The sequence below is a fragment of the Stegodyphus dumicola genome, chromosome 7 (assembly GCF_044657685.1).
Source record: "Stegodyphus dumicola isolate Sdum_Otavi_A_Nest chromosome 7, ASM4465768v1".
In the NCBI taxonomy this organism is placed as follows: domain Eukaryota; kingdom Metazoa; phylum Arthropoda; class Arachnida; order Araneae; family Eresidae; genus Stegodyphus; species Stegodyphus dumicola.
In genome coordinates this window covers 5,097,017-5,169,105 of record NC_140774.1, presented here as the reverse complement: position 1 = coordinate 5,169,105, position 72,089 = coordinate 5,097,017, and the positions used below count along the sequence as shown (strand labels likewise).

At 32.8% G+C, this 72,089-nt stretch overlaps 1 protein-coding gene across 2 annotated transcripts; it reads left to right on the top strand.

Moving 5' to 3' along the window:
• Positions 1 to 35,915: 35,915 nt before the first annotated feature.
• Positions 35,916 to 70,567, top strand: LOC118201500 (vesicle-associated membrane protein 1-like). Of its 2 annotated transcripts, none has more exons than XM_085819845.1 (7): positions 35,916 to 36,050; positions 53,210 to 53,339; positions 56,039 to 56,117; positions 60,369 to 60,448; positions 62,000 to 62,051; positions 63,365 to 63,474; positions 66,173 to 70,567. In XM_085819845.1, coding segments are annotated over exons 1-6 (360 nt in total). In that variant the 5' UTR covers positions 35,916 to 36,048; the 3' UTR covers positions 63,382 to 63,474; positions 66,173 to 70,567. The 2 variants fall into 2 exon arrangements, with proteins under 2 accessions (XP_085675971.1, XP_085675970.1); XM_085819844.1 differs by having other exon boundaries at positions 63,365 to 63,478.
• Positions 70,568 to 72,089: the final 1,522 nt, after the last annotated feature.

The following is a 72,089-nucleotide window of genomic DNA, read 5'->3' as shown; positions in this document are numbered from 1 at the left end:
CTCTATTAAAGACTGGAATTAATTTTAATAATACTGGATGTCAAGTGTCAAGACTTGAATTGTGGCCAAAAATCAATCGGACATAACCTGTTTCTACTCGCCTTTTGTCGACACCATTTGTGATCCATTGGATGGTATGGAAGTAATTTGTTTCGTTTCTGTTTCCGGATTATAGAGCCAGGAACATCGTGGATTACCATTATATGAAGTGAGTGATTTTCTCAATTTTATTAACTATGTTTCTAATTGATGTGCCGGGAATGGAAGATGTCCTGAAAAGTGAAAAAGCGCATAATGTAAAATTATTACACAAAATAATATTTAACGATGTGGGCGACAGAAATAATCGAAAAAGGTTAAGACAATTTAGTGGTTTCTCTTTAGAAGAGAATAGTAAAGAACTTAATGAAAAACTCGAAAAAATCAAACAAGATTTTCAGGCTTATGAATTAATTTCCATTGCCAATGTTTTATGCATTGATAGCTCTGGCACACAAGATGACTTAGCAACCCGAATTGTTTGTTATCTGAATAATTTAGAATTGCTTAAAAATAATGTAATTTTAGAAGAAAGTGAAAACGAAAGTGATTTAGAGGGTGTGGATGGTGGGGATAAAAATGAAGTAGATGATGATGTTCGAGATGAAACGAAACTAAGAAACAATTCTGGTGCCACAGTGAGACAACTTCCTTCTCAATGTGCTAATGATAATATTCTTAGTACAATTGAAAACAAGTCGAATGTATTTCATAACTGTAGTATAAATGTTACTATTGAAGACATCAAATCTTTTGTTGCTCAATTTGATGGCCAAAACCACGAAAATGTCAGTAGTTGGGTCGAAAGTTTTGAAGATGCAGCTACCATTCTTCAGTTAAATGATTTACAAAAACTGATTTTTGCTAAACGCCTGATGACAGGCAAAGCAAAACTATTTGTTCTTAGTGAACCAAAGTTGAACTCATGGCAAATTTTTAAGAATGCTATTCTTGATGAATTCCGGTCCAGCTGCAATTCGGCCGAACTGCATGAGTTATTATCAAAACAAAAAATGAAGAGCAATGAAACATTTGATGAGTTTTTTTTAAATATGAAAAGAATTGCTAAAAATGGACAAATTGAAGATGTTGCTTTAATACGATATGTTATAGATGGTATACCAGGCTCCGCGTTTAAAAAATCTTGCTTGTATGGGTCACAAACATTAACTGATTTTAAGAACAAATTGAAGCTTTATCAACAGATATGTGATGATGAAGAAAAGTCGCGAACGTCTAAAACAAAATTTGAAAGTAAACAAAAAATTGAATCTAGACATAAATATGACACAAAAAATTCTGTTAACCAAACAAAGCGTAACGTAACCGATAGTCGAGGAACAATTCCTGAAATTAAACGCAATACAACCTGTTTCAACTGCGGTAAAAGCGGTCATATTTCCAAACAATGTGTTCATAAAGATAAGGGAGTCAAGTGTTTTAAATGTAAAGAATTTGGGCACCGAAGTTTCGAATGCTCAAATACGAATTCGAAACCAGAAGTATCAACCGTGAATATTGATGTAGTCTCGAAGTTGACCAAAGAAGTAAAAATTAATGATGTATATGTAACCGCGTTAATAGACACAGGAAGTCAAACTACTTTGTTATGTAGATCGACTTTTGATAAACTGAATATCGAAGGCCTCGTGCCCGTAAGTTCAACGCTGAGTGGGTTCGGTAAATGTCAAGTAAAACCTCTAGGTTTTTTTAAAGGTAATATTAAAATTAATGATTTCCAGTGTAGTGCAGATATTTGTGTTGTAGACAACAATGTAATGACACATGAAGCCATTTTAGGCTTAAACGTAATATTAAAAGGTGAAATATTAATAAATGAAAATGGGGTTACCATAAAAAGTAAGTCACAGAGTGTAGAGAAAGTAAATATTATATCTGTTTTACCTGTTGACCTAGCTAGTAACGAAGACGAAATAAACATTGCACCTAGTGTTCCAAACTACTTTAAAGAGACTGTTCAACAGTTAGTTTCGAACTATATGCCACGTAAGACCAAATCTACGGACATACAGTTAAAAATTTGCGTTAAAAATAACGAACCAGTATCGCATCAACCGCGTAGATTACCGTTTGCGGAAAAGAAAATTGTTGAAACCCAAATATCCGAGTGGCTAAAGTCAGGAATTATAGAACAGAGTTCTTCGGAATATTCCAGCCCATTGGTCATCGTTAAAAAGAAAGACGGGACACCAAGAGTTTGCGTTGATTATCGTCGTTTAAACAAAGTTGTCGTAAAGGATAGATTTCCCCTTCCCCTGATTGAGGATATCCTAGAATATCCTAGACCGCCTTCAAGAAGCACGTATTTTCAGCACTATTGATCTCAAAAATGGCTTTTTTCACGTGGACGTCGAAAAAGAAAGTCGGAAGTACACATCATTTGTTACGCATGAAGGACAGTACCAGTTTTTGAAAGTGCCGTTTGGACTCTGTAACTCACCAGCTGTCTTCCAGAGATTCATAAATACCATTTTCCGACCGTTAGTTAACGATGGCATCGTTTTGCCGTACATGGACGATATCATCATTTTGTCCGCCTCATACGAAGAGGGAATCGAGAGGCTGAGTCAAGTTTTAAATCTAGCGAGTGAATACGGATTGGAAATAAATTTTAAAAAATCGCAATTCTTAAAGAAACGAATTGACATTTTAGGTCATGTCATAGAAGAGGGTAAAATTTTCCCATCCACCTTGAAGACGCAAGCTGTTATAAATTTCCCTGAACCATCTAATTTAAAACAGATACAGAGTTTTCTTGGGCTGACAGGGTATTTCAGAAAATTTATTAATAAATACTCTATAATTGCCAAGCCACTTAGCGACCTGCTAAAAAAGGGTAATAAGTTCGAATTCGGTGAAGAACCAAAGATCGCATTCAATCGTTTGAAATCAGCGCTAGCTGAGAAGCCTGTACTTGCAATTTATAACCCTAATTTTGAAACCGAACTACACACAGACGCCAGTATAGAAGGATATGGGGCGATTCTAATGCAGAAACCCCCAGGTGATAGCAGTTTTCACCCGACTTATTTTATGAGTAGGAAAACCTCTGATGCAGAGAAAAAGTACTCAAGTTACGAGTTGGAGGTCCTCGCGATCGTAGAAGCACTGAAAAGGTTCCGTGTTTACCTTTTGGGAATTTCATTTAAGATAGTGATGGACTGTTCAGCATTTCAACGGACGATGGAAAAAAGAGATTTAGCGACGCGTGTTGCTCGTTGGGCTCTGTTGTTACAGGAATTCGATTATGTTATAGAGCATCGTAAAGGTTTTAGAATGCCACATGTAGATGCTCTAAGTAGAGCTCCTGTAAACGTCTTATGCATTTCTATTGAAAATATCTTACCTAAATTAAAACTTGCTCAGGAAAATGACACTGAAATAAAAACCATTAAGGAATTATTGAAAATCTCAAGTTATGAAAATTATTGTAATAGAAATGGCGTACTATACAAGTTTATTGACGGTAAAGAATTGATAGTCGTACCGGAAAGTATGCAGACTGAAATCATAAAAGATGCTCACGAGAAAGGGCACACCGGTATCAAACATACAGAGAAACACCTGGATGAATACTATTTCATTCCCAAACTTCGGCAGAAGATAGAAAACGTTATCGCGAATTGCGTTCATTGCATCTTAATAAATCGTAAAGCTGGGAAAAAGGAAGGATTTTTACATCCGCGATTCAAAGAGGACATTCCGTTGCATACTGATCATATAGATCACTTGGGTCCTCTGGAAAGTACCCATAAAAACTACAAGCACCTATTAGTAGTGGTCGACGCCTTTACTAAATTTACTTGGATTTATCCAACAAAATCTACGACCTCAGCTGAGGTGATAGCGAAGTTAGAGAATCAGAAGGCCATTTTTGGAAGCCCTTGTCAGATCATTTCTGATAGAGGAACGGCTTTCACATCCAGTGAGTTTTCTGACTACTGTGCTAAAGAAGATATTAAACATCATCTAATCACCACAGGCCTGCCGAGAGCAAATGGACAAGTCGAACGAATCAACCAAGTCATTATATCAGTATTAGCGAAACTGTCCTTAAAAAAACCAACCGAATGGTATAAACACACACACGAAGTTCCGAGAACGCTCAACTCAACATATCAAAGAAGCATTAACACCACCCCGTTCGAATTACTCTTCGGTACTAAAATGAACAGTAAGGGCATCGATCACCTCAAAGAACTGATAGAAAGTGAGTTTCAATCTCAATTCGAGTCTCAAAGAGAAGAATTACGAAAGCAAGCCAAGAGGCAAATTTTCCAAGTCCAACAGGAAAATAAAAAGACATATAATGCCAAAAGAAGACAAGCACAGCCGTACAAAGTTGGTGACTTAGTGGCAATCAAAAGGACTCAATTCGGACCACACTTAAAATTAAGAGCGAAGTATTTCGTACCTTATAAGATCACGAAAGTTAGGGTGGCAACACCTATGACGTAATAAAGGAAGGATGCCATGAGGGTCCCATATGCACCACCAGATGTGCCGAATTCCTCAAGAAATGGACGGCGCTTTAAAATTTTTCACGAACACTTATTTCTGTTATTGTATATTCTTGCTTGTTGCTTTTTTTTTTTTTTTTTTTTTTTTTTTTTTTTTTGTATTTTGCAGTGTCCTGGACGGCCAGTCCACCCTCGGATGGCCGAAATGTAGTGCCGATCGCTTGGAGCTGTGATGAAAACCAGATGCCGTGACGTCATTCTATCTACGAGTTGCGAAGGCGCCAAGCAAAAATTAGGGGAATTACCGTTTTGAGATTATAGACGATTGACGTGGGAGCAGAGACGCTGCTTCTGTTCAAAAAGAACTTTGACGAATCATTACTTGTTTAATTCTCTTAAATGTTAAATTTATGTAATAATCGTTTGTCTAATTAAAATGTCTTTCGTTAATTAATTTGTTCATCGTTTAAAATCCCCACATATATATATATACATTCCTGCCTTGTTACACCGGCTCGTTCAGCTCTGTATCTTTGTCCTTATATATTAGTAAATTTTGCATTTTTGCCTTTTAAAGTTATCGAATTAAGTTCATATGTTTCAGTTAAGGATTTTACACCTTTAGTGCATGCGATAGCTATCGAATTATGAGCAATGTAAAAGTGATGGTAGGCGTATCGATGCCAAACACAGTTAGTAGAATAGGGAATGAAGTCATTTGGGGCGCAGACTTCCATGTCTTTTTTTGCAAAGTTAGACTAAACCTTAACTTTCAATATTGTATACCAAAATTTTGGTCTGTCTGCCTGTTTTCTGATTTGCTTGTTTGGAACCAGAAACTCTAATTTTAATTGTAAAAAACTGTTTTTAACTGCATTTAATGTTTTAGATTTTTATATATTTTACAGTTTTCAATGAAAGTGCTTTGAATTTTCATGCGTTTATCTCCGCTGCGAAATGAGAATTGATTTAATTGAAATATACATATATATCTAATTAAAATTCGAGGACACAGGTGCAATCGTGTGGTGGTCACATCACATGTTCTGTTGGGTGAGTGTATCTAATTTACATATACGTTCCTGTTAGGTAAGTAGTGAGGGAATGTATTTATATATAAATAAGAATGTTTTCCTGAGGTTTTGAGTAGAAGAAAAACCGATGTGAGACTTTTATATCCAATACAATATTCTCAAAACCTTACATGGATTTTAGAGCAAAGAAAAAAGAAAAGATTAATTAAACTCCCGCTTGCCTTAACTCTGTGATTGTGACCCAATAAGCAGTGAAGATAATAAGGAATTCCATTCTAAGTCTCATGAATTTTTTCAAGTATGTGTATAAGTGTTAAAATGATATTCTGCCAACAGCATTATGCAGGCGCATAATTTAGCTCTGTTGGTGCACCAAAGATGAAATATAAGTCACTTTCTCTTTTCCACTCTCTAGTCATAATCTGTTTTACGAGAAAGTGAACACTGCACGAGCTAACTTAATGCCATTCCCTGAATCCCTTAGTAACGAAGGCGCTTTGAACACCCCATGTTGACTCCAATTATTATACTTTATTATTGAGGAATGTAGAAAATTGAAACCTTATGTTCCATTCACTCGGGTTTCCATGTTCAGAATGTCTGTTATGATGGTCTTATGAAATGTCGTCGCCTGGTATGATGTCAGAATGTCGTCTGTTGTGACGGTTTTGTACGGAAGAATATTGTGGAGTTTATCATTCAAAAGCCTTCCTAGTCATAACTAAATTCCCACTAATAATATAACGTAAGGTAATTTTACGCTAACCAATTGATTTTATCTTAAGGAGGTGCCTATTAAAGAATTGAAAATATTTTTAAATATTTTATACTGTGTTTGCGTTTAGCTTCATTTTCACCCAGCCAAAGGAAGATGAAACGCTTTCCATGAGAGTGTAAGGCAAACATGACTTTCTGTGCTTTGCACTGATAAAACCAGGAAAACATCAAGTTTCATATTTATTTAAGAATTACGTCTATGTTTTGTATCACAAGAAACCGAAAAAAAAAATATTTTTTTGAATATTTATGGCAGCGGTAGTTTACCGTTCGTTCTTTTGTTCACATTTCCGCTTCCACCTTTTTTCAAAAACATAGCAAAAATAAGAGATATTAATTAAAATCTCTTTCAACGATAATTTTCGCCTTAATCTTTCCGAGTGGCAACAGTTCTGATACAATCAGCAATGGCAACAGTGATACAACAGCATTTTTGCTGATATAATGAGAGAGAATTATCGATTTGATGCGATTTCATCAAAAAACTTAAGATAAAAGAACTCATTCCAATTTTGAAAAATTCCCTTCGAAGTACACTGGCTCTTGACTAGATGCACCTATGTACCAAATTCGTAGCCCTGGGTCTATTAGCTTACAAGCAGCATGAACGAGAGGCGCACACACAGAAACTTCCTTTTTATTACGAGTAGAGTTATATATCAGAGCATCTTACATTGCTATATATTCAAAGAATCCTTTAATAATATTTGTAACAATCATGGTACCAATAATTGTTTTTGGGCTTTTGTTGAATTACAACAAAGTTAATGAATACTTTTTAACAATGCTTATAAACCATAATCATTAGAGATATCAAATCTAGTGGTGCTAAAATCTTACGTGTGGATCTTATTTCCTTAAATTTGTTATCTTTACTGCTGAAATCGTATTCATTCCATTTCCAGAAATGGGCTTCTTTTTATTGACAGTATTGTGTTACGTTTTTATACCAACACCGTTTATCGACAGCCTACTGGGCATACTTATTTGTTTTGCGACTGCCTTCATTTTGTTTCCTCGAAGAGAAGAGAGAACTGAGAAAAGTAATGACGAAAACTCCATTAACCATGATGAACTCAACTTTAATGACGGAAAGAAGGTATATAATATAGATTTCCTTGATTCATATGCTAATATTAATGAATTTAATGACGATTCTTTTCATGTGGATACAGACAATCACACCGATTTCCTCCAAGCTTCTAATGAATCTTTTGATGATAATCTTAATTTGCATATTGATAGTGACACTGACCACATCGACCTTTTTGCCAAAGATTTCGATAATAATTCCACTGATGTGTACCTTATCAGTGATGAAAATCAATTTAATTTCCGCCATCAAGAAACACTAAAGAATTTCGATTTTCCAAAACCTGATAACTCTCCTAATCAAACAGGCATGAAGAGCAGTACACCAATCTTCAACCGGGAAGAACTCAGTTTGAATGCCTCTATTAAGTCATTGTATGCTGAATGCATTGTATCGCATAATGATCTTGGAGCACAAGCGGACATCGATTTCAACAACTTCATCAACACAAATAATGAACCAGAAATAAATGGCAAAATGGATCAAGTACACAGAATAGAAGTGAAACCAATTGAAGAATTTCAAGAACGCCTTATTGATATCGTCGTTGATACCGTCGCTGTTATCTACGTTGATAACGAGAATACTCAACATCCTTCATCACATCCTAGCAGGCGTTTCACAATTTCAAACCTGAGAAAAGCCTTAATGAAATACCTTTGCTTTAAAAAATTCAAAAATAAACATAACAGTTTAAAGCATCATATCAAGATCTGAGCTAAGTTTACATAATTTCAGCTTATGTTCGTCATAAATTTGTCCGGAATGACACTAGTCTTATTGACTGACTAAAAGTTAGACACTGAGAGACCAAATGCTTACTATTTGACGATCGCATTGAGTGAAAGTGACTGGCTAAAAATTGGAGAATGACCGACCAGTGACTGTCTAAGTTACGAACTCACTGACTGGCCAGTGACTCACTAAAAATTGTACATCGACTAACAGGGACTAAACGGTGACTGACTGAAAAATCGAACTCATAAGCAGAAGTTATATTTATTTAATAAAAAAGAGATTAAGTGGAGAGCCAAGGAAGCGGCTTGAATGTGACTAAATTGTGCATTTTAGCCAAAATTAAAGCTTTTAATTAAAGCTTAAGAATTTTTTATGCATATATTTGCAACTAATGCATATATTTATGCATATATTTCTACTATCTTTATATCAGATTCCCTTTTTAATGCTATTTTATTTTTATTTATTTATTTATATAATTTACTTTTATGTTTTTTGTATTTTCTTATTGTTACTTTTTCTGTTTTATATTTGTTTCTTAATATTTTACTTTGCTTATCATTAATTTTATTATTATTAATATTATCACTATTATTTTTATTTTTTTTAATTTTATTTACTTATTTCTAAATTTTTTATTTTATTTTACGTTACGATTTCATTTATTATTATCATTTCAAAAAAATTTCGAACGCGTTATAAAGTTTAGACTTTTATTGAAAATTAAATGTAAAATTAACACTTTTGTCTCTCCAATAAAATTTTATTCATTTGTCTTTTCATCTCATTTGTATCAAAGTCTTTCGTTTATTATTATTTATTTATGATTTACCATAATATTCAATTCTTGAAAAACTGCATGAATCATAAAATATTGGCCTTTCAAGCAAAACTATGAGACTTCAGACTCTGCCCTAAGGGTATCCATTTCCTCGTAATCCATAAGTATACCAGGATCCCAGCGAATGATTTTAAACAAAGAATAACTTACCTAATAAATTCTTGTAATTTGAATTCGAATTTCATGTAACTCAAAACTTTCTTTAGGTAACCGACCTCTTTAGAAGGAGATTAATTCTTATATGTTTACAATTTGTATATTTTACTTTCGCATTTTTATTTTTCAAGTTTGTTCAACTATGAATTCTTATTTTAATTTGGATTATTTTTGATATTGTGTTAAATCTCTCATACAAGGTTAAGATTATTAATATTGGTGAGGAATTCCCTTGCTTTTATTCCAAATTAATATTGGCTTTAGATGCTTTACGTTTATCTGCCCTATATCTCTCTCTATATATATATAAGATACATTCGAGGACGCCCTTTTCCGGTATGAAAAATGCAATCTAAATTTCGTTAATCGGCCCTGCAGAATGGAAGATACAAAACTGTCACCTTCTAGTTCCTTGTACGAATTAAAGGAAGAACTATAATTGCGAAAAATTTAGGATACCATATTCCAAGGAAACTATTCATTTTTACCGCTTTAAATCAATTGGAATGACTTTTTTGGCATATTATCTGAACAGAATTAATATGGGGCTCTCTTTATAAATAACAGATTGTAAAATGGATTTAGAAAAGAGATTTTATGGTATTTTGAAGAATTTTCGTTTAGTGAGATACGTATCTCGAATAAATCGAGAATGAGTAGCCGTAGAATGTTCTTAGTATATGGGAGTGCTATAATGTCTATTTGTACTCCTCGCCTTTTCCTTGCAATCGGTCACTTAACATGTATAAATATATAAATATATATATATATACATTCCTGCCTTGTTACACCGGCTCGTTCAGCTCTGTATTTTTGTCCTTATATATTAGTAAATTTTGCATTTTTGCCTTTTAAAGTTATCGAATTATTTTCATATGTTTCAGTTATGGATTTTACACCTTTAGTGCATGCGATAGCTATCGAATTATGAGCAATGTAAAAGTGATGGTAGGCGTATCAATGCCAAACACAGTTAGTAGAATAGTGAATGGATTCATTAGGGCGCCAACTTGCCTGTCGTTTTTGCATAGTTAGACTAAACCTTAACTTTCAATATTGTATACCAAAATTTTGGTCTGTCTGCCTGTTTTCTGATTTGCTTGTTTGGAACCAGAAACTCTAATTTTAATTGTAAAAACTTATTTTTAACTGCATTTAATATTTTAGATTTTTATATATTTTACAGTTTTCAATAAAGGTGCTTTGAATTTTCATGCGTTTTTGCTCCGCTGCGAAATGAGAACTGATTTATTTGAAATATATATATATATATATAATTAAAATTCGAGTACACAGGTGCAATCGTGTGGTGGTCACATAAGATATTCTGTTGGGTGAGTGTGTACCTAATTTACATATACGTTCATGTTAGGTAATTAGTGAGAGAATGTATTTATATATAAATAAGAATCAAAGGTTTTGGGTAGAAGAAAAACCGATGTGAGACTTTTATATCCAATACAATATTCTCAAAACCTTACATGGATTTTAGAGCAAAGACAAAAGAAAAGTTTAATTAAACTCCCGCTTGCCTTAACTCTGTGACTCTGCCCTTAAAAACTCCATACCTAAAATAAGAGGATTTTGCAGATTCTTCACTACAAAAGTTAATACTTAGAGGGTTTCCTCTTTTACCTGTATATTTAATGATAATTTCCCGATGCAGTGACAGGTTTTTTCTTGCGCCGCTATAATTTCGGTATTTTTGGTTTTAAATAATCGTAACCTATAAAAATTCTTTTTGAAGAATGTTTCGCTCATAAAATTACCTTCTGCTCCTGTATCGATGAGGGCTTCTACTGGTACAACCCCAACCAGGACTTGTATAATTGGTAGATGTGAGTTCTTTACGATGACCGTATTTAAGTGTCTTTTTGAGGGTTTTTTCAAAACTTCCGGGGTCTGGACCCTCGCTTTCACAGGCCCCTCTACTCGTTTAAAGCTTTCCTTTCAACTTCTGCCTTCTGGGTATGCGTATGTTTGTTTTCGAATTTCCTTTTTGGGCCTTGACCTTCGAGGTTCGATGAGTTAGCTTGATAGCTCTTTTCCCCATAAGAGAGGTTTGCATTTCTGGTTTGCTCATTTGAAGATTGCCTTCGGGTACTTTGAGGATCCGATGCCCTTCTAGCTTTTTCCGCTATTCTGCAATTTTGAAACTTCACCGCCAATTCGAAGAGCTCCTTCAATGTGCTTGGGTTTCTAATTTCGAAGTAGTCTTGAACAGCAGGTAACAATCTTGGTAAGATTATTTCAATAATCTCCGCGTCGGGTTTCTTCCCATACAGCATATCCGTCAGCTTAATTTTTCGCAGAATAAAGTCCGTCAACTCTTCTATATCCCCTTGATAGAAACTATATAGTTCGGCTTCCAGCCTTGCTCGATCTTTCACTATGGGGAAGGCCTTTACTAGCGATTTTTTGAAATTTTCAAATGTATATGTCTGGCTTCCAAATTCCCCTAATAAAAATTTGCCTATATTCTTCCACCATAGCGCGGCCTGTCCTCTTAGTGCAGATGTGGCGATGGCAACTTTTTGTCTTTCAGGCACAGGGTAGAGCTGAAAGTGATTTTCTAGGCCTTCTAGAAATATCGCCACCGAATGTTTTCCGTCGAAATTGACGTTTGGCTTGATTGACGCTCTCAAAGTCTGGGCCAGGTATCAAAATCCTTCCAATTGGCTTGCCATTTCTAGTTGTTGTCCCGCGGCTTCCATTCGATTTTCGGCCATTTCCGTTCGACAAGTGTTCGGGCTCGAATGTAGAGTTGCGCGCCTCCAACCTGCACGCAACCAAGAGGTGATTGTTGAAACTGCAAAATAGACAGAGTCTTGCTAAGGGTTTAAGTCCCTTTTTATTCAACTTAAGAAATTACAATTGCGTGCTCTTGACGCTCACAAACTACGCCGACCCGGCGGTAAAATAAAAATAAGAACCTGAAAAGAAATAATAACAAGACTCTAACTACGAGGCTCTCTAAACGTAACTAACCTCACCGCGTTTTACAATACCGCTGCTAATTCAGCAAACTTTGAATATCACGTTGAACGATTAACAATTCTCCGAGGCAAGCACACAGGCCGAAACGCGGGGTTCTTCAATTTCTGGCTAACTACCTCCGCGCTCGTGAAGTAAGAACAGCACACCTTGAACTCGTTTCCATTCTATTTAACTCAGAATACTTCCGCTGATAATTTGAATCCTTGCGCGTTCTACTAAAATTTACATACTCTGGCATTGGCAGTTCCAGGGGAAAGTAAGGCTTGACAGGAAAGATAGTTTAAACTTAAAATAAATGTTAGTTAAAATAAATATAAACCCTACAAGTTCAAATAGAGTACTGTTTATAAAGTTCTGCGGTAAATGGTGGAATCATATTAAGAATCCGAGTAACGTTTTCACATGAAGGAAAAATCAAGGTTCAGTGTATGTTTGGTGATTTAAGTAGGATATGTGCAAGAAAATACAAGATATTTTTGTAAAATACTTCAAAGAGTTAGCAAAATTTGTGTTAGTAGTATAAATGAATCTTACTGAATAAAAGGGAGTGTTCTGAATATATATGTATAAATGTCTGTAGAGTAAAATAAGAAGAAATGAAGTACTATTAGTACGTATCTAAACTTAACTGAGTAGAAATGCTCCATGCTTTCGTTTGAGTGGGCTTCCTACTATGAAAATTTATTGCTCCTTATAAGAGTTTAAAGTTAGTAAGTCTTACAATGAAGAAATATGTGTGAGTCTGTATTTATTATGGGAAAAAGGAATCAGAAATACAGCATGAATATGTTTTATAAGTTAAAATAAGGGTAAATGTGTAGATGGAAATTGTAAAAATTACATTTGTCAGACATAGTTTGGTGAATCCTCTGAATAAAAGTAAGACGTGTAAAAGGGAATCAAAAAAGTGTTGTATAATTGGTCAAAAAGTTAATACAGTCATTAATAGTTAGTACAATGCATTAGAAGGAAAAGTTCTAAGTATCTCCAACTTAGTAGTAAAAAAATAAGAAATGTAGTATTCCAGTTAAACTATATAATAGAAAGAGCTTGTGTATATTGGCTTAATGTTACAGAAAATATTATCTAGTGAAGTTATATGCATGTAAATTCCCGCTTAAAATTTCAAAGACAGAGAAATGTAGGTAAGTTTACTTTTGGAGAAATGGAAATGTAACATCGCATTGTATTTAAAACAAACGAAAAAAGTTAAGGGTTAAAATAAAAATGTAACAAAAAAAATTTTTTTAAAGAAAAGGTGAAAAAAATGAAATTTATTTTAGGAAGCAAAATGCATAAGGGAAAAAAACAAAAAACTCAAAAAAACTAAAATTATGAAACTAAATATTACTTTTGTAAAAAAAATTAAGTTAAAAATGTAGTAACACCTTTTTTTTTTTAATATACGAGGGCCATCCAGGAAGTAGATTACGTTTCCGTCTGTGTCCGCTAGGGGCGGGGCTAGCGCGGCCATCTTGGGGTCAGAGCGTTGCGCAGCTCAGTCTGCATCTAGCCGTGCTAGTGAGAGGTTCGTGCTGTGCTCCGTTCAGATACTGTGACGGTTTGAAATGTCTGCGTTAATTGAAAATCCCGCGAGCTGCGAGGTGCGCTCAGTAATAAGGTTTCTGACTGCAAAAAACTGTAAACCGATAGAAATCTATCGGCAGCTTCGTGAAGTGTATGGGGACAACATTATCACTGAAGGTGGAGTGCGTCAGTGGGTCATAAGATTTCAAAATGGCCGAACCAATGTTCACGACGAAGATCGAAGTGGGAGACCCAGCATAGTGACCGCCGAACTTCTCGAAAAAGTCGATGCTAAAGTCCGTGAAAATCGAAATTTCACAATAACGGAACTTTCTTTGAGTTTTCCACAAATTTCGCGAAGTTTGTTGCACGAAATCATCAGCGAAAAGCTTGGTTACCACAAGTTTTGTGCAAGATGGATTCCAAAAATCTTGACAGAGGACCACAAAAATCAGCGAATGGCTGCAGCGTTGAACTTTTTGGACGCTTACCATAAGGATGGTGACTCTTTACTCGATCGCATCGTTACTGGTGACGAAACATGGGTGAAACATGTGAACTGTGAAACGAAATTGCAATCAATGCGTTTTGATGACGACGCACAGCTGCAAGAAGAGGTAACGAAGTGGTTGAAGGCGCAGGCGGCCGAATTTTTCGACGAAGGAATTTCCAAGCTCGTACATCGCTACGATAAATGCCTTAATTTGTATGGTGACTATGTAGAAAAGTAGTATTTGAGTGTGGCTTTCATCTGTATATAATAAAATTTGTTTCCTATACTTTGTTTATTTTTTTATTCCAAAACGTAATCTACTTTCTGGATAGCCCTCGTAAAGCGGAAAGGAAAATTAAATTTGTAAAAATAAATATTACTTTTTTAAAACCAAGAAAAAAAAGTTTAAACAAAAAATTAAAATAAAGTAAAGTAAAAATACGAAAAGGAATGAATTTTGGGGAAAAAAAACTTTTGCAAAATAAAAAAGTGAAAAGAAAAATTCAATTCGTAAATAAAAATATTACTTTTGTAAAACCAAAAAGAAAGTTAAACAAAAAATTTAAATAAAGTAAAGTAAAAATACGAAAAGGAAAAAATTTTGGGAAAAAAAAAACTTTTGCAAAATACAAAAGTGAAAAGGAAAAATTTAATTCGTAAAAATAAATATTACTTTTGTAAAACCAAAAAGAAAATTAAAAAAAAATTAAAATAAAGTAAAGTAAAAATACGAAAAGGAAAAAATTTTGGAAAAAATACTTTTGCAAAATAAATATTACTTTTGTAAAACCAAAAAGAAAATTAAATATAAAAAAAAATAAAGTAAAAATACGATAAGGAATAAATTTGAAAAAAAAAACACTTTTGTAGAAATAAATGTCAATTTGCGAAAGTTAAAAATAAAATTTATGTTTGGGAAAGGAAAAACATATTAAATCAAAAATTAATAAATTAACTAATAACTTAAAAAATAGTAAGAATAAGATGAAAAATGAAAACATTGGCTGAAATAAGATAGATATTGTTAGCGAAATGCTGATTGTTTGTTAAGATTGTATACGTTCGCCAGGGCAGATGTAGAAAGCGTGAAGCGGTTTTTGGCATGCTGCAACGTGAAAGAGATGACGTTTGCTGTTTCCCCCAGCCTATTGACGTCATGGTGATTTTCGCTCCAAACGGAAAAATAACAGGTTTGATAACATGAAGGGGTAGCCGAGCGGTAAAACGCCAGACTCCTACCTCAGAGATAGCGTGTTCAAGTCTCAGCCGTGGAGTTATTTTTAAAATACAGGGAAAATGATACTAAATTCATTAAAAATGGATTAAAATATAATGGAATCAATTAAAACTAATTAAAAATAATGACAGATTAAATAATTAAAATGAATCGTATAAAAATGAGTAAATAATTAAAAGTAATGACGTATTAGTTAAAATAATAAGGGACAATAAATGCATATTAAATAAATGAAAATAATAAGTTAAAAGTGATGTCATTCCAAACACGTGGTTAAGAGCTCGTTGCCATAAACATAAAAAATAGTGTCGTTGCCACAAAAAATAAAAACTTTGAAAACATAAAATCGTTGCCACAGAATAACTATTACGAATTAGAAACGAAACTATTATTCCATTCCAATGTGTTCCTTTCGGAGAAATCCAAGATGGCGCTGATATCGTCACTTTCGGTTGTCACGTGATCCAAGATGGCGGTGGCGGCACATCAAAGACAAAACCCCTGTTGCGTTATCTATTGTTCTCTTACGTAATCTATTGTTCTAATACGTCATGGCGGCATCCTTTGGGCTCCCGGTTACCCCCGGTTACTGAAAATGTTAAGGCATCACTAGAAAATCAACCAAATGATAATTTTAGCTTGGATTTCGTTACAAACAGACTTACTGATTCTGAATCCCTTGTGTTCCATTACAAAATGAAAATAAGTATTCTAAACCAAACATGGACAATTCTGTTTTTATTAGTGCTCGTAAAGAACTGTTTTACAGTTATTGTAAAAAAAGAAAAGGACATTCTGTTAAATTCTGTAAAAAAAAAAAAAACTGAGTGTCATAGCTGTGGGAAAACTGATTATTTCAAAAGTGAATGTTTCGATAATCCTAAAAAGCAAGCAAATTAAAATAGTAATAAGTATGCATCACCTGCAGTATCTTTTATGTCTGGAAATCTTGTGCATGATCAATTTATTATTGATTCTGGCGCAACTTCTCACATGTCTTCTTACAAGGAAGGGTTTACCTCAATTAGGCCTAAGACTGGAACTGTTAAATTCGCTTCTAAATCGGCGGTTTTAGAAGGGGAAAGCATTGGCGACATTTTCAGCAAAACTAAGAACGGTATTGAAATAATGTTAAAAGATGTTATTTACGTTCCGAAATTAAACGAACAATTAATTTCTGTCAAAAAAATATCGAAGCAGCAGATTTAAGTGTAATTTTTAAAAATGATATAGTTTACATTGAAAACAAAAATAAACGTTTTAGATTTCGATATTTGAACAAATGCGGACAATATTTTAGTGATTTTTCACCAAATTTATATGCAGTAAAGAATGATGATTTATGGCACAGAAGAACAGAAGATTAGGACACTCTTGTGGTCAAAAACTAAAACTAATGAATCTTCCTGCGAAAGAAACATTTTGTGAAGTATGCGTTCGTGCCAAACAAAGTTCATCGCCTATAGGAAAGGGTCCTCGCATAAAAGAATCCAAACCATTTATAACTAAACACACTGATATATGTGGTCCAAATAGAACCGCAAACACTCCATGGGGAAAAGTATTTCATGACTATAATTTATGACTACTCGCGATTTATGGAAATAAGACTGCTCAAAAGAAAAAAGTGACATTATTGATGAACTTGAACTATTCTTTAAATTGAATCCCACTGTCACAAAACTTGCTCTGTGACAATGCCAAAGAATATGTAAGTGGAGAACTTTATGAAGTTGTTGAAAGAGCAGGTGTAAAAATAGATCCTGCACCTCCCAACAATACACCTTTCGAAATAGTGTTGCTGAAAAAGCAAATAGAACTGCACCGGAAAATGCTAGAGTAATGATACGTGACGCAAATTTGCCAAAATTCCTTTGGTGTGAAGCAGTATTTATGGCTGCTTATATATATAAATAATCGACTTCAAAATGTATAAATAATCGACTTCAAACTGTATAAATGATCGACTTTAAACTGTGCAATTGACAATTGCGTTCCTTATTTTCTGCAGTACGGTGAAAATCCTGATTTGACAAACATGCATGTATTTGGCTGTGATGCTTATACTCTTGTGCCACCATCCCAAAGAAAAAAATTAGATGAAAAATCTGCCAGAATCATAGTTATAGGTTATTCCACAATGGGATATCGTTTAATGATTCCAGAAACAAGACGCATCCTTGTCTCCAGAAATGTTAAATTTAATGAAGAAAAGAAGAAAGTAGAAAATCAAAAATACATTTCCGATAGTTCTGATTTGAGTGAAAACGACAATGACATTAAAAATGAAGACAAATTAATTTCAAACACTGACAACGGCGAATTAAATGCTGCAAGTGAGAAGGAGGAACAAAGAAAATCTTCAAGAGATCATGTTTTCCGCTTTGGCTATCTCGAATAACGCGGAACTTTCGCTGCTTACAAACTGACGCATAGGTCCGGTATGCCGCATTTTAAGACCTTGTGGTATGACTGCGGAATTGTGCTTTATGCTAATTTTGGATGTTATATGCATTCGGAGATGCAAACCCTACCTCATATGTAAACTTTATGCTTTATTTCTCCTTTTACATCCGTACCTTTTCTTTTAGTGTTTGTTGCGTATTTTTGAGCTCCATAGAATTTTAAATTTAACATTTGAAATTTCATTTATTTCATGAAATTGTGAAAGTGATCAAAAAATAATAGCATCTGAAACGTTAAAACGAATAATATGTAGAAAACAAAATGATAAAATGAACTGTAATTGCTACTCATCTGTGATCTGGAAGATAAAAATCGATTTAATCCAAAAGTTCTGGTTTGGAGGTCTTGAGATGGAGATCCGCCAAAACCGAAAATAGAGAACTATTCGCATGGCCTGATTTAGCGAAGTCCAGTCACCAATCTCCGGCATAGAATGCAAAAATTAAACCCAACAACGACATCTGCATATTGCCAAGATATATGTCAGTTCGAACCTAAAATCGTGCACCCATACTTACGCATCAGTCGCGTAAAGCCTGTGCCAGACATACTCACAACCGCACAAAGTACTTACCAGAACGAACAAAACTTTCCCAATTGAAATAAACGGCGTTAAATCTACTGTGTCCATAAACCGCGTCAAACCGGCTTATTTGCTTTCAGACACTCATTTACCTGAACTGAAACCAGGTAAAGACTTAAAGACAATTCTACAAAATAAATCTAATCTAACGAACTGTCACAAGACCGAGAAGGCGTGTGCACTTTCCAAAGAAAAACCTGCTTCTTACATTATAATTTTAAAAATGCTTGAAATTTGCTTTTTCACATAATTATTAATATTTTACTTTTATATTTGTGCATTATTACCTAGTCATAATGTTGAAGCACATTTTGATATTTCTAATTTTATATCCTAATTTTTGTGTTAAGGAAAAAAAAGTACTCAACCGCAGGGATCCCCTTAAATCCGATGTCGTTCTTTTGAAGTGCCGTCAAAAGAATTAGGGGAAAATCCAAAGAGGTTAGAATAGAAGGAGGGAGGGTTCGCAGTTTCCTTCACTATCGGGGAATGAAACTCCACCGAACAAGCGGCGTCCATGTTTGTAACTTCGAAACATTGCATTACTCCAGTGAAACGTACGTGTTTCTAAGCTGCTCCGTGCATTTATTGTCCAGTAAAAATATATTAAATTTATAATGAAATGCTTCGCTGTTGTTAATTTTTTGTTTTAAAGTTATAAATATGATATCCGTAATTTACTGCGTACACAAAATAATTAAGAAATAGTTCGAAATCTAAATGCATGTGCATAGCATTAAAGCCTTTGTAAATAATGTTCCTGCATATTTCAAGAATTTGTTTAGGTTTTATTAGCAACCTGTCGGGTGAACTTTCCAATTTTTCTTTTAAGAAGTGATATTTCTGATTTATTCCTAATATTATCATAATTTATTAAAGAATCATTTCATATACAAAATTTAAAAGATAGGAAAGAAAGTTATTTTAGTATGCTTAAATACTTCAGCTTTTAAGTTGTAATACACTAAAACAGAAATTGAAATACTATTTATTATTGAAATTGAAATATTATTTAGAAGTTGTTGTGTTGAAACAGCTAATTTCAGGATACTGGTACTTGATGCAAATAGTATTTCATTTTTTAAAGCATTTATTGGCATACTTTAAAATTTTAAATAATTCTTGATTTCAATTAAAAAGCACATTTTAACTTTTATCCATTTATCAATTTTTAGAAGTATTTTAAGGAAGGGGATGACTGTTTTTGTGGAAACCTGAGAAAAGTGTTAATTTTGATTAAACTATAGTAAATGAAATAACTTCATAGAATCAGAAAATCTAAAATGCTAAACAAATAGAGGTAAAAATAAACAGCAAATAGATTTGCATTGTATTGCATGTTTGCATTTATACATGTCAAAAGCGACAGCTCATTAAGGGAAGGTGAATTTAGATGGTTGCTCAGCTCGGTGCATTTTAAGTTTAAAAAATTAAAAACTTATTTAAATTCTATTCTGACTCATTTCTAATGCGTTCCTGATCAGAAAATTTCTACGCATAATGTGAAAATGTCCTTGTCTGATATTGAATAAAAAATGCAACAGTGATAAAAATATAATCATATTTCATATTTATGAATCTCAAAGAAATTGCCTTGAATTAAGCTGAATTGCAGAAATATACCTATATAACTTTTTGGATACATCTTTTCACATGTTCAATTGTGTAAATATTTTACTTACTTTTATAGCTATACTGCCCAGAAATTTCTAAGTTTATGCAAAAACATTTTAACGACAGAACAAATCTTGATCAAATACACAAATTATATTCGGAACAGTTCACAAAACTTAAAAATGAATAATAATTAATACATAAAGAAAAAGCATTACTTTATTTAACAACTTTACAATTCATAATTACAACAATTAATTTCTTACTTTTCATGAATATTATAAAATGAATTATCTAAAACGTTCAAATTATACAGTTAAAATACCAGCATATATTATTGTATGTTAAGAAACGAAGATGCCAGTTATAAACAGAAACATTAAAATGTATTTAACATATTTTATTATTATTAAGTCCTTTTTTCACATCTGGAAAGAAAACAACATGACATTTTGATATTTTTAACATAGTTATGAAATTACATAAAAAAAGAAAATAAATACTCACGCTGAAAAGTAATCCCAGGAATCTTTTTTGAAAATTCATTTGTGCATCCGTATGCAACACCAGCTAACATGCTTGAAAAAGAAAAGGAAAAAATGTTGCAATTACAGGTTTCCTTGCAGAAGTCACAGCGATAATGGTAACATGGCCGCCAAGCTTCACCATTTGAGTTGAACCTTCCCTCCTTCTATTCTGACCTCCTTGGGAAAATCTGTGGTGATAGTGATAAAGAGCGCTCTTAGCGCCCCCGCATGTGAGCCGTCGAATACGGCAACCCTTTGTAGAAGTGAGAGAGAAGAAGAGACACCGGCTGTTCGAGTAGTAGCATGCATTTTTGAAGTCTCGAAATAAAGATTAATTTTTACTGTGTAATATGTCTGCTGAAGGTGGTTTGTTGACAAATGTCTGCCTATTCGTTCAACATAAGCAAATTTAGCCCTTTATTATCTCATAAAAAAATGCAGTGCCGTACTGGAAAAGTCTGCTGCTACATAGAATACATCCTCGAAATTCTGCTGATTTAAAAAAAATAGCACACTTTATCATGTTATAAATAAATATTTGCCGAATATCACTTTTGTTTTTTAGCGTTTTTTCGATTAGTAACAATATTGAAAAATAGAAGGCGCCACAATTCCAATTCCGCGGATAGTCAAATTTTTATTTTGGGGTAATATTTAATTTTTCTGCATTAAATGGTTAATATTTTTATCTTAGGAAACGAAGTAACATTTACAGATTCACCATGGCACGTTTCATTCATCAAAATGTTATTTCTACAGCCCAAAATGTGCACATACATAGATTATATTCAAATACATTTCAAACCTAAAGGTTTCGGTAACGTCATTGCATCTTTCGCCAAGTAGGAAATTTGGAAATTTTTTTCGCGTCTGTGTTGTAGATCGTCTGCAGAGTTGAACAGGTTTCGAATGTATATAACCCCCCTGCAAAAAGCAATTTAGGAGGAGAAAACGTTGAAAGCTTTCTTTAGCCAATCAAGATAACAAAACGTTGAACGCTTTCAATAGCCATCTGCAGAGTCAATAGCCATAACGAGTTAGTGCATTCAACGAAAAATTTCTCAAGAGCAATTTTTGGCTCTCCGCTAAATATAATTCAAATGATTAATTATGGAACTACTCTGATATGCCCCCTCAAGTCGCCAAATTTCTCGCCAAACACTTCACGCTGCCATATTACTATCTAAATTTTTTGTCTATATTTCGCACTTTAAGCCTAAAATGTCTGCAAAAACGCGGTTTTCGCACATGCAAAAACTACGTTTTGAACACACGATTTAAGCTAAAAATCAGAAACAAAAACAAAAAATTTAGATAGCAAAAACGTAAAGTTTCTAACCAAAAATATTTGGCAAGAATCCATGTACACAGAGACATGTTTTAACTTCATGTCGTTACCATCATCATCACAACATCTACGAATGGCACAATGTAGGCAACGAACGAATCTACGAACTACGCACACCTCGCTTTAATAAATTAACATAACAACAATAAATTTCAAAGAATACCATGTACACAGCATCCTGTTTAAACTTAAAAAAATCTACGAATTGCACAATTTAGGCAAGGAACGAATCTACGATCTGCGCACACCTCGCTTTAATAAAATAACATAATAACAATAAATCGGCAGAAATTCATACTAAATAACCAATGAACATAACATTCTACAAAATAAGAACAAGAATAAAATAAAATGCACTTACCATGAATTAATGCTTTTTCGAGTAGCAGAAATACCAATTTCATACCGCCACGTAATCACTATCGTATTTACTTGACAACCAGACACACTCCAGAAAATTCATACTATGGTTCACAAATAAATAAAATCACAAATCCCTACTTCTATCATGCACAGCCATTAAAAATAATCTCCCAGACCCTCTTTCCACACCTCCAAATAACCACAACCCCTCAACAGGATAGCCACAATGATATTTCCTTTTGCCGAACTTCAATCAAAGAATCTCTAAGGAGAAGAATGAAAGCTTCCATAGACGCAATGTAAACCTGTTTCGCCTCTGCGCCGCTGTACCGAAGAGCCACGGCTATGCAGTGAAACACCAGCGCAGGGTGAAATTTAAACAGCGCAGTTCGAGGAGATAGTAAATTTTTTACTTTGAAATAACTCAAAATGTTTTATTTTCATACATTTCTGGAGTTTTATGAGCAAAAGGATGTTAGTTGGAATTTTGGGGCGAATTATAGAAATCCTGTGCAATTTTTACTTTCATTTTAAACAGCAAGCCGTGCGAAGACAAAATTTAAATGAAATAAATTTCTTAATTCTTTTCTTCTGTAAACTTAAAAAAGGGGGAAAACACATGCCATACAAAACGTAATAAATTTTTATGGATCCATAGTTAAAATTTTACAGTGAAGTTTTAAAAGCAAAATTTGCAATAACTAACTGAAACAGAAAAAAATATTTAAAGACAATTAAAGGCACCCCTAAATAAATTGAAAACACTGAAATACAGTATAATTATCCGACAACAACTTTAAAAACAAATTACCATGAAAACGTTTAGACAATTATTTGGAATGACCATTGTGAAAACCACGAGCAAAGTTTTCACCCAATAGCCAAAACCATTTCACTTACAGCATTACATTTAAAAAGTCTTTAAAAGAATTTCACATAGCTAAAACCAAGTACCTCTGACTACAACAACAAAGAACGTTTTCGAACAACGTGGTAAAAGATTGCTAACATGGCCGACGGCATGCTGCATTCTTTGATGTTGCTTTGTTGCCTCCTGATGTTATTTCGCACATGCGCAGTGAGGTACGGAGGGTGGATGGCTTTGGAATGGTTTGCCCCTTTAAAGTAAGCTTCAGGGATATACATAATGTGTCTCTTCGGTCTGACGGAGCCACATTTGCCCCGGGGAACCTTTACTTCTTCTCCTTAGAGATTCTTTGCTTCAATTCAACAACTTCTACCATTTTAACTTTCTCTCCCATCTTCTCAGACACAGAAGATAATCAACGAGCTCCAGCGAAAGATTGTTCAACGTCAACAGGGTTGCCATAGAACACGCAATCGCGCCAAAAACCAGCGCAGAACACATATCGCCACATTTGGTGAAATTAGGGCATATATCAGAATTGTACCTTAATTATTTGACTAATACTAGTAATAAATATTCAGCTAAGGGTTATGCGAGAATGTAGAAATATCATTCGATATTTTTTCAGAGAGCGTTAGGGATATCTCTAAAACTGCCTCAGTTACCAATTTTGAACCATTATACGTAAAATCTTGAATGCTGAACTGATATTTACATGGAGTAATTTATAGAACTTAATCATAGAAAAAGATTGCGTTCAAATTATACTCATATTTTTTTAATAATGTCATTGTATATTAGGTCAGCACTTTATTGAATACATTGAAATTAAGTATAACTAAAACGGATTTAAAATAGTTTTCAAATATTAAGTATAGTTTGTTATTTTATATAAAGATTCGTTAAAGTAAATTTTGCCACTTCAATATTTCAGTATCTTTTCTTCATCACATTTTATCGTCATTTTATCGCCTTCATCACTTCATTTTATCGCCGGAAGGATGGCATAATTGGAAATTAAGGAACATGTCGAGAGATAAATCGTGAAATTCGGTGAAAATTTCGCAGCCGAGGATTTTCACTTACACTTTCTTTAAAAGAATCTGTTAGATAACGACGCATTAAATTATTTTTATTTTCAAACAATCAAGCTTTGCCAGTGTTAATAGAATCGTTACAAGAGATTACGATCTTGATTTAAGCTGATAGTATACGTTATAACGCCCCACACATTTTTTTTATTTGGTATCTGTTATCATCATTGGTTTGGTTATTTATTTCATTCTTATGTAAAATTTTCTGGTATATGCTAAGTTATTGTAAATTACTCGAAAAAGATTATGAATGCACAGAAATTAAAGATTTGCCCACGCCGAAAATAATAAATATATATGGGTATCTATGCATATGCTTGCAAAAAGCATGTATCTGCCTTTAACAAAATACGTAAATATTCATTAAATTATTAATAAATGTATTTGGAAATGAAGGATTTATTCATCCATAAACTTCTGTAAAAGTTACTGTGAAGAAATCTAGTTAATAGATATATCTAAATTTATAATGATTATAAATATTATCTAAATATATAATAACTTAACATTTAATTGTAAACATAAATTTAAATTCTGTTGACAAATACGTTTATAAAACTTTTTAAGCAAGAATTGTTCGTACTGGAAAGTAATCTGTTAAAAGGTATCGTAAAGCAAATTCTATGAGATGCGTACTTAAGAAAGTAGTAAAAAAAAGTTTTTAGAATATGTATTGTTGAAATAAAGGGTAAAAAAAATATCTTAAATATTAAAAGAGTTATTTCCTTAGATTCTATAATAAATAACTTAGTTACAAGTTTTAAATAATATTTAGAAAAATAATCCTTTATTTATTCCCTTTCAGAAATATTTATAGAAAGTCAAGTACATGGAAATCATCATCAATATTTAATATATTTCACTATTAAAAATAAAAGGTCCTCTAATTTGAAATGGACAGAACAGAGCATTAATTATAAAATGACTCAGATTTTCGATTTAATGATGCCTCTGGAGCTAAAAAATCATCTCATTTCAGAAAGTATTTTAGGAAGAAGCTCTGTAAATAGAAAAGAAATAATGCGTAATTTTAATATTAATAATACAATAAACTTTGATCTTAATTTTTATAATCTTTAACTGAATAAAATTGAATTACCTTAATTTTTTTTTCTGTTATAATTAATGAAAACTTGTGAAAATATTTCATGCAAATTAAACTGTTCTGGAAAAAGTATAGCATTTAATTTCGTTCAAAATGAAATGTTGCTTAAAAATGCATTCGTTTCACATACTTAGAACTCTGAAATATTATAGAAAAAGAACTGTATATTTTAGTGTCTACGAAGGCATCGCCACTGCTTCAAAGCAGTGAAAGGGGAAAACCGGTTAGGACCCTCTTCCCAAAGAACGTCTATACATATTCTTTGCCTCTCCTCTTACTTCCTACCTCCATGGAGGTACCCTAAGGGGATGAAGGGGCAGTTCAAATAAAAATAGAACTTGTAGAGAAATATTCAAGGATCAAGGATCAAGGAAGTGCAATTTACGGAGTTCATAGGCAATTACGCCTTTACCTCCACATCTTCAAAGGAAATTTAATCATCCGAAAGAGGGTATTGTCAAATAGGGTAAAAATTTTGATAAGCCGAATGACTTGGAGTAAGTGCCTTCACACTGAGTCAAAAAAAGGCAAAAAACTCAGAAGGTCTTAATTTTGCGCCGAAAAGGGGCCAGAATAATTTAGATAGGGGCAGCCATAAAAATTTTGACTAGAAATATAAAAGGTGAAGTTTCCTTGAACCTTGATAATCATTTTCTTGGCATACGTCAGATGAAGGGCACGCAGGGGAATTCCGATGCGCGCTCTTCGAGGTGGGGGGAGGAAGGAACCTGTTTACAGGTCGAAAAAGTGGTTCTGTCAGTGATCAGCTGGGAGGGAGAAGTTTCATTTTATTTTTGACCGCTAGTCATTGCGGTTTTTAAAAGCCAAAAAGGACGCTGTTAAGCGCCTAAGAAAGTTCCTTCTTAAAAGAAGAGAGAAGTTAAAATTTAAAGAATATTTTTCAGTTTTAGAGGGAACTTTTTCAGTTTTATTTTAGTTGAAAGATGATAGTAAGTTAAAGCAGTCCTATTTGACTGTGATGCTTCTTGTTAAAGAAACGTTAAAGAGGTTCCTCGAGTTAATGCCGTGTGCATTAAAGAACTTTAGAGGCGGGGGGGTTAAGGAACGAGAGGTAATTATTCACGTGGTTATCGGTGTGCTCATATCTAGCCCGTTTAAAAGGCAGAGCCGAATATTCCCTATTGAGTACCGCTCTGGGCCTCTTTCGGGAAGAAGCAACTGCAGGATCGTATACGGGTAGCATATGAAGCACAGGATTAGCGACACGTTGAATATTTTTGAAAAATTTTTCCGAAAGTCGCTGTATATAGCGATTAATGGGCATAATTTTGAGGTCGTTATGAATCTCTTCGTTCCGTACATACCACGGAGCTTTTAGAATTTGCCGAAGCATTTTAGATTGAAAAATTTGGACATGTTTTCTGTTAGTCAGTGCGCATGGGCCCCATACGGGACACGCATACGTAAGAACCGGCCTAATCATTGATTTGTAGAGCAAGATTTTGTTATCAGTTGACAGGTCGCTATGACTAGCTAAGAGGGGGCGTAGGGCGGTCTTGACAGCTGTCGCACCCGCTATGATTTTGCGGATGTGAGGCTGCCAAGTTAATTTTGAGTCTAGTAAAACACCTAGATATTTGTAAGAAGAGACCCAGGGAATAGGTTCACCGAAGAGCATTAAATTGGGTAAATTTGGGATATTTCTTCGGATGAACATGGTGGCAGCACATTTTGCGACATTAATTTTGATTTTATACAGACCGAGCCAGAGTTCTAAGGTCGAAAGGTAACTCTGCAATTGTGAGATTACCTGGAGGGTGTTGGAGTGTTGAGAAATGAAATGATGGCTGTATCGTCTGCGTATAGTGCAAGATCGATATTTGGGGCCTTAGGAATATCATTCACATAAAGGTTAAAGATTGCGGGGGCGAGGAGACTTCCTTGAGCCACCCCAGCATAGATTGGGCGGGGAGAGGAGAATTCGTGGTTAACTCGCACGCGGAAACTGCGTCCGGTCAAGTACGAGTTAATAATTTTAATGAGATGAGCCGAAAAACCAAGCCGCATGAGCTTGTAAATAATCCCGTCATGCCAAGTCCTGTCAAAGGCTTTGGCAACGTCTAGATAGACAATTCCAGTTCTCTCTCGCTTACGAAAGCCTTCATGAATGAATTCCACTACACGGAGTAACTGGTGTACCGTGGAGTGTTTAGGTCGGAAGCCGAATTGTTCCGGGATTAGTAAATTTTGATCCCGACAGAATTCATTCAGGCGATTAAGTAAGACAAATTCATAGATCTTAGAGAGGGAAGATAACAGACTGATGGGTCTGTAATTGACGGGCAGGTTTAAATTTTGTCCCGGTTTTGGAATGGGAACGACTGCTGCAATTTTCCAACAGTCGGGGAAATAGCTTCTCCTGAGCATTAAATTTATGAGGACCGTGATCCATACGATAAACATAGGGGGGAAGTTTTTGATCATGCGATTCGAATTAGAATCTATGCCAGGTGCCTTGTCAGGTTTCAGTTTGTCAATGAAAACCATGACTTCAGAAGGGTCCGTCGGCCTGAGTTCTGGTGTGGTAGGTTGTGATAGAAAATCTTTAACCCGTGCTTGTATGCGCCCCTGTGTAACCGGACGGTTACAGTAGGAGTCGTGGTTTGTTGTGAATTGAGTTGTAAGGCTGTCAGCTATGACATTTGCCTTTTCTGAGTCAGTGTAGGCCATCTGCGCGCCATCGGCCGTTTGAAGGGGCGGAATGTGTGTTTTATGTTTGCGTAATCGGGCGGCTGCGCGCCAAATCGATTTGTCTTCAGTCGTTAGGGACTCAATGAATGTTTTCCACTCCGCTTGTTTTAATAAGCGGGTTTCGGTCCTTATCTCGTTCTGTATCTTGCGAAATTGGGCACGGATATTGGGATCTCGTGACCTTTGCCAAATTCTTCGCAAGTAATTTCGCTGCTTAATTTTGAATTTAGTCTCAGGTGGGAGCCTAGCACCTGGATGTTTACGTGGCTTTGAAGCCGCAGCTCTCGCTTCTTTCAGTAAAGACTCCAAACTTTTGATATGCCTGTCAAAGTCCGAATTGCTGGAAATTTTGATGGGAGGGAGTGAAGTTTTTTCCAAAATAAATCTAAAGTCGTCCCAATTTGTTGAGACTTGCTCCTCTAATTTTGAGTATCGATTTTGAATATCTAGGGATATCAAAACGGGGTAGTGATCAGAGTCTAATTCCTGAATCACTTTTATCTCATGCCGAAAGAAAATGTTATAAAAGGCAGCCAGATCAAGAACTGCAGGGGACCCTCTATGAGGGTAAAAGGTCGGGAGGGTAGGAGCAATGATCTGTACATGGTTACTCTGGCACCATGAATTTAGACTAATACCATACCTGTTCCTGTTAGAACAAAACCATGCGGTATGGCGTGAATTTAGATCACCAGCAATTATTAGGTGATTTGAAATATTCAAAATTTTATCAAAATAACTGACAGGAAAAGCTGGCCTTCCACGTGCTGTAGACAGTGGAGGTAAATAAGCTGAGACTATTGTCAGCGGGGAGGAATTTTGAAGGAAAATTTTGATGATTGTCGCTTCCAAAAAATTTAAATCAGGGGTCGGTATCATGTGGTGCTTTAACGAACGCTTCACATAGATACAAGTGCCGCCACAGGGATTTCTGCCCTGTGACACCCTGTCAGTACAATAAATGTCGTAATTCCCAATTTTGGGAGTATTCCCTGGGGTAAGGTGAGTCTCTTGGACTAAAAACACGTCAATATCGTGCTCTACAACAAAATCACGAACTTCGTGAATTTTTGAAGTTAAACCATTGGCATTCCATGTGCAAATGGTCAGTTCTCTGATGGTGTTTGAACTGTTATTTATACAATTGAATTTTAAGCCGTTGTTAAAGGTTCATCACTGAAAAAACAGAAGACATGGGTCTAAAAAAGCCTAATTAGGTTGAAAGCTCAACATAGCTTTCATAAATATAAAATGCCCTCATTAAAGCATCTGCTTGCCTGAGTTTAGGCATTGCTTTTTTGAAGGCAAGGAGCAGAATATGCTTGTCTACCGCTGGGTCGCGGGAGATTTCAATTAAGCATTTTAGTGTAGATGAGAAGACGTCGTCTGAATCATTGCTACACTCTGCTGTGGCTGACACTGCTGGGGCTTCTGCAACCGGCAGTCTTGGATTCGTGGATTTGAATCCGTGCTCGGTGGTGTTCTTCACCATCTGTGCATAAGATGGTGAACTGACGTTGCTCGGGGGAGCAGGCATGGGACGTCTTGTCTCAGCGTTTGCTGGGGGTTTAGAAGAACCCTGAGGGGGGCTGTTGGAGCAGCTGCCCTAGTCCTAGGCGCGGAATTTTTACCGCGAGCCCGTTTGTTGCCTGGGTATCGGGGACAAGATTTGTACGATGCTGGGTGATCTCCACCGCAGTTGCAGCAAGTGGCTGGTACATCTAATCCTTTGGTACACTCTCGTGCCCAATGGGGTCCAGAGCATCTGACACAACGGATTGGAAGAGTGCAGAGTTCCGAAGAATGGAAAAAGCCCTGGCACCGAAAGCATTGAGTAGGGCCCTTGCGGCCGCGGTAACGCTCAATGCTGATCTCTGTGCCCCACATGTCAGTGACGGCAAACAGATGATCGAGGAAGGGGTGTGGGATAACTTGTAAATATACAAGTGGCATTGGGTGTCTGGAGCCAGGCTGAGTAAGCCGAACGATGCGATGCACTTTAAATCCCATCGCCTCAACTTCCTCTTTGATATCCCCGATTTCAGTTTCAACAGGGAGGCCTCTGATAACAATTTTGACTGGCCGGTCCTGCTTTAAGTCGAAAGTTTTGAACTGGATGCCGGCTTGCTTCATCCAGCGGGTAACCTCCCTGAACTCCAGCTCTGTCTGAACAAAAATTTTGAGCTAAGGTCCAGTCAGTATGCTCCGTAAGTTTGGGGCAATTTCTCTCATGAAAGACACTTGCGTCTTCCAGTTTTTGCTGCTTTTGAGATGTATTGCCGGAATCTCAGACTGCGGTGGGGGGGGGAACGTTCCGTGCCTGCTCGGAATTTATTCCCTCACTTTTACTCGCAGTAACAATTTCTGCTTCATTAGAAGGCTCATTGATTAAAGAATTTTTGATTTTCTCGTACTTGTTAGTACTCCTCTCCTTTTTAGGAGTAGCATTTTTTTCAGCGGCTGTCAATTTAGAATTTGGAATAGAGCTATTTTTATCTTTAGCTTTTAAAGCCAAATCATCTATTGTAAGATCCACAATAGGCGCCTTCCCTTGCTTTCGAGCCGCGGGGGTGATAAACCCGTCTGAGTCTATTGTCTGCGTCTTTCGCTTCCGCGATGACGTAGACTGGACTGGTTTCCCCCGCATCTCGTGCGTGGGATTAGATGCCTCGTGCTTGCAAGGATCTTCTGCGGATTGAGAGGCGGCCATCTTGGCTAAGCGCTCGCTCTCCAAAATGTTTAAGAATTCCTCTCTAGTTGAGGGAAGATGAAAAATTGGAACATCTAGAGCATTAGCAATGTCATTAATCTTGTGGAAAAGTGACTTACCCGCCCAGTCGAGTTGATCGTATCCATTAGTGTCCAACGGAGAAGGAGTTCGCTTCATGAAGCTCTTCTACTTCTGGATAGCTTCAAACTGTTGCTTCAGATCGTAGAACTGGATGACAAGATTCATGCGTTCATCATCTGGCGACGCCGATTGCACAGGGGGAGCATGATCCCTTACTTCGTTCATAACTTCATCAATAACCACATTATTTTCACACAAATTCAGAGAATTACCCTGCGTTGGCGGGAGCTCGTTACACGAGCGACCGTCACCCTCGCTGTCCATCTCTCCAATAAAATTTTAATCATTCGTCTTTTCATCTCATTTGTATCAAAGTCTTTCGTTTATTATTATTTATTTATGATTTACCATAATATTCAATTCTTGAAAAACTGCATGAATCATAAAATATTGGCCTTTCAAGCAAAACTACGAGACTTCAGACTCCGCCCTAAGGGTATCCATTTCCGCAGCAAGAGGTAACGTGCACAAATTGAAGTTTAGTTTTTCCTTGAAATTGCTTATCGGCATCCTTATCAAAGTACGATTTTCAATTTCAGTTACTGATTTATTAAATAAAGAAGGTATTTTATAAATCTTCGGAATATTTATGATCTCATTTATACTTCCAAAAAGTATCATATACGAAACAATATGTCATACCTTTTTTTAATACTTTTTTTTCCATCCATAAAAAAACAGTCCAATTTTGCTAATGTTACCACCTCGCTTCAAGAGATCCTGGTTGTATTTTTACACGTTATAAAAGTATAAATTTTTTCCTTGGTGAAGGAACTACGAAAAACTCCTATACAGACAGCTCATTCGCCGGAATGTGAAATGGAGTTGATCTAGCTGTTTTCAGCAATATTACCGTGGGCCGCTAATGGATCTTAACAATAAATAGTTTTAATACTGGTAAAAATTTTAAGCTAATGTATGATTTGCAACACTGCTCCTTATATTCTTTATGGTGCATAAGTTGATGTATATTGCATATGAATACATAATTGGTCAGCGAGTTCCTTATCATAGGTATTATAGCACGTGGTTTAGCAACGTTTCCTATTTTAAAACGAAGCGAGTTTTAATTTTCCCATTCGAGTAATATTTGTAAGACCTACTTCCGAGTGCTAATAAAGAGCTGAAATGCAGAAATAAGAACTTCATTTACAATATATTCACACGTCTTATAATTTATAGACACACATTTTTATTCAGATAATTTGCTTCCATTTTCTTTGTATTTTTCTTATAAAGTTAATTCAGGCTTTTAATTATATGCGAAAATTCAATCTTCATTTCTTTAATTCATGAGATGTCAGACATAGTAGCGTAGCTAGAGGGGGTTATTTCGCCACAGACAGCATAATTTTGAGGCAATTTCATATGAAATAATATTTGATGGAAGTTAAGTGAATCTTTCAAGCAAATAAAGAATAATATGATTCTGAATTACTTTATGAAATTAATTTAAGAAGAAATATAAATTTTTCTGTAGATTAGTATCCAAAGGTATCTCCGCGAGATTTCCACAGCTACGCAGTCTTATACCATTTTTATTCATTCAAAACTTGAAAATTACGAATATCAATTAAATTGTGATCTCAGTGCATTAAACCTACGGGGGATAGCGAGATTAAGCAATTTTTCCTTTCCAACTACGAGCGATATCTGTCAGACGTAAATTTGTAATACGAGCTGCGTTTGTTTGCGCCCACTGCAGTGCGTAACTGGAATATGAGCAGAGCTCGGTTGAGGACTATCAAAAGATTAATAAGAAAGTATTCCAGTTAGAGAGAAGTGTTTCAAAGTTTTATTTCCGTTATTATTACTAAAGAAAGCGAAACGGTAATATGAAAAGGTGGGCCCTATTGACGTTTTACTATTTATTCTAAAACACAGTTCTTCAGATAATGTAATTTTTTACTGCTGAGTACTTTGTAATAGGTGGCTTTGCAAACAAATATTTGTATGTTTTGAAATTTTAAAATGATGGAATGAAATTTTTTTCAGAATTAAAGGTAGATTTTTAATGTATTTTTCTCTTTGTCGTTTTTACATTCAGTCATTTGCTTATAGCAAGAGGAGAGACAAATTCAAAGACTGCCTAGGCAGGCACACTCAGATTCCGTCCGGGCGGCAAATGTTCTAGCTATGCCGAATATCATTTACGAGTAAATTGAAACTTTCTAAGACAATCTTCAACATGTCTAAAAGATTTGGTTTTCTATGAAGACGATTGTTTAAAAGCAATGCTGTATGTATATTTTCAGAAAGACTGGTCATTTTAAGAGGTGGTCGTCCTACGTTATCACACAAAAAATTTGGCTATAAAACATATGAGTTACATTTTTATTTTACAGCTCCTACTGCTTTTTAATGCGGTAAAAATTTTATAATGTCCAATGCAGAATAGGCAAATCAAAATTCCTAAATAAGACAAGAATAAAAAAAAATAGTACCAATGCAACACAAGGACAAAAAAAGAGGAGAAGAAAGAAAGATAGCTTTGATTATTAATAATTATTATCCTAGAGTTTATAATCTTATCAAAAAGCGAATTAGCGTTTTTTAAATATTGGAAATGAAATTTACTAAATCTACAGAAGGCAATGAACGAATAGAAAGTATTAATTCATTACAGCGCTTAACATTGCACAAGTGAAAGACAATCACTGAATGTATATCCTTCCTGCTTTAAAAAAAAAGCCTATAGACCCCCTATGAAGCCTTTTTTCATTCTAAAGTACTTCAGATGGTGTTCTTAGCTTAAGGGGTTGTGTTATTTAAATCCTAATGCGGTGTTGCTATGGTTACCCGGGTCATTAGCGTCAACTCTCTTTGGCAAAAAATTTCATTTTCACCTCGGCGAGAATCCTGCCAAAGGTAGCAACCCGTCATTTTGACGTCAGAAAATAGGTGCAAAGGTCAGCGCCATCTATTGCCAAAAGCTACATTCATACTTCTCAAAATTCACTCTTAAAGCTCTTGATGAATTCAGTGAGAACATTTAAAGTAATATGGGCAACTAGAACCCCGTGTGATATACAACGATTATCGCAAGAGTTTCAGAAAGCAGTGCTTCCTTTTACTCTGCATCTGGTGAAGACCATCGGTAAAACAAAATCAGTAGTGTGTACAAGATGAGATGAAAGTATTAAGTCAAGTGGCCGCCATCAGTCGTGAGTTTCTGGTGGAATGTCCAAATCAATGAATTGAAGAGTCTAGTATGAGTAAAAAATGTTAAGGATGGAAAATGTCAGATTGATCTATTTTGATGTTTTGGTTGTTGTTATTGTTATTGCTATTATATCTATTTTAATGTTTTGGTTAGCTATTGAGCTGGCACCTTTCAGCAATATGAAAGTCGCTAACGTATATATTGCGATTTATCATTTCACATCCAGCTAACTAAGGAGAGTCGATTTTCTAAATTACACAAAAGATTTAGGTATTATTTAAAGTCCATAAGGCTCTTTCGGGAATTTCTTTTTAAATTCACTATTATAGTCGGAATCCTGTATTTTCTGTTTTTTGCTTTGGAGAGGTTTGTAACAAAAGTACTACAACTTTCACGCATCATCTTTCATTACGTCACTGCGTGTTAGAGACTGCAGTGCAGTGCAACTTGATTAAGGGAATTTCTGCTGTGTTAGGGATTTTGATTTATGCTGAGAATAAAAGGGCAACAGGGATGTTTTCCGTATCTTCAACAGGGATGTTTCAGCAGGGAATTTTCGGAATTTTTGATGTGCGTCATTGAACACTAGAAAAGAATGAAAAAATACTGAATCCCCCCTTTTTTTATTTTAATACAATTTATCTTTTTATTTTTTATCATTTTCTTGATAATTTAGATATTTTATAAATAATTCATTATTGATTAATTTCAGTACTTTATTTTCTCCTTTCAATAAAATTAATTAATTTTTAATGAAGATGATTTTACTTTTTCTGCATTTTATGATTAATGGCGAGTAATTTGGCATTATTTGTTAAGTTATTCACACTGTATTGATATTAGATACATGCATTTTTTATTTCTATTCGCTTCTCTACTCCTTGATTTTGTTCCTTTTACGCATCCTATTTTGATCAATTTTTTATCACTTACTCATGTGAGGTTTGATTTTTTCAAGTAACTTAATTGTGTTTAAAACTCTCAATTCACCAGGAAGTTATTGAAATCAACCCAATTTTAAATTACTGATTACCAAAGAAAAGCTCTCTCTTAAGACAATATTAATCAAACAATATGCATTTTGTTGTAAACGAATTGCATTAAAAAAGTTCCACTTCAAATTGTCTACTTTACTTTTTGATCATTGATTTGGTTGGTTGATTTATTCGATTACGGCAAAGCACTCGAGGGCTATCTGCCTAAGGGAAGATGCCCTCATCGACGACTTTCTAAGGGTAACTGACTCGTATGCACGTTATACGTATGAGGAAAACCAGGAAAACGCCCATTCAGAGAGGCCGTTCGCGGGATTCGAATTTCGGACTAAACTACCAGTGTTCAGCAAATTTAACGCTGGGCCGTTGGTGGGCGCCATTGACATTTGGTATACCAATATTTCATTCTAAACAACCATTAGTGGAAAAAAAAAAGAAGGAAGGAAGGAAAAGTGTTAGTCTTTGTCACTTTTTTTTAACTTATAAAAGTTATTGTGTGTAAAAATAAAATGTTTTTTAAATTATAAAGAAAAATGAAACAGTTTGTTTTGTTTCTTGATGTTTATTTTTATTTATTTATTATTTTATCTCTGAGACACATTATTAAGAATTAGAGTTAAATAAAGCTAAAGGACTTTGACATATTTAATTTTCTGCCTAAATTTTTCATTGCATCTTATGTTTTACTTAATGATATGAATTAACAATTTCTTATTTCTCATGAAATTTCGAAGCGTAATGTTGCGAGAGAATTCCAGACGTATAAAGGGAATTTCAGGTAAAAAAGGGAAATTTAGGTGACCGCAAAGGGACTTTAACTTTCGTATCCAACTGTGTACCTGCAGTGTAACCATCTTTAAGTGTTTAGGTGTTGTTTGCGTAAACTTGTTGTTTACTGTGTGATAATTAAATTCTTCAATTCAAGAATTTTTCATAAAACATAACAATGTAAGTTTCTGATTTTTTTTTTTTTTTTTTCATTTAGGATGGAACTTGCTGTACATATTAAAGAAGTGTCATGTTTGCTTACTTGACCGATGCCTGAGCTGTCAAAATGTTGCTTCAAAAAATAAAATCCACATATGTTTTTCTTAAGTTATTTTATTTCTTAAATATTAATTAAGCGTAATGATCAAATACATATCGTTATATGATAATAACATGAATGGAAATAAATCACAGTATTTTTTCTATAGATTTTAGTCAAATGACCTTCGAAAGTCGTTTAATGTTTTTAGCGAATCGAGATCTAAGCTAATTAATTCAAGACGTATTTAAATCCTTCTATTAAAAAAGATATCCATTGGCTATCGCAATCATGATCAAATTATTGAAATACTATGCAAAAGTATAAAATACTAAAATAAGCTACTGCATTTGTATTAAAAAATTACGTGTAGTTTATAATACCTTTATTTACTTGGTTTGAGTGCTGTTTGAGAAATCGTTGGATACTTTGTATTCGAGTAGTATTTAATATTGAAATTGCATGTTTTTATTCAGTATAAAAGTTTCCCTCTTGTCTTACTTCTGATATTTTTACCTCAATTTGTCATGTCACAATTTCACTAAATTGTGTTTATTGTCCGAACTGTAGTCTCAGCTACAATGTCATTTTAAGGTCTGATAGTAAAATACTGACTTTATAGTTGTTCTATTTATATTATTAGAATCTTTTTGGTATTATATATTTGCAGTAATAATATTTGCCATATGACTGTATGTTTAATATTAACCCTGAAATGTACTCTTATATTGTTATTATTAATCATCCGGCTTTATAATTACATATAAAAGTCATAAAAGATTTACAGAATGTATATAATAAATTCACCCCAAGAATTTTATAGATGTAGAACATGCATAACAAATGTAATTTTAGACACTTGTGTTTTTAAATTAAACTTTTCTGAATTAAGTCTTAGATTAATTTATAAACATAACTTACCTTGTAACTGTATTGGAGAAAATGTGCATTAAAACTGGAACATGATGTGAGGTAATAAAAATTAAAAATATTCTATTTTATGTTTAAAAAAAATTTATTATAACTTTTTATAGATGATCAACATATTTATAATATGTAAATTGTGTTTTAATTATTGTGTACCTTATTTTACATATTAAATTCATCACAGTTTAATTTATTGATATAAAAAAATTTTTCATCAGAATTTATTTTTTATAATATTTCATATTAGGTTTTATTTTTATGTTACATTATAATCGTGGTGTAAAAAAATAAACTATGAGTTTTTTACCTAAAAAAGTGAGAATTTTTTATTATTTTATTAAATAACATATTTTTAATTTTTCCTATATTAATTTATAAAATGGTTTTGACATATAGACGGTTATAAAAGTAATTAAGCCTTTGTTTAATGCAGTTTTTGCATGTAAATTAATGTAATAATTAATAATTAGAGTTAATTTAAATTGTACAATATTTTATTAATTATTAGCATAAATTACTTTGTAGCTCCTTGGCATTAGTAACTAAAAAAGTCATTTTAATCTGTAATAAAGTTACATACATATGCATTCTAATAAGCAAACAAAGAACTAATTTTGTTGTTATACCTTTTATATATAAGCATAAATAATCTATTAGAGTAAATATAAACATAAGATTTGTATTTATATCTGCAATTGGTTAATCTTTAGATTATGGTAACTTTATGATTTTTGGCGAAAATTTTGCAATCAACCCTGCTACAGCAATCTTATACTTTTTTTCGGCGCCATTTTGTCTTCACGAAGTAAAGACAGGTTTCTTTTTTTTTTATTTACTCAACATTTTTTTCCAACAATCTGCTAGCCGAATTACGCTTATGCTAGAAATTTTATGTAACAAAAGTGCTTAATCATGACAAATATTAACTGCAAAATTGGGAGAAAGTGCAGAATCGCGAACTCCTTGCCGCATTTTTCAGAATTGCACATACACGGTAACCATGTACACGTCGACCTATTTTTACTTAAAAAAACATCCCAGAATTGCACAAAAATGGCATTGCGCACACTCTTGACTTTATCCATGTACACTGCTTTTTTCTCATAAATTAGAAAAATTTGCACAAAAATGCAGGAAAATTTTGTGAATCTTTAAAGTCGGTAAAAAGGACATATATGAAATTACCTGATCACGAAAAAGTATATACCCTTTCCAAGGATGAACATTTGCACGTATAAAATAAATAAAATATCCAAAAACTTTTCCCTCTAAATTATCTATTATAAACGTCACCTGCGAATTTATAACGCAAACATTAAAAATGGTTGCAAATACTTAGTGTCAAATATTTAAATTATTTCCATGCACGTTTACTTCTACTGAAACGTATTCCAAAATGCTACAAACATATAATTCACAAAATAACTATCATTTAATTAAAATATAATTAAATTAAAAAACACTACTTAAAATATAAACACATACATTAAATTAATAAAAATTAGCTTAAAATCTTAATTACTTTAAATTAATTCATTGCTAATAAAAATTTTCCAATAATAGCATATTAATTTATTTATTCCTTATATTTAGAACAATGCCTAAAAGTAATATCCTCAAATGATTAAAAATACTAACTTACCTAATCTTCTACAGAATTTTGAGTGCATGGCGGATCACAAAATGTCCATTTTCACCAGATTTCTTGCACCGCCATTCAAACTTATCTGTAATATCCTTCCTTTCACACAATCTCATTTCATTCCAACATGTTGGACATTCATACTTATCCGCAATTAATCCTACACTCATACACCATTCAAGCAATTCTTTTGGATTATCAGATAAATGCAATAAAAATTTCGAATTCACTTTAGATAGGGCCATGGGATCCAAAAATTAAGCAACACTGTTTCACGCAACACAGAATGAAGCTAAATACAAAATGCTATAAAGTACTGCAGATATTTTTCCAAATTTCCCCCCTTTTCCGATTAAAGAGCTGTCATCCGTCCATAAATGTCACATGACATATCTCATGATCTCTCATTTCTCTCAGACAAAATAATCCTTAATTGGAACTGAGTACTTCTCACATTATTGCCAAAGTCCTAGGTAGTAACCTTTATCGCCTACCAAATTATCGCCAAACTGCCCGTTACCATATACCAAAGATTAGCCCTGCAATTTTCATAACTTTTTCAGTGTAGTTCATTACATAGTACAGTCAAAAGTCGTTAATCCGGACTCGTCGGGACTTCGGCGATTCTGGATTATAGATCATCAGTTTAAATCTGGTAAGATGGCATGCAGAAATTACAAAATTAAAAATATGAAACCGTAATTTATGAAATAAAGAACAATTATGATCTAAAGGGTATCAAAATTTACAAAAAGAAAAAGCTTACTATTTATTTGTTTACTTTATTAGACATTTCCTTCAATGTAAGTTGCTTCGTTTCATGTGATAATACTTTCTCTTTAATTCTATTAAACAGACATAATTTCTTGTTTAGTTACAAAGTTCCGCTGTTCAAGTCCTATAATTGCTGTGTTGAGAATACCGACTAATTTGTCAATCGAAATGTTTTCGTTTTCAATAACCTCTGGGTCACTTTCTTCACTATCCGAAGCGAATTATAATGACGAGGAACTTGATTTAAATCATATCAAAGACGGAGTATATCAAGATGAAATACTACACTTAGTACCGAATTATAAACCAAATAAAATAAAAACATCTGAAGATAAGGATAGTGCTGACAGATCAACTTGCAATCCGCAGCGTGAAATTGATAAACAGATTTCGGATTTCAAAACATGCTTTCGCTTTGTAGATACAAATTACATATTAGTAAATATATATCCGAAATTCTATTTGACATAATCTTTCTAATCTATCATAATCTAATAATGACGTTTCTGCCTCCCCCCCTCTGCCACAGAGCAGCGTGAAATTGATAAACAGATTTCGGATTTCAAAACATACTTTCGCTTTGTAGTAAATATATATCGGAAATTCTATTTGACATAATCGAAAGTTCAAGCTTACTTTTATAAAATTGCTCTAACAGTCTGCAAAAAATAATAAGCCGGATCCAATTTGAAGATTAAGGAACAACGCAATCTGCAACATTAACTGAATTAGATAACTTTAGCTTAGCGTATAACTCCGTTACACATTAAACGCGCATGCGCACAAACATATTCGCAGCTGTAAGGGTCTTATGCGCTCTCGTAAACGCCTGTGCGCATGCGTGAAAGCGACGCATGCGCAGAAAGTTTGTAGCTTTGAGGTCCGGATTATGGGTGTCCGAATTAACGACTTTTGACTGTATTTGCATTGCTATTTTTTAGAGTGCTTTAAATGGGAAGGGGGGGAATATTTTTATGCCTTTTCAACCCTAACTGGTTTCTCAATGTGTTGTATATAATTCCAAAAGTAAAAAATATTTTGGTTAATCTTTGGATTATAGTAACTTGGCGATTTTTTGGCAAACATTTGGCGACCAACCCTGCTACAACAAACTGCTAGTTTTTTTTTTTTTTTTTTTTTTTTTTTGGATGCCATTTTGTTTTCACGAAATAAAGGCTTTTTTTTTTTTTTTTTTTTTTTTTACTCGACATTTTCTTTCAACAATCTCCTAGGTGAATTATGCTTATGTTAGAATTTTTATGGAACAAAAGTCCTTAATTGTGACAAAGATTAGGTGCGAAATTGGGAGAAAGTGCAGAATCGCCCACTGCTTGCCGCATTTTTAAGAATTGCACATACACGGTATCCATGTACACGTCGACCTATTTTCACTCAAAAAAACATCCCAGAATTGCACAGAAATGTCATTGCGCACACTTTTGACTTTAACCACGTACACTGCTAAAGTCCTATCTAGTAACCTTTATCACCTTACCAAAATGTTGCCAAACTACCTGTTACCATATTCCAAAGATTAGCCAATATTTTTTAAGTGTCTGTTAAGGAAGATGTTGCTGTGCTTAAAATTTGAAACATATCCAGTTTCTTTCTCTCTGTGCATTCCTTCTCAAGAGCTGTTGTTTTCTATTGCTCATGTGGTGGTTATTAACTCAACTGCCTCGTTTTCAAAAAGAATTCCGCAGAAATGTGGAATGTGAATTATAAATTTCAATGTAATTCTGAACAAAGCAGTTTTTGCTTATTTTTCTTTTATTACGAGGCGTATTCGGAAACTAAGTACCGTTTTGAAAAAAAAAATAATAATAATAAAACAATTTTTTCAAATCCAATTTTATTTTTACATGAAAATACATGTCTTAAACTATTTTTCAACATAGTTTCTGCCAATGATCAAACACTTGTCATAGTGGGTGACCAGTTTTTGTATACCATCGTCAAAGAAACTTCCTGCCAGTTTCGATAACCACGACTCCACAGCATTTTTCGTGTCATCGTCAGATCCAAAGTGCTTGCCACCAAACTCGCGCTTCATGTGCAGGAACAAGTGATAGTCGGACGGCGGCAAGTCCGGGCTGTACGGCGGGTGATCGAACTGCTCCCAATGAAACTGTCGAATTAACGATTGAGTGACACCAGCAGTATGGGGCCGAGCATTGTCGTGGAGCAACATAATTCCTTTACTGAGCATTCCTCTTCATTTGTTTTGAATGGCATGCCTTAGTTTTGTCAAAGTCTCACAATATCGTGCCGCATTAATGGTTTCACGTCTGGGAAATAAATTCAGTAAGCAAAACACCTTTCCTATCCCAGAAGACAGTGCACATGATTTTTTGTGATGACATTGTCACTTTGAACTTTTGTTTTTTTGGAGAATGAGTGTATCTCCACTCCATCGATTGTTGTTTCGATTCTGGTGTGAAATGACACACCCAAGTTTCATCACCTGTCACAATTTGGTTTAAAATGTTTTCTCCCTCATCACTGTACCGCGTGAGAAATATCAGGGCACTACCAAGTCGCTTTGTTTTGTGAACATCAATGACCATTTTTGGAACCCATCGGGAACACAGTTTGCTATAATTCAAGCGGTCAGACACAATTTCAAACAAAACAGTACGTGAAATTTGTGGAAATGCCTCTGAAAGAGTTGTCATTGTGAAGCATCTGTTCTCATGAATTGCTTCTTCAACTTTCCTTACCAAATCATCGGTGACAACAGAAGGCCGACCACTTCGAGCCTCGGCGTAGACATTTGTTCGACGTGCATTAAACATTCTTACCCACTTTCTCACCATTCCATCACTTATCGCGTATTCACCGTAAACTTCTGTCACTTGACGATAAAATTCGGCCGGTTTAACATTCCTCACGTTCAAAAATTTAATCACGTCACGAATCTCACAGTCAGTGGGAGAACTAATTGTCTTAAACATTTTGAATGTGCACAGCAAACTGAAAACACAACATAGAGCAACCAAAATGGTGACAGTTGAAAATCAGTGAACAAGAAAGACTAGTGCGCATGCGCGGGACGCCTACCACAGTGCTGCGACGGCGTATAATGAAACGGTACTTAGTTTCCCAATACGCTATGCAATTCTAGCACCATTTCCTTTGCATCAGAAATTAGCTTCATATGAAGTAAAAGGTCTTCTACATTCTTCTTCTTCGATTGTCATACTAAGAACATTTGACTGAATATTCATATCACAGTTTGCATGAAACCTGACTTATTCTTTATGTAGCTTTCAAAGGAGTCTCATGCAGAGTTATAGCATACTTCATATGATGTATTTAAACCAGTTCATTACATTTATCTTAGAGAAGCTGGTGATTTAAAAAATATTTTATTACTTGAATAAAATGTTCAGTAACTTTGGTTGTATTTAAATCTTTGGCCTATGAATTTCTTAAACAATCATGAGGTATAAGCTGAAAATTATTTTCTAGTACTTTTTTGTTTCGCTGGCGCAAATGTCGCCAAGCAGACTTTATTGGCGACAACAAACAGTATAACACATAAAAAATGTTAACAAATGTTAGTTCTTAAGAATTTTTTATTTTGAAGGCATAAACATTTTAATATCGTTTAAAATTTTGTATAAAGACAATAAATTTGTAAAAAGACATTAATTTGAGAATTTACTATGTTTTTATTGTTGAACATCCTGATTCGCCGGTTCATATCACATGACCCCAAGTGATCTCATCTCACGTAAACTATGTTACAAAAATCTAATTCTCTGAGTAATTATCTACATTAATTTCAAGTTAAATCTTAATTTGGAATACAAGTTTAAATGAAAGAATTATTTCAATTTGTACAAATAGCTTACTCAGAAATTATGTAAAACCGCAGTGCTTTACTTCGCTAGTGCATTTTCATTAGAATTGATGAATTTAACCATTGACTTTGCCTTTTCTATACTTTTCCCTTCGAGTGAGCAGTGTCATTGCATCCTAATTGACTTAATCACTGTGAATGGTCTTAAGGCATAAAATTGATCTATCTGGCAAAAATTCTATGTAATTGTATGCCAGTATTGAAAGAAACTATTAATCTGATAAGAAATAGCTGTGACTTGTTTTGAAAATTAGGCATTAAAGGTTATCTGCGGGGATGTTCCGTTTGGCATCAGTTGCACCATTATTGGCGACTTTATCGCCTGCGCCGGCAAAACGGAAAAGTACCTATTTTCTTATTCATTTTTTATTTCTGCCATATTTTATGCGTGAGTTAAAGAATTAGAAATTTTATGTTTAAATTTATTTTTATTTTTTTTAAATTGAGAATAAATAAATTTTCACTTATATGTGGTATCAAAGATGTATCAATAATTTCTATTAAAAGTATAGTTTCATCTGTTGTACAAGCACATACACAGATTATTGGTTGATTGCTTGTACAGTCAAAAGTCGTTAATCCGGACTCGTCGGGACTTCGGCGATTCCGGATTATCGATTTTTCCGGATTATAGATCATGAGTTTAAATCTCGTAAGATGGCATGCAGAAATTCTAAAATTAAAAATATGAAACTGTAATTTATGAAATACAGAACAATTATGATCTAAAGGGTATCAAAATTTACAGAAAAAAAAAGCTTAATATTTATTTGTTTACTTTATTAAACATTTCTCTCAATGTAAGTTGTTTAAGTTGCTTCATTTTATGTGATAATACTTTCTCTTTAATTCTATAAAAAGACATAATTTCTTGTTCAGTTACAAAGTTCCGCTGTTCAAGTCCCGTTAATTGCTGTGCCGAGAATACCGACTAACTTGTCAATCGAAATTTTTTCGTTTTCACTAACCTCTCTGTCACATTCTTTATGTCTTTATCCATTTTTTGCAGCAATTCCACTTTTTGTTTGTTGGACATCGAAACATACTTTCGTTTTGTAGATCTTTTGGAAGTTCCAGCATCGGAAATTCTATTTGACATAATCGAAAGTTCAAGTTTACTTTTATAAAATTGCTCTTACAGTCTGCAAAAAATAATAAGCGGGATCCAATTCGAAGATTAAGGAACAACGCAATCATTAACATTAACTGAAATAGATAATTAGATAATTTTAGCTTACACCGTTCGTTATACATTAAACGCGCAGGCGAAAACGTATTCTGCACTTGCGCACACTCATATGCGCAGTAGTCAAAGCTTTACGAGTACGCGTAAAACGCTTGTGCGCATGTGCCAATGCGGCGCATGCGCAGAAAGGTTTTAGCTTTGAGGTCCGGATTATAGTGTCCGAATTAACGACTTTTGACTGTATTAGACCAATGATCTACTCCCATACTGTTTGATGAACTAAAAGATTACTGTATTACTGTATGTGTATCTGTAATCATTCTTCATATATGTCTTTTAATAATTTAACATTATTAATAATGACAATAGCATTATTAAATGGTGATTGCCACTATTATAAAAAATCAGCATTTAATAATTTAAGTCATGAATTAACGGCTGTATACGTTATGAAATGGTGCATTTACAGCATAAAGAAATTTAGCTTTTTCATAATCTAATTTTTAGGTTTTTGAAAAAATGCTGTTCTTACAACATGTTTTTATATAGATCACATTTTGAATCGGTGCACTCATCATCAGATTTACACTTGAGACTAGACAAAGGTGACATATTTTCTTGCAGTTTAGTAACATAGCTTGTATAAAATATTTTAAGTAATTTTACTGCTTTAAGATGCTTTTTTTTAGTAATTAAAATCTCTTAAAGGCATTACAATCTTAAGCTTTGATTTTATTTCATATCTCATCGTTAAAAAAATGGGAGAGTATCTGATTTTAATCAATATTTTTTTAATCTGCTGATTAAAATTGTTGATACCCTTGTTATGATTAATAATTTTCAATTATAAAGTTAATGTTTTCCATATAATCTGGCACCTGCATTAGCATAGCTGTCAGACTCCCAGTCTTTCAGCATATCTCCTGGTCTCATGGCAAATCACCCTATCTTCCAAATTTAATTTTTAGACTTGAAGAAAATGTGTCTCAGCCATAAAGGAAATTTAATGAATCACTGAAACTTAATTTTAGCGACTTCAGCTTCTGTATTCCTACTGATTATCTGTATAATTTTTCTAATTAAATTTTGAATTATCTTAATCTGTTGTAGACACAGAACTTTTTGTGAAAATTCAGCCAATAATCAACAAAGTAAAATTAAATACAGTCAGTTCAATTTGTATTTTATTTTTTTACATCAATAAATAATGCATTATTATGTTTATTCACACAGTAGTAGAAACATTGATTTTTAATTTTATTTTCATTGTATTTAAAAGAAGTGGTACTAAAGAAAAGTGTTTCTTCCCTACTGAGGATATCCTCAGTGTAAGAATGTAAGAAAATTACAAAATTAAGTTAGCCAAATGAGCGAAGAGCTTAAAGAAGAAACTTGCTTCTTTTTTTTTTTTTTTTTTTTTTTCTTTTTTAAATTTTTGGCATAAATTGCATGTTAAAAATGTGCAAAAACCACATTTTTGCACACATTTTAGATTTAAAGTTCGAAACGTAGACAAAAAATTTAGATATTAATATGGCACCATGTTTGGCGAGAAATTTGCCGCCAACCAAGGGTGTGTATAAGAGTAGTTCCTTTCTTTTATGTAACTGAACAACAATTTCAACAAAAAAAATTTGACCTCAAAAACTATATTTTAATAATTAGCAAGTCTTCAAAATGGGTTCTGAATTCAGAATGCATATCTGCATTTCTCTGGGAAACAAACACTGTGGGGGAGGTTGAGACTTTTAAGGAAAGAAGATCCCCTTCTTAGTGTCAAAAGTTTTTTTATATGGGCAAAGAATTTGTGAGTATGGGTAAATTTTATCTGCAGAGAATCATGGACAAAAATACTTATACATCTCCATCAAATTTTCCTTCACTATTCTTATACTGTTTTTAAGATTCTTTCTATTCTCATTAGTGGTGGTTTAATCATTTTACATGTTTTCATGGGTGTGCTGGAAAATGAATGGTCTTAATTTTTACCATGTCTTGAACTAGTACATTATAGTGCATGTTTAATTAGCTTATTCAGCTAAATTCAGTACCTTGAATTCAGTTAGCTTTCCTTGAAAATCTCAATCTTCATCAGAGAGTGTGTTTCCCAATAGAATCAATTTTTAAGACTTACTTGTTATTAAATAAAATTTTAGAAGTCAAAAGAATTTTCTGCTGAAATTTTGGTGCAGTTACGTCAACAAATTGGAGTTCTTTTATTTAGGTCTCCAGTGCACTCCAGCTAGAATTAGGATTTATATAAAAAACTGAGAAGAATTGAGCCCTGGTGGGCTGTGACACAATTTAGCTGAACAGAACTAAGTAAATAGCTATTGTTTGTTTTGTCTTAATTTGGTAATTTAGTCCAATCCTAAAAATACAGAAATGTATTATTTGTTTTATTTGCAGGATAATATTTTATAATATATCTGCAACTATTTTATTTTAGATATTATATTTAGGTTATAAGTGATTTTTTAACATGTTCCATCTTATGCAGGCCCACCAGCGGCCGAGCGGTAAAGTCGCTGAACACTGGTAGTTCGGTCCAAGGTTCGAATCCCGCGAACGGGCTGGCTGCATGGGTGTTTTCGTGGTTTTCCCCATGTGTAACGGGTATACGAGCCAGTTTCCCTTAGAAAGTCCTCCACGAAGGCATCCCTCCTCTTAGGCAGATAGCCCTCGAGGCTTTGCCATAATCACACACACACACGCCATCTTATGCAAAACTGTCATTTATAATTGAATTATGTTTAATCTGAAATGGTTTAATGTTCTCTCTCTCTCTTTTTTTTTTTTTTTTTTTTTAATGGAGAATAATATGGAACCATATTGGTACCTGTTTATCTTTAAAATGGCAGAAATTAAAGGTATAAAAATATAATTAAAGTATTTCCTGTTTCATTCTGACAATTATTATTATTATCATAATCATTGTCAAAAAATAGAAAGAGCAAAGTGATATTTTATTTTCTCAGGACTGAAACATGGATGACATCCAATTGGTAAAATTGTTTCAATATATGAATGCAGTTTTACTGACAAAAGCAGAAAAACATTTTCTAAAATTTCCTTTTTGTCTAACTATGGCCCCAGATAGTTATATATTTTTTAATAAATGAGTAGTCACTATCCTAAAGTCTAATTGGGGTGATCCACGGTTTGGAAATGGATTCTGAATCAGTCGAGATCCGTGCACTAACCTAGTGCTTCGCATTAGAGAGTAAAGAATATCTATGTTACAAAAATATACTTTTATTTATGTAGCGAAAACATGCAGCAACATTCTTAACGAAAGCTCATTCTCCTATAACATACATTTTCTACACTCAGGTTGCGTATACGCATTGACAATTACCAAAGGAGCTTGGCAGATACTGCCATCTGTTGGATAAACTATTTGCTACATATTCCTCCCACCTGAATTTACTGGGAGGTAAATTGACACATCTGTTAAGTATAATATGCATAATAGTACAGTATATAATATTGAAGTATAAAATTATGCCTACCAAGATGTTCTAATTAAATTGAAATACAAATTACCTGGAGATGCAACATTCCATAATTTTCTAGACATGCTAACAGATAATACTTAGGGATACTCCTTTCTGCGAATGCGGAGAGGAAGGCGACTCGGACCATTATTACTTCCATTGTGTACATACAAGAACCTGGCACTTGAAGAAACCAGCGGACTGTGCCTGGGCAAAGTGGACGACTAACACACTCAAAAACAGAATAGCCCTTGATAAAATAGAGAAAATCTCAGGACACTGCCTAAGCAGAAACAACCGTGGATAATATTATAATGTTTCAAAAGTTCAGAACTTAAAGCAGATAACCAGAATAATGCTTAGTGCCTTGCAGTTAACAATATGTAAAAACTGTTATTAGTTTATAATATTCAACCTTGTTACTCTGGAGTCTTCCCCTCCGTGATGGTATATAATTCCATTTGGTTCATGTCCATGGTCGGAAGCCATCATAGCAGTGCACTCACTCACTCACTCACTAATCCTAGAAAAATAAAAAATAAATCAAATTATTACAAAGTATTCAAATAAGTACAAAACATTTCACAGACGTATCACTGGTTTCACAGTTCTACCACTGCTGGTAGTCACAGGAATATTTTCAGTCATATCCTTTTGGACTGGATTATCCAGCTCAAGTCTGTACTGTCTTTGTACTGGTCTTAAAAACTCAGAAGTCTCTGTTTTTATGAGAGCAAGTCTTATTTGTCCATCACGACCAGGTATCAGCTTTATGACATGTGCCAGGTTCCAAAAAGCATGTTTCTTGTTATCTTCCAGTAGAAAAATTTCACCCACCTGTTGAGGTTTAGCTAGAGAGTCTTTAATGGACTGTTGACGTAACTGTCCTAGATATTCCACACGGAATCTTGCTCTAAGTTGTTCTCTCACCTTTTGTAGATACTTAGCTCCCTCAATTTCCGAAACTGACAAAATTTTGGAGGTTTCATTTATAATTCTTCGTAATTTAAAGTAAAACCTAAGAATCCAACCTAGCATGCATACAATTTTCTTTATGGATGAAAAGTACCTGTAATACCAATTGTCAGGTTTAGAATCTTTGTTAAGAATTGTTAGTACTGATTTACGCCTTTCCGAATTTATGATCTCTTCGTCCGGCAAATCGGTGCCTCTTGACCATGACGATTCTGGTTCTAACAGCCATGATGGGCCCTCCCACCATTTCGACAGCAAAAACTGTTTAACTGAACAGCCTCTAGAAGGGAGATCGGCTGCATTCAGCTCCGAAGGGATGTGATGCCAATCTTCTATCTTTGAAAGTGTTCTGATTTCTTGAACAAGATTCCAAACAAAAGTTTCCCATCGTACGTCTCGCTGAATCCAGCACAAAGCAGTTGTTGAGTCAGTCCAGAAGAATGTTCTTATATGTGGCATGTTCAAATCTGAAAAAAAGACCACATGTCCCAAGCGTGCTCTGATTAAGCAGGTTAATAATTCCAAACGAGGGATGGATGTACTCTTTAAAGGCGCAACTCCAGTGTGTGCTTTCACAAAACTTAGATAAACCTTATTTTCGGTCTTCACTCTTAAGAAAATACAGGTAGCATATGCATGCTTGCTGGCATCGCTGAAAATATGAAGACTCACATCTTCGTTAACTGATATGTCAATATTAAGCCATCTAGGAATTTTGACATCGGACAGCAGTTCCAGTTCTTTTACCCATTTCATGGACTTTTTATCTAAATGTTCAGGCAATTTTTGATCCCAATTTAATCATAATTTCCAGCACTCTTGCAATATCAATTTTTGGAACAGGGTAATGGGAAAAAGGAAGCCTACTGGGTCAAATAACTTATGCGTGCAAGAAGGGAGTGTTCGTTTACTTGTGATAATCTCCTCTTTCTTTAGTGACTCAATTTACTGGAAAGAGTATCATCCTTCAAATCCCAGTTTAACCCTAAAATGCAAACGGATGTATCTAATTTAGAGTTGGGAATTATTTTGGTTTCACAGTTCGACTGCCATCCTTTAAGATTAAACTTTCCCAGTGAGAATAACATTCTCGATTCTAGTACAAATCTATTCAATTCTTCAACATTCTTAAAACTAGTCAGGCAATTATCAACATAGAAGGACTTCTTCGAAATATTGGCTGTAGTTGCAAACTGATCTGGGGCACAATTTAAATGATAGTTCAACGTAGCGGCTAACAAAAATGGACTACAGATAAGCCCCAAAACCATGCGACAATGTCTATAAATTTTTGTATTCTCTCCTTCTGCACCTTTCCAAAAGAAACGTAAATAATCTCTATCCTTCTCTCTTATACTAATCTGCAAGAAGGCTTTCTCAGTGTCTGAAATTATTGCAATAGGATATTTCTGAAAACGATCCAACAATGTTGGAATTATTTCTATTAGGTTAGGACCTTTCTCAAGACAGTTATTTAAGGAAGGTTCTCCTTTGGCGTGTGCGCCGAAGCATCAAAAACTGGCCTTACTCGCATAGTTTTGGTAGATTTTTTTAAAAACAGGCCTATGAGGCAAATAGTGCTCTCTGTCTACTTCGCCTTCTGTTACCTCTTCAATAATTCGTTCCTTCAACCAAGTATCAAATACTTCCTGATAAACTTTAATTTGGTTCGAATCTAATAATTTCCTTCACGTATTAGTCAGCCGTTTTTCTGCCAACGTTTTATTACTAGACAAGCGAGAGGGGTCCAGTACCCAAGGTAATGTAGTTTTACTTCTCCTATCTGGATCCACATTCAAATTTTCCTCAAAATACTCCATGGTCTCCTCATGAATTTCCGCTTTCTTTTTAGACTCAACTGGGTCATTTATACCAATAACGTCTAACTTCCACAAGTTTTCTGCTGATCTTTGTTTTAGCAATAAAGAAACACATGCAAGAGAATCATTTATACCCGAGGATTCCTTCACTGGAATTTTACCCATTAAAATCCATCCCAAACGTGCTTCCATCAGGACCAGACCACTTTGTAAACATTTAATATTTCCAGTGAATAATTTTCCAGCAATATCAGAACCTATCAACAATTTAATGTCACTTTTGCTTTCAGGAGCATTACCCTCTACATCTGACACCTGAATATTTAATTTACAAAGTTCTTTCAACCAAGGACCTTTAGGTATTTTCTTTACATCAGAACAGATAACAGATTCACTTAAACAATGCACACTACATACATATTTATTATCAAGACTACTCAAATGAACTGCATATTTAGAACGCAATTTTTCTTTTGTTGCTACTCCTCCAAATAATTTATGAACTAATTTCACTTCACCAACACTTACATTTTAAAGAATCTGTAACATCTTTCATTAAATAATGCAACCAGAATCAATAATTCCTCTGACTATCCTTTCCCTGGTGCCATTTTTTACCCTTACTATTAATGTTTGTCATAACACATCATAGCTGGATCTGCTAGCCAAAACATTAACCTCATTTTTTGCCATGGACTCTACTTGTTTAGTCTCTTTCAATTGAGAAAGAACGTGTTGAAACATTACTGCCAAATGCCTTATCTGGCAGATTAAACACTTAAACTTAGACTTACAGTTACGAGAGATGTGATTTTTTTCAAGCACAATAGATATACACCCTTCTTAAATATTAAATCGTTTTTATCCTGATATGTAAGATTTTAATATGTAACATTTTCTGTAGAATGTGGTTTATCACAAAATAAACAAGATTCTTCGACTTTCTTAATAGGAGCATTTTCTTTAAATTTGTCTCCTGTATACAAATCATTACAAGTAGGAATATTAGATTCATCGTTAATGCAACTTTTAGATTTTCTACTTTTGTCCCCCCCCCCCAAAAAAAAGCCTCTAATTTAATTCTCTCTTCGGATATCACTTCATTTTTCAAAAACAGAAGGATAGATTCAAGATCACTCTTACCTTGTTGTGATAAGCTCTCCCTTTCCCTCTCCCACATGCGTAAGATGTCGGGGGCACGCAAGATTCAACTAACGGAAAAATAACACTAGCATATTTATCTTCAGTCACATGGAGAGATTCCAGAGCACATAGTTCAGTTTCCAAACTGTCGTACAATGATGATAGCATAAAGTCCTTTTTGGTTGCATTATTATTTATCAACACAAGATTCAATAAATCCTGAACGTACACTTGTATAAGAATATCTTCACGTCCAAAACGATTTCTTAAATGTTCGATGACTTTCGGATAATTTTCTTTTGTTGTCGTTAAGCTCTGCACTATTTCCCGTGCTTTCGATTTGGCAGCTGTAGCCTGGATCAGATATATGTATTTCAAATGATCATCTAAGACTGGATCTTCGTGTATCTTACTAAAAGTATTCCAGAAATTCAACCATTGTCGTGGATCACCTGTATATTCAATCAAATTTATTTTCGGAAGCTTCAAATTCGTTGCCATTGTTCTTGAATCAATAGTTCTGGTTTCATTTACAGATGCACGAGTCAGCAAATTTTCCTCTATTTTCAAAGTGACTTGCTTCACTTTCATCCTGGCTGCTATTAATTTCTCCTTGTAAGTTTCACATGACTCAAATTGTTTAGTATATTCTTCTTGCGAGACTTCTTTCAATTTCAATAGGAGATCCAATATTTCTTCATCCAACTATTGTAGTTGAATTTCCAGGGACGATAACAGAACATCACTGTTCAATTCTGACTTATTCAAATGTCCATATAAGCTATTATATGCTTTCGTGAAGGCTGCACGCAGTGGTACTCTTTTTAATTTTCTTTCAAATTTTCATCCATTTCTGCTGTTAAATCATCAAAAGTGTCCTTTACCTTACTAATGCATCCTGTCGCGGACGCCACTTTTTATTGTGGTGATCCACGGTTTGGAAATGGATTCTGAATCAGTCGAGATTAATGCACTAACCTAGTACTTCGCATTAGAGAGTAAAGAACATCTATGTTACAAAAATATACTTTTATTTACGTAGCGAAAATGCGCAGCAACATTCTTAACGAAAGCCCATTCTCCTATAACATACTTTTTCTTACACTCAGGTTGTGCATGCGCATTGACAATTACCAAAGGAGCTTGGCAGATACTGCCATCTATTGGATAAACTATTTGCTACACTAATTATATCTGTAATGTAGTTGTTCAAATTCTTATATAGTGTAATTGTTAATTTTTTACTCTCAGGTCAACGGATGCTGCCCCACCTGCTGAAGGTCAGACAGGAGCTCCAGAGGGCGAGGAGCCCAGACAACCAAATCCACAGCATCAAGCAGCCTCTAGAAGGATACAACAGACTCAAGCCCAAGTTAATGAGGTACGATTATAGATTCATTTTTGCATTTTATCTTTTTATTTGCAAGTGACTCTACTATGACTTTTTTTTTCATTTAGCATGTTTTAAATAAAGTTTCTGTAACTAAAGGAATTGAAGCCATTTTCATTATTTCATGCTATGCATGCTATATCATGAAAGTATCACTTAAAATGAATTTGAATTATATGTATTATTATAAAATATGCGGCCATGTTATAAGGGAATGTATTAATCTTTCAAATGATATCTTCAAAGATAATGTAAAAGTAATGAAAGTAGACTCCAGTAGTTAAAACTAATTAGAGGGAAATAAATTTCATTATCAAAATAGTTTATTACTTTGTAGAACCGTCTTAATTATATTCCAGAATGAGTTTCAGTGTCATTAATTTTTTTTTTTTTTTTTTTTTTTTTTTTTTTTTGTATCTATTTCTAAGCTAAAATGAGTTTTGGAAATGATTTAAGTATTTTTGTATTTATTATGTTTTATTTGAAAATTGTTCCTTCTACTTTTGCTTTCTTTTCAGCGATTCAGCAAATGAATCTGTATTCATCAAATATCTGTTAACCTTCCAGCATGCACATATGCACAAAATTGACACATATCGAAGCTGAGACGTCTGAAGGTCATTTCTATTCCTTCTTCCTACCCTTCCCCACATCATGGAATGTGGCAACAGGAAGTCGTTTGACTTTTTTTTTAACTGGGCTTTTGTGCTACGTGGCAGCTTTTTCATAAAAGTTACAACACGCGCGTGGTCGTGTTTTAAAATTCGGAAAATATTTTTTTGTGTTATTAATTGCCATGTATTATTTTAATTTGAATACATTTGGCTCTGTAAATTTTATATCGGTTTTCATGGCAAACAAATATGTGCAACAAGCTGATTTTGCTCGGATTCTTCAAGAATTATCTGATGAAGAAAAGGAAGACAAGGAAACCTTTGAATAGGAGAACAATAGCGATTTTCATTCCTTATTCCCTCCCTCCCCTTTTTTTTTTTTTTTTTTTTTTTTTTTAGAAATAAATAATACTTGTCTTTGATGAATATTAAAATTAGCTTTGATTGTAAAGTATAATTATTAAATAATAAATTTAAAATTTTCTATAATGAAATACATCATTGCATTTCCATCTCACTAACATAAGAACTTAAAAATAATTTACTTATATTTGAATGTGATATCATTTGTATTTTGAAATAATAAGATTAATATTTTATTTCTTAAAAAAAGTATTATCAATATTCACTCATTTCTGTCGTTTTTCGTGCCAAAAACGGTAAAATAACGGATGTCGTAAAAAATACGACGTGCGCGTGCTGGAAGGTTATTTTACTAGTCACTTGTCTGAATTAAGTCTGAAGCTTTAAGCCATTGCATTAGAAGAGTGACTGAATTTGCTGTGATCTATTTCATGTAGTTGGATGAACTGCCTACAAAGATTCTGATAATTTTTCTTATGTGTAAAACAAATATGAACAAGATTCCCTCGTAAAATCTTCCATAAAGCTTTTCTGTAGTTAATTAATTATGCTGCTATTAGAAGTAATATAAGTGCATCCATGTAATTATACCAAAACCATCATCAACTAAACCAGTCCAATTCTAAATATTTCATATAGCATTTTTAGATATTGGTGATTCCATATTAGAGGAGAGTGGGTTTCCTTGTGTAATATTTATGTCTATCTGTTGCAGTTTTGATAAATGTGAAACTAATTTAAATGTTTGTTTCTCTTTTGTGTAATCATTTACATGATAAACTTAGCTGCACATGCTGTGTCACTTATATATTCTTAAATTTGTTATTTATTCAGTATATTATTGTATTCTGAAATAAATTTGTTCATTTATATCATACAAAAATTATTGGTATGCATCCCTTTCAAAAAGTTGGTGACGAATTTTTTTCCCAACCTTGTATGGAGCAACAGCCATTTTGAAAAGGAGACACACTAAAAGTTCATAAAACAGTAATGAATCAGTAATAATAATAATCAGTATTAATAGTAATAGCATACATAATAAATCAGTTACTTTTTTCCAGAAAATGTCGTAATTTTTTTTGGCGCTGTTATTTCTCCATGTGCACAGGGATCTGTTTTTACTTTAAAAAATTCAGAGAATGACACAAATTTGGCATTACACATACTGTTCTTTCCATGTATACATTGAGCTGTTTTAAAATAGTTAGATAATTGCATAAATTCAGCATCATGCACCAGTTTCAATTCATAAAATTTGCTAAGAAGTAATGAAATACCAATTTATTCTTTAACAAATGAATTTCTAATGCATTCTTTAGCAAAATTTATTTCTGAAGAAACATAATGCCTTTTTTTTTTTTTTTTGTCATCAGTTGGAAAATTTGACAGATCTATTATGATTCCTCCTAAGGGGAAAAAATTTACTCTAAAAAAAACAATTACTAATCAGAAAAATGGCCATGAAATTTGAAGTCTGTGAATGCAAAAGCATGAAAAAGTCTGTGCTCATCTCTGTAAATATGTGTTGCCACATAAATACATTTTGGTGACATTGTGGGTTGCCTATATTGATGACATGATTCATTGCCTCTATATTTTTCATAAGCTGTTGATGATCAGAAAAAAACCAAATAATCTCATTATTTTAATTCTAGGTAGGATATGCTATGCCTTTGTAAACTTTTTTTTTTTTTTTTTTTTTTTACGTAGGTTGTGGATATTATGCGAACAAATGTCGAAAAGGTTTTGGAGAGAGATCAGAAACTGTCAGAACTGGATGACAGAGCAGGTAAACTATTCAAATTGTATTATAAAGCAATGTATCAAGAATGGGATTTTATGAAATATAACAACTGAAGGAAGAGTTGCCAGGTTTTTAAAATGAGCATAAAAATTTTCTATTTTTCTTTCATTATATTATCAATTAATGAACCAATTTGAGATAGTTATAGTATAGTCATAAAAATAAAAAGGAGTAAATTTTACATATGTGATTTTATATGTAATTTTGTTTTTGGATACATATAGAATACAAATTCAAAATTTCCATCTTAAAACTTTTTTATTTACAAAAAATATTAAATTTTATGGCAGGTAGATAGCATTAAGGGACTTTTTTAGTCTTGTGGATGATAACAAAGTGCCTTTTTCGTAGAAGAGCAGAGATTCAAAAAACAAAAAGAGAAGTGAATCTGCAACAAGATTTTTGGCTAATAAAACTTATCTTCCCTCTGGCAATAATATGTCAAAGTGAGCATTATGTTTCTAATTTATTTGCTGTGCACTGAAGGAGTGAATAGGAAGGCAAAACAAATCTCAAACCCTGCTTTATATTATGATATTAAGTCACCAGAGAAGCATAAAACAAGAAATTACAACTTTTTCCAGAGAGTGTAGCAATAGTATTGAAGGTGGGCTACTTTTCCATGGGCCACCCTGTAGCTTATTGAAATATTTGATGCCTCCAGTTTTGATTGGTATTCATTTTTAGAAATATCAGTAAGAAATTTGTAATTTAAAATTCAGTAAAAAAAGAATTAAGCTAGAAAAAACAAGATCCTCACATAAGAAAAGCATTCCCTGATGCTCTCACAGTATTGTAAAAACAATAAAAAAACTATTAAAACCTGTGCAAATTAATATATACAAAAGTAGTTGTTAAAAATCGATATAAAGATTTGCAAATTAATACATTCTTTTAGAATCAATTGCAAAATCGAAAGTAAAGTTTTACGCAAAATCAAAAGTAAAGCTTTTAAATACAAATTTATTCATTCTTTTATATTAATATGTTAAATCAAAAGTAGTGATTTATATACAATTTTAGGTTCATGCTAGGAAGAAAATTAAAATTAACTTACTTGTTCACAAAATTTGAAATGAAATGGTTGGAACTGTAAATGTAATCAGTGGTGGAATTCCAATAATTCATCCCTTTAATTAAATTTTTGTTCTTTGGAGATAAAATGCAGAAAGAAGACATCAACAAAACTAATTTTGGCAAATCACTATCTTTATTTTTACACATTTCAAATCATCTCTTTAGCAGGCAAATTACTTTTTCAATCATCATTGAATACAATAAATTTTTATATGCACAGGTCGAAAGATATGACGTCATTTCAAACAGGAGAGCATAAGCAGTGTGGAGATGTTTGCATGGCAAAAGTCAAAAGTAGTGATTTATATACAATTTTAGGTTTCTGTAAATGTAATCAGTGGTGGAATTCCAATAATTCATCCCTTTGATTAAATTTTTGTTCTTTGGAGATAATACATGAAAAATCATTTCTAATAATAAATTATAATATATATGTAATATTTTAATTGCGTAGAAGACACTGGTATTTTTATCAGTTTGCAGTCATCATGGCTGAGTGAAAAATGCAGGAAGAAGACATCAACAAAACTAATTTTGGCAAATCACCATCTTTATTTTTACACATTTCAAATCATCTCTTTAGCAGGCAAATTACTTTTTCAATCATCATTGAATACAATAAATTTTTATATGCACAGGTCGAAAGATATGACGTCGTTTCAAACAGGAGAGCATAAGCAGTGTGGAGATGTTTGCATGGCAGAAGTCAGAAAAAAAAGGAAGACGTCATTGTTTGCGACCAGTATTTATACTATGTAGGTGCGCATGTGAAGCAAGCTGCGATTGTCAATTTTAGTTACCCCTTTTGAGCAGTGACATGCAGCTTGGAAAGATCTCGAATTTGGGAGAAAGGATGAACTTGGAGAACATAAAATCTAAAATAGTCAGTTTTGAGGTTGCCAGTTATTTCTTAGAGAAGCCATCATATTTTATTATATATATATATTCTTGTAGATTATTAAATATATTATCTCCTTTGAAAATAAAGTAGTTAAGTTAGAATTCTATTAAAATGAATTTACACATTAGCATATTTAAAGCTGAATTATTAAAATGAAAAAATTAAAAGCGAAAATGCAACCAACAAACTAAGTATTTGTCACCATTGACAGGGAAATTAATTGACTTTTCAAGGACAACAAACTAATTTCTGATCAGTTAACAATAATTAATAGATGTGAAAGTGTTCCATCTTTTTCTAGAGTAAGAATCAAAACTAAAAAAGTTGTTCATGGTTGGCATACGTTTTTATTTAATCCAACAAAAATCAAATTTGTGCTATTGTGCCTTGCTCTTAAAGAATGCTTTACATCAGATAAACTTGAAAAATATATTTTTGAAGGCAGCAGCACATTGCTATAGTGAAGCGAAGAGAGCAAAGAGAGGCAACCAAAAAGAAAAGCATGATTGTGAAGCAAAGATCTTTTACACCAAGCCATGATTGCATTCAGCAAATTACATTTCGAATCGCATTACAAGGATGTTTACATTAAGAACATTAAGTTTCAGATACATAACAGATTAATATTTTGATGCTGGGTTAAGATTTCAGCACATTCCATGAATAATTGCACAATAGAGGTTAAATGATGGGTCACTTTTCATAATTAAAGATTTTGTTAGAAGAATTATTAGAAATTTTTTAGAATAAAGAGAGCAGCATGCTCAAATTTAAAATAGGAGTTAAATAGCTATTGTTAATTAGATTATTAGAAAGATAGATATTTTATATTTTACCTACACACACATATATATGCCTTGACAATACTTCTGAAATTGCTGTAAGTAGGTTGATGAGTCATCGTGGGGGAACAATGAAGTGGTTAAGAATATATGCTAGACCCATAACTTGTGTATCTGGTTGAAAAAAAAAAGAAAAGCAAGATTGTGAAGCAAAGATCTTTTATACCAAGCCATGATTGCATTCAGCAAATTACATTTCAAATCACATTAGAAGGATGTTTACATTAAGAATATTAAGTTTCAGATACATAACAGATTAATATTTTGATGCTGGGTTAAGATTTCAGCACATTTCATGAATAATTGCGCAATAGAGATTAAATGATGGGTCACTTTTCAGAATTACAGGAAGTAAAGATTTTGTTAGAAGAATTATTACTTTGCTGTTTTTAGAATAAAGAGAGCAGCATGCTCAAATTTAAAATAGGAGTTAAATAGCTATTGTTAATTAGATTATTAGAAAGATAGATATTTTATATTTTACCTACACACACAGATATATATATGCCTTTACAGCACTTCTGAAATTGCTGTAAGTAGGTTGATAAGTCATCATGGGGGAACAATGAAGTGGTTAAGAATATATGCTAGACCCATAACGTGTATCTGGTTGAAGAAAACAAAAAAAAGAAAGTCTTGCAGACTTCCACAAGAATGATTGGTTTAAGTTTGGTGGGATCTCTCATAGTCCACAGTAAAGTGGATACTGGTGTAAATCGTGTAGTTTACATGTGCACTTTGTCCTTATTTTGCAGACATCTAGCTCATTTCCACATCATTAGGTAAAATCTCTCATGTCAAACTCTATGAGATCATTTTAACTTCTTTTTATTTCTAAATATAGTTATCTATTGCTAAAGCATAATTCCTATTACTATTCATAATGCTTAAAGTGTGCCAGATAATGCTAGTTGCTTTTGTCTGCTGCTCATGTTTGAAACATTCAAACTGGACTTTAATTTGTATAGCATAACAGTTCATACCAGCTGTTGGTTAAATCGTATTGATTATTTTTGGTTATATTTTAGAAAGGTTTTAATAATATGTATTCCAACTATATTTGCTTATTTTCTCAATCATGTCTACACAGAACAAAACCATACTTAGTAGGATGCATAATTTGATACAGTACTAAGAAGATTAATACCTGTTATATAAAACTTAGGTTTCAATTACACAAAAATGTACATGTATGATAATCTTATTAATATTGTAGAGTTTCTACTAGTTTCTGGGATAAAAGATAAAGTTGGATACATTTTTATCAAGTGCTCATTTTAACTTTGGATACATATATAATTGAGTTGCACATCAACTAGGCAATGGTATTTTAAGTCATAATTTACCCATCTGATAATTTTTAACTTAACTATTTTATATGGTTAATATTTTTTTTTTTTCCCATGTAATTTGCAGAAGCACTACAGATAGGAGCATCACAGTTTGAGCAACAAGCAGGAAAACTGAAGAGCAAATTTTGGTGGAAGAATATGAAGGTAAATCAATCATGGCCTTTTTAAATGGTTTCAAAATTTAATTATTTACCTCTTAAAAGAAACTTGAATTTAAACAGACTATGCAGATATATTGTTTAGCTCATCTGAAAAGTTATGCTGTTTTTTTTATATTAAATTCAAATGAAGCAGTATGAAAACATAAGGAACTTTCATTGAATTTCATAAACATTATTTTATCCTATGATTCTTGGCATCCCTCAAGCAGTTGAAAAATTCCTTTTTAAAAAAAAAAAAAAAAAAAAAAAAAAAGTCATTAGGTTTATTCATAAAGAAATTATTGATGTGCTGTTTTACCATTTCTAAAGAAGTGAATACTAAGTCTTTCATAGATTTTTGAAGTGCCCTGAAGAGATTGCAAGGTATTCGAGGTGGCACAAAACGTCTTAGCCATGCTCGAAAGTTTTTGTCTAGCATTCATTAATAATGGGCTGAGCATTGTCATGATGGACACTTTGAAGGTTGGTTAGTTGTGGGTGCTTTGCTTCAATTTTTGTTTTTAAAATTGTCATTTGAAACAATAGTTGAATTTATTGTCTGATTTGGTGACAATAATTCATGGTATACAGTCCCACCATACACAAAGCATTACTGTTTTGGCCTGCACTCACCACCTGATGTTACTAAAGGAGGTTCTTTTTGCATACCCCATGATCTTTTTCTTTAAACATTATTGTATAGTATTCACTTCTCATCTCTTATAATAAGCTGTTTCAAGACAGGAGCTTATATATATATAACCTTGCAAATAATCACTTTCAGAACTTCAAGTATGGGATAGACGTACATCATAGTAGCATATGTAATTAATCTTCCTCAAATAATCATGTACTGTACTTTTTGGAATATTTAGTGTGTCCGATAATTCCTGAACTGTATAATTTGGATTTTCAATGATGGTTTCTTTTACTGGCATCATGTTTACAGAGGGTGAACGTAATCTTCGAGCTTGAAATTTCCGTGCTTTATCCTCTCAAATGAGCTTTGAAGTGGATGAACAGAAACAGCACGTTCTCCATACATAGCACAAATTTTTAGTCAAGCAGTTCAAATACCTTTAAAAAAATTAATAATAAAAGAATATAATGTCATGGAATTGAATTTTTAGGTTCTGCATTGTTAGAAGTGCATTGAAGCAAAAATTTTGCCACAATACGTGTTTAAATCATGCAGCATTATAATTTCATTAACTTTTGCTTCAATCAAGATCACTTTGTATGAGCAATAACAAAATAAATAGATGAAAACATGCTTCGATTTGAAAAACAGAAGACTTTTGGGGATGACTCAGTGTATAATACAAATAATTATGAAGTAATTATTTCATTCTATTTTAAAACATTGTGAAATTGTCTTTTCTTTCATTATACAAGATTTTTAGCCAGTGTGTCAAATTTGTAGTATTAGTGCTTTAGTGTTCATTATTTTTTATTAACCATGTAGTTATATATTTCAGTTATGAATATTATTTATGCTTGCACTTAGGCTAGTATAGTGTTTATAATATTAATAATTTATTCTCGTTAATTACAGATGATCATTATTATGGTTGTTCTTGGAGTATTTATTGTTGGAGTTATTGGAGGTAAGTGGTTATTGTAATTTGTATTATATAATGCACCACATTTAAAATAAATTTTTTCTTATAAGGTGCTGTTTTTGGATAGTCAGAATAGTATTACTCTTGAGTATAGTTTAATGTATAATGATAAAACTTAATACTTTTCAATTAAGGTTTTCATGCTCTTTATTTATTTATTTTTTTATTATTATTATTTATGTTTTTGGGAGGGTGTTTGTTTTCTTGGTGCCAAGCAGCTTTGCCAGCTTGGTTTGGCTTCTTTCCTAGTGATAATTGTCTTTATAATCATCCCATATGAGACGTATTGTTCATCTAAGTATAGCTTTTTTTTTTTTTTTTTTTTTTTTTTTTTTTTTAACTACAATGTATTTCACTGTAAATCATTGTTGTCATTTTGTCTGCTAAGCAATAGATGCTATATCCCATCTGTTGAGTGCTTGTAGGATGTTATAAAATGACACATTAAGTGTCAAAGAGGCCAATGTTTAATCTATAGACTCTTGCTTGATTGCGTGGCCTGACATGCATACAAAAAAGAAATGTTCTCTGCTACCCTAAATGCCATTTTTAATTAATGCTCGCTGTTTAGTCTTGTGTTATTCTTTTTTTACTACTCGGTTTATTAATGATTGTTATTTTTCAATCTAGTTTTATGTTTTTTCAGTATTTGTTTTTATTTATTTTTTAAGGCAGTTTTAGGAATAAAATCAGAAATCAAGAGGAAAAAGTTACCAACAAAAAATTAATAAAAAGAGTGAAAGATAAATCTAAGAAAGGAAAGTGTGAAAGAAAGTAATATCGAACCAAAACCATGGAGAAGAATGAAGTCAAAATGCACCAATGTGGCACCGAAAATGCATTGTAGAGCTTTAACCATAAAGAACCTAAAATCTTAAATCCTTTTGCTTTTTAAAGATGGAAAGCAAGACAAATTGGGACCTAATTTTTTGGGGGGAGAGGGCATTCAATGATAATGATTATGTAATACATTTTAAAAAAAATTGAGGTAATATTGGTAAACATGTAAGAGTTGTTTTTATAATTTTTTATTTTGGATTAAGTATGAGAACAATTTATTTTGAAAATTATGCTTTCTGAAAATCAGCACTTGAGCTGGCTACTTGTGTTGCCCGTGAAGTCCGCCATAATTGTAATTTAGTAGTGGGCAGGAGTAAGTAATGAGAAATATGAATTTCAGTAATGTTGATAAATCAAGCAGTAGTAATAATTCAGAAAAGAAAGTGACTGTTATTTCAAATTAATGGCATATTTTCGTATAATTTTTATAGAAATAAGATGTGTATTTTCTGTTACAGCCTATCTTTACATGTGATGCCTGCAAATATTTTATTTTCTTGCTGTCTCTCGTGGTTTCACCTTTACAAAATTTGTAAAATTATCTACAAGGGAACTTTGAACTAGACAAGTAGGTATGTTTTTCATCGCACTTCTTCATATTTTGTCTGAATTTAGTATCTTATGTTCAATGCTGCATGTCTTTAATAATTCATTTAAAATTGTTTTAAAAGTTGCCTTTCAAGCATGGATATATACGGCAGTTTTAGGAAATAATTTATAAAGTCTAGTATCAGGTTTAGTGTAATAAATAGCATATTAGGTAACATTTTCTAATGTGCTATATAACCATGTTAATTTAAGAACTAAATGTGTAACTTGATTCAAAATACAAAATACTGCAAATTATTACTTATGTTAGTAGAAGTCTATGAATAAACTATTTTCTGACTTTTTAAAAAATAAACTAATTTTTTCAACCGTTATAAATGCTTAGTCTTTGCCTCTGTCATTGAAAATGCTTTTGTAGGATTTGCTGAATTTCTTATTTCCTTTACAATATCATATGGAGGCATCCATTTCATATCTAAAATTTTCATTTTGTTAGTGTATGCCCAATTATGTGTTGCATTCCCCCTTAATTCATTCAGGAAGACATCTATAAAAAGCATTTTTGTATGAAATATTACTTTTAATTAATTTATATTATCAAAACTGTGATAAAGTGAAACTAATGCCCCCTCTGTGTAGAAACATGCAATTTATTAATTGTATATATTCAATAACTCTTAATAGATGAAACACTTTAGTTAGCCACTTTTAAATATATTTATCGTCTCATACTTTAAATCATATATCTTCATTTATTCTGTGTCTCATGTAAATTAAGTATATAATATTGCAGGGCTGCCCAACCTCTATATAGTGTGACCTTTTTTTTCTGTATATGACAGTGAACCTACCATGGAATATATAAAAAAGTTAAAATAGAGTAAGAGAATACAGGTATCCAAATTTAAGGATAAATATTATACAAGATCATGATCACAGGATTCAATAATGAAATGTGGTTTTTATAGTTTAAATATGCACATTAGAAAGCTAATGAATGTGCAGATTTCGGATTTATATATTAGGGGCCATGTGGTAACTTAAGAACAGTGAAAAGGGAATTACTGCTACAAGTCAACTGCTTCTGTTAGAAATCAAGAATGTGAAAAAATGAATCTTTCCTTATTGAAGGCAATTGCCTTGCAATTGCATATTTTACTATTGAAGGCAATTGCAAGGCTGTCAGATTTATCATAACTGGATGATGAAGCAATGGGTCAGTGTCTTGTTTTTTAGTGAGAATCCATCCAATTCGCTATAAGCTTCCAAACATAAATGCATCTGGGAAGAGATAAAGTTTATTGTCAGGATTCAAAGCGGCTATCCTTATGGCGGTTTTGAAGTGATGGTGTGGACAGCATTATTATAGAAAGACAAAATTATGACATATCACATATAGGGCCATCTTGAGCACAGCCATATTGAGATACAGGGTGCTTAGAAGAGCACTCTAATGGTTGACTCTGTTGTAAAAAAGTCATAAAATTCTCTTATTCTGCAATTCCATTGACGAAGTTTTTCGTTTTATGGAAAATATTATGGTGCCTCATCAGATGACGGTCTTGGAGATTATGGAGTCAACTAGCCTGCATTTTCCGTAGACCTTAGCCCTCAGCCTCATTGAACCATATGGAAAAATTATGATGAGATGAATTACATTCCACAGTCTTTACCAAAAAACAAGTAAGGCATAATCCAAACTGTAAAAGAGGAATATAACAGTCTGTTTGTAGTAATGAGCATGCTATGATAATCTGATTGTTTGCATAACAGTTCAAGTTAGACAGATTTCTACTATGAAATAGGTTGAACTTTTCATCCTTCTTTCACGGTATGCTAAACTCTTATGTGTAACTTTCTACAAAAGAGTTTCTTTGAGAGTAACTTTATTTCCATACTGTTTATTAGGTATTATCTCTTGTTATGTGTCGGGAAATGTATCGTTAATGTAATTTCCAGGGGTAATTCTGTTTCAGGCTTATGTTAAGAGGTATATATATATATATATATATATATATATATAAGGCGTAAGAAGTAATTCATATACATTCGTAAAATCAAATTTATTATTTATTTAATTATTAACAAATATAAAATATATACAGGAATATGAATTATTGGGTGCTGTCATTTTGGTCAGTTTGCAATAAATTTATCATATTTGTCTTAAAGTGCAGAAACGAGATTTTATAGAATTCTGAATTTTATTAAAAATTGGTGATTCTGAGGCCTTCCTTCAATCTCCTGACAAATATTTCTGATTTGTAGATTCATTCTTTCACATTCAAGATTTCTAACAGAAGCAATTGATTCATGGCAGTAATTCCTTTTTCACTGTTTTTTAGTTACCACATGGCCCCTAATATACGAATCAGAAATCTGCGCATTCATTAGCTTTCTAGTGTGCATATTTAAACTATAAAAACCCCATTTCATTGTTGAATCCTGTGCTCATGATCTTGTATCATAATATTTATCCTTAAATTCGGATACCTGTATTCTCTTACTCTATTTTAACTTTTTTATGTATTCCATGGTAGGTTCACTGTCATATACAGTTTTCCTCTGTATATCCATAAATGTCACTCATTCTTGTGTTTTAGACTTATGTAGATAAGTAGCTTACACTTTACTCAAAAACACATTATTATTGAGTTGGCTAGCCCTGTGATGTAGATTTTCATATTCTGTGACTAATACTTGATTGTTTCTTTCAGCTTACTTTTATTCAAAGTACTGTAGTTAGATTCAAGATATTGTTAGTCCAACCTTAAACCCTCGCAATGCTTGCACACATGCTCAAGAGTTTCCAGATTTCCAATATCTGCATGATGTTGATGTTCAACCTAAGAAACAGTTTTTTCCGAACATTAGAGATTCTCAGATCTTCAGAAAAAAAACTGTTACTGAAACATGCATTATTCCATTTTTTTGGCAGACAAGGTGTTACATGTGTAGTGAAACATCCAAGTATCCATGTTAGATATTGGTGTGGTGTTTTAGAGTAAAAATAAAACTAATTCTGTGTTAATGCTATTCATTTTGGTGTGTAATAAGTTTTACATGTGCAGATGAAAAAAAATCCTCTTATTATATATGTATATATATATATTGTCAGAGTTTCTCCAAAATGGCCATATTTTATGTATGTTTTATTTTACTAATAGGTAATTTATTTCTGATGTGTGCCCATAAAGAAAGACTCTTTCCATCAAACACATAAATTTGTTTTCCTTCTTTTTCATATTTATCAATTCTGAATAACAACTTGTTTTTCACTGTTAAAATTTTTGGAGTTAAGTGTTTTATTTTTAATTGGTGATTGTAAATAGCTGTGTATTGTATTATACTACTTTTAAATACATTTTACAAAAAAGCAGCTTGTGTGCCAAAAAACTGGGAGAAGGCACAACACGAGAGTCTTGCAATTTTGCGCTATATTAGATTATACACTTTAATCTTAGAAATAGTATTGTAGTTTGATGCTTTTTTTTAATTGTATTTTAAATGTGTGTTTGGTGCATTGTCTCTTCACCTATTTTAATGGTTGGAGTATCGTCACCAAAACTATTTTGAAAATCTGTGCTCTACATTTGGTGTACTCCTCATTTGGCCCTTTTTTATCCATCTTGATGAAGAGAAACATTAAAAACATGAATAAAGATACAGCATTTCTTGCAACAAAAATGTTGTATGAACTTATTTCATATTACTAGAAGTTTCTGATGCAATGAATGTTTCCTGAGTGCTTAATATAAAGAAAAATATGGCAATATTTATGAAGATGGGATGACATGAACTATTAATTATTGAATGTAATCTAAAGTATGTTTGAAATTGTGAAGAGTTTCATACATAATGCAGTGACAGTAATTTTGTGTAATACTTTGTACTACCTGAAAAGTTACATAAAAATAAACGGAAAAATTTTGAATATTAAATTGGTTTCACTACATTTTTCTATCTAAAGAAGTTTGGGGAAGCTATATATTTTCTTAAAATTTGGTGGTGGTACTCTACTGGACCCATTTTCAGTGCTCCCACATACAATTTATTAGAATGAATGATTACTATTTTTAACTTTTGTGTGTGTATATGTAAAGAAGTGTTCTTAAGTATTTCTTTGATTAAAAAGTGTTATGTACCACCAGCCAGAGATGAGTAATATATGAGTCATAAAAATTAAAAAATAATAAAAGTGATGTATTATTCTCTAAAATATTATTATTTACATCAAAAATACCTCTTTTCCTGCCTTCAGAACAGTGCATAATATATATACATGTTTATAAATGTTTACAAATTTATATTTTGCATTTTACTGAGCTTCTATATCTTGATATAGTGATTATTAAGACATTTAGTAAATTGTATGTTTATAGCAAAAATTTGTGATGTAACAATAATACGGAGCACTTGATGTGCTATAACCCTTGTAAAAATATTATGTTTATTTATTTAAATGATGGGTTTTAATATTGAATGTAATTTATTCTAATCCCAAGTGTATTTCTTCAATTTTTACTAAATAGAAGAAATCTTGTATGCAACAGTTTATAAAAACATTTGTTTGATTGGTTTTGTTTTTCAATAAGTAATATTTAAAAATTTATGTTTGAGGTTAATAGGTATTTCTCATCTCTGGCCATACCATGTTAAGAGGGACAGATTTAACTTTGGGACAGTGCCAGACTTCTTACACATATAGTGTATAAAATCATCTTTGATATATGCAATAAAATACAGAATAAATGTGCATGGTAATTTGCAAAACTAAATATACTTTTGAGTGTGCATCAAAAATTCATTTGAATTATAATTTCAGGTTTTCTGTTTTATGTTCTGCTTGTGATTCCTTGCTTTCTTCCTTTGAGCTAAAGTTCCTAACATGAAATTGCTCTGTCTTTTATGTATATGTAATAAATACCATTATAAGTTTAGCAGATTCCTTTTTCTTGTATATCATAAGCATGGAATTATAAAGGCTAGTTTATATGCTCTTAAATTTTGAACTTCACAACGAACATAATTCCTAGCAATGATTTTTTTTTTAATTCATTAAGTCCCTAGAATAAAAGTCTGTACAATTTTAAATACATTTGTTTATTTCTCGAGAGTTATCATTTTACTTTTGAAGTCAAATGAGAATTCTTATTCATTAATTGTTGTGTTTCAGAATTTTATCTTTTTCTGTGATAGTTAATTTTAAATAAATCTCTCTGTAATAAAGAGCACTTTTTTATGTATGTTTCTTCCAGTGGTTCTTTAAATTTTCTGTGGAGTTTTGCAATGAAGTTCACATATTCTGTAGCTACATCAGATATTTATTCTTTCTGAGGTGAAATTTTGATCATTTTGCAAGCTGGTAAAAAATCAATTGAATAAAATAGCTAGGAAGAGCAATAATTTAATTGTACAAACCTGAAGTAGTTTTGTGTAAGAGTAGTAGATATATGTGAAAATTTAATTTTTGAACATTCTTTCCCATGAAGAATTTGATAAAAAAATATACTATTTTCGATGAGGAATAGTGGATAAAAATAATTTATCTATTAAATAATGCACTTTTCAGTTCAGAGATTGCACTGAATAACTTGAGCATGTAAACTACACTTTTATAAAAATAAGTAGACCTTTAATGACTAATTTCATGAATTTCTTTTTAATGTGTTTCAAAAATAAAATTCTTAAACATTCAATAAAATATCATTGCTTAATTAACTTAAATTTTCATTTTAGTTTAATTCAGAAAGCTTTTTTTACTATTAAAATATATATAAGATTTTAAGTAAATTAAAATGTCTCACTTTAATTTTAAAATGACCTCCTGTTTAGAGCATTTTTCAGCTTCATAATTGTGTGTACTTTTGAATGATGATAGATTTCTGGCACTGTCCCTTAGTTTAACAGTGCCCAGTGTTGGGTTTTGCCATGTGCCGAAATGTGCTCTTGTTGGGAGGAATCATACAAGAATCCTCCATTTTGTTGAATTTTCTAGTTCATAAAGAGTGTTTATATAGAATCTGTGCAATCTTTGAACCTATCAGTTCTGTTTTGAAGTCTATGTATGTATTGTGTTTTATATGCAATTTACATTCGCACATTGATAAAATTTCGATTTATTTTGTATATATTTTAGGTTTGATTTTGTAGTTTAATGAATCTTAAGTAAAAATTTGTGATAAAAAGTCTAGTCATTTTTTTGTCATTTTTAATAAATATTTCTTTAATATGCAGCCTCTTGCTTTTGCTAAGATTGGATTATTTTGATTATATATTTCATGTAAAAAACTCATTTTTTACAAAGTTCTTTTGTTTTGTTTTTTAAATCAAATTTGTGTTATTTATATTTGTATTTTAAATTTTAGTCTTAGCTTTTCATCTATCTATTACTTTGTTTAGATGTAAAACTCAGGTTTGTGTCTGATATATTGTTTTTAGTTTTAAAAAAATGATTATGAGTGAATATTATTAGGACAATCAGGTAGTTATAATTAAAAGATTTTATTTGTAACATATATCAGACACTTTTTCCTCTAGTACCTGTACACAGTTCGCTTTTGTCTCAGTGCCTATGTATGGTTTGCCTTCCCTCCCTTTTTTATTTCATTTAAAATATCTCATGCATGATGCTTATTTTAGGTATATGTTTAATATTTTGCTTTTAATAAAATAATTGTGATGTACAGATTTAGACCAGTGCATACACATTGCATATATTAGATATGTTATATATGACTGCTATTTTAAATAAAAATGTGTTAAGCTGTGTTGGGTATATGAAGGAAAAATGATGTAGAGGTAATAGTGTATTCTTGAATGTTCCTTTTAGTACAATGCTTAAGTTTATTTTTAATAACATTATTTAAATGTAGCATTGCATTGTAGTGCACTCAAATTCTTTAAATCTTTTCTGTTTTAGATGTCTTCTGGATTTAAAATAAGCATTGTTCTCTCTATTTGAAATGTTTTCTTTTCCCTTTCATGTGTAATTTTATACAGTTACTGTTACATTTTTACTTTTCTTATTTAGTTGTTGACTGATTGTATATCATTATTTATGGAGCATTTTGAAAAGATTTCAGCTCAGTGAATAAAACTTTATTATAGTATTTTGAAATGTATTTTTACTAAGTGACTGCATTTTCCCCCGAAAAAAGGATTGCAAAAACTAAATACTTTGTGAATGATTATCATAAATCCTTGGATGAATTATAAAAAATGAACTGAAAGATGAAATTTCAGAATATGACAGTGTCAGAATCTTTTAGCAAAGGAATACAAAACGTAAATTTTGTATAGTGCCTATAGGAGAGGTAAAAGGACGATAAAAATATTATCCCGAGATCTTTTTCATCAGGCATATTTTTTTTAATAGTTCCTCACAGTGACAGTTTTGCATGTTACAGAACCAGTTTCTTTCCTGAATCATCTTAATAACATGACCAGTTTGCAAGATGAAACTTTTATTGTATAGGCCATATTTTTAAAATAAAATTTCATACCATTTTAACTAAAAGATATCATATGATCAAAATTGTGATATTCTTGTAGTCTCCCCCTTTAATGAAACCTTAAATCAACTACCAAGGTGTATATATATATGTGTGTGCGTGTGTGTGTATTGGGATTAAGCAAACAAAAAAATAATATCTCATTCATATAATGCTATTTATATTATTTATGAAAATTAATTGTAAACAAAAAGATTAATTATTGCTGTGAACTAATTTGCAATATCATTCAAATTCAAAAAGCATATGTAAATTAAGTATAAGCATCTTAATACAAGGAAAAGTTGTCTCAGAACATAAGTTTTCAATTACTCAATTTCTGTTTCGTCAACCGGGAGTACAAATAAGTCTCTGTTGTTTGACAAAAAAATGGCACCACTAGTAAATTAAGGTGAAAATTGTCTGATATAAACATGTCATATCGTAAGGTTAGACATATGCTAACTACATAACCTTGAAGTATTAGCGTGTTTTTATCAGCCCCTCCCCTCCCTTTTGTTTGTTTGTTTGCAAACTTTGAGCCGAATAAGCATCATTGCAGGAACTTGTTTAACCCTTTGACGGTTATGGAAATGAGCAATTTCCGTTTACTTAATTCGCGCAGCATTAGGAGTAAACAGTAGTCGAAAGTGGCAGCTGTTTTCCCCCGCCGTTCTTCCGAAAATGTCACCTTTCTCTGGCGATGCCGTAGATAACTCGCCTCGCGCGTTTTAAAAATTTCTTAAACTATTTGTAGTACATAAATAACAGTTTTTACGTACTTTAAAATAATTATTAAACAGTAAATTATAAATGATTATAACCAATTATATAAATAATAATAGTTAATTATAAATATAAGACAAATATTAAATTGAAAGGACTAAATAAATACAACTAATGTAAAACTTTATGAAGCACAGTATAAATACAGTAATTACCTAAAAATCTTTTTGTGTGTGATATACTTTAAAACATGGAATTGCACATAATGGGGCATTACAGTCTTTGCAATACGTACGTGTTTCACGGCGAATTCTTTTTCCATTAACATCATTTTTGCTGCAACATACCACACATCGTCTAGTAGGTTGTTTCTAATAGAGAATTTCAGAAATATTTGTCACGCAAGCTTTCATAC

Coding starts and splice junctions, on each gene's coding strand:
- LOC118201500 (XM_085819845.1), top strand. Junction 53,340..56,038: donor CTCAAGCCCAAGTTAATGAG/GTACGATTATAG, acceptor TTTTTTACGTAG/GTTGTGGATATTATGCGAAC. Junction 56,118..60,368: donor AGAACTGGATGACAGAGCAG/GTAAACTATTCA, acceptor TGTAATTTGCAG/AAGCACTACAGATAGGAGCA.